Genomic DNA, 72,089 nt, shown 5'->3' on the forward strand with positions numbered 1-72,089 from the left:
TTCAAACGTAAGTGCCCTGAGAAGTGGACATCACATGACATCCTCCGTGATTCAAGTTCAGAGCGTATGTGTACGTTCAGTTCAAAGTGACTAACACAGAGGTGTACAGAGGTATACAGAGGTATATGATGTCACACTTGTCCATGTGTGAAGACGTTGCGCAGCGCAAATCCGTGAACCAATGTCCAAAGTGAAAGTAAACTTCGACGGATTTCCCTGCTCAGGGAGTGGGGAGCAATGAACACTGTGTAGGGACCCATGTCAATCGCAAGGAGCTCACTTCTAATGAGCTGATTATCCAAATCAGGTGTGCTAACAAAGAGAGACATGCAAAATATGCAGACCTTTGGGGAGCGAGGACTGGAAATGGAGAACGCGCTTCCTTATTCTTTAAGTCAGTGTGAGAAAAAGAGGTGAGAAGTTGTCTGCGTTACCCGAGTGATGCAAGGTTGGTCTGCATAATACAAGAATCCGCACATGCATACTGGCGTAACAAGACCGAGAAGGTCCTTTAACACAAAAGCTAAATCTCTTTGTTAATTCGACAACACAATCGCGGCCAGTGCAAAGGTGCAAGCCCAGAGGAGGGACGGCCCTCTTGCATCAAGCCGGTCATTCGCAGCTATGCTCGTCATTCTTGAAAGGCCAGGGGAATTAGCTCAAATGGTAGAGCGCTCGCTTAGCATGCGAGAGTAGCGGGATCGATGCCCAGCATTCTCCAAGTTGGCTCCTGCCCTTTTACTCACACATCCCTAAATCAGTGGTTTTCAATCCTGTCCTGGAGGCATCCCTGCCCTGCACATTTTGCATTTCCCCTCATCTAACACACCAGTTTCAAATCATCAGCTCATTAATAGAGACTGCAAGACCTGATTTGGATGTGTCTAATAAGAGAGACATACGAATGTTCAGGACAGGGTTGCCTCCAGGAAAGGTTTGAAAACCATTGCCCTAAAGAGACCGACTGAGCACTGACGCAATGCTGCGACACTCCCACGTTATCTTTTTTTGGGGCTCACAGCTGCCAAAAAGCAGCGCAGCGCAAATCCGTGAACCAATGTTCCAAAGTGAAGTAAACTTCGACGGATTTCCCCTGCTCAGGGAGTGGGGGAGCAATGAACACTGTGTAGGGACCATGTCAATCGCAAGGAGCTCACTTCTAATGAGCTGATTATCCAAATCAGGTGTGCTAACAAAGAGAGACATGCAAAATATGCAGACCTTTGGGGAGCGAGGACTGGAATGGAGAACCGCTTCCTTATTCTTTAAGTCAGTGTGAGAAAAAGAGGTGAGAAGTTGTCTGCGTGACTCGAGTGATGCAAGGTGGTCTGCATAATACAAGAATCCGCACATGCATACTGGCGTAACAAGACCGAGAAGGTCCTTTAACACAAAAGCTAAATCTCTTTGTTAATTCGACAACACAATCGCGGCCAGTGCAAAGGTGCAAGCCCAGAGGAGGGACGGCCTCTTTGCATCAAGCCGGTCATTCGCAGCTATGCTCGTCATTCTTGAAAGGCCAGGGGAATTAGCTCAAATGGTAGAGCGCTCGCTTAGCATGCGAGAGGTAGCGGGATCGATGCCCGCATTCTCCAAGTTGGCTCCTGCCCTTTTACTCACACATCCCTAAATCAGTGGTTTCAATCCTGTCCTGGAGGCATCCCTGCCCTGCACATTTTGCATTTCCCCTCATCTAACACACCAGTTTCAAATCATCAGCTCATTAATAGAGACTGCAAGACCTGATTTGGGTGTGTCTAATAAGGGAGACATACGAAATGTTCAGGACAGGGTTGCCTCCAGGAAAGGTTTGAAAACCATTGCCCTAAAGAGACCGACTGAGCACTGACGCAATGCTGCGACACTCCCACGTTAGCTTTTTTTGGGGCTCACAGCTGCCAAAAAGTATTTCAGACATGGTCCTGTGCAAATTGGTTGCAAAACATGGCCATTTTACACACAGTTCCCTAAAGCAGTGGTTTTCAAACCTGTCCTGGAGGCACCCCTGCCCTACACATTTTGAATGTTTCCCTCATCTATCACACCTGTTTCAAATCATCAACTCATTGATAGAGACCGCAAGACCTTATTTGGGTGTGTCTAATAAGGCAGACAATCAAGCTGTGCAGGGCAGGGGTGCCTCCAGGACAGGTTTGAGAACCAGTGCCCTAAAGAGACCGACTGGGCATCGATGCAATGCTGCCACAGTCTCTACGTTAGTTAATTTTTTTGGACTCAAAGCTGCCAAAAAGTATTTCAGACATGGTCCTGCGCAAATTGGTTGCAAAAAGTGGTCCCACCGCGATTTGAACTCGGATCACTGGATTCAGAGTGCTAACCATTACACCATGAAACCTTACCTGGAGCAGCCGTTGCTCACAGGGCCACAAAGACTGTCACCAGTGACAACCTAGTGCTGTTTTTATCTTTTCCTGCGGCAAGAAAGCACACAGGTTCCACCGAGATTTGAACTCAGATCGCTGGATTCAAAGCCCAGAGTGCTGACCATTACACCATGGAACCGAAACTGCTTGTTTGGTGGCCAACTGGGAAACAGATAGCTCTGTGGCAGTGGGGAAGCAGTTATACAGAGAAGTTGGAACCCATTGATTTTTGGTCACTGGCCCGCCTCAAAAAACGGAAATGAGTGGGAGATATTGCCGAAACCCGGGATCGAACCAGGGACCTTTAGATCTTCAGTCTAACGCTCTCCCAACTGAGCTATTTCGGCCGCAACAAGCTCCTGCTTAGCAAGCAGGGATTTCAGTGAGATCACCCTACTCTTTGTCACAGGAGAAGAGCAGAGCAGAGATGAGCCCCCAGACAATAAAAACAGCTGGCCAGTACGGGGATCGAACCCGCGACCCGCGAGAAAAAGAGGTGAGAAGTTGTCTGCGTGACTCGAGTGATGCAAGGTGGTCTGCATAATACAAGAATCCGCACATGCATACTGGCGTAACAAGACCGAGAAGGTCCTTTAACACAAAAGCTAAATCTCTTTGTTAATTCGACAACACAATCGCGGCCAGTGCAAAGGTGCAAGCCCAGAGGAGGGACGGCCTCTTTGCATCAAGCCGGTCATTCGCAGCTATGCTCGCCATTCTTGAAAGGCCAGGGGAATTAGCTCAAATGGTAGAGTGCTCGCTTAGCATGCGAGAGGTAGCGGGATCGATGCCCGCATTCTCCAAGTTGGCTCCTGCCCTTTTACTCACACATCCCTAAATCAGTGGTTTTCAATCCTGTCCTGGAGGCATCCCTGCCCTGCACATTTTGCATTTCCCCTCATCTAACACACCAGTTTCAAATCATCAGCTCATTAATAGAGACTGCAAGACCTGATTTGGGTGTGTCTAATAAGGGAGACATACGAAATGTTCAGGACAGGGTTGCCTCCAGGAAAGGTTTGAAAACCATTGCCCTAAAGAGACCGACTGAGCACTGACGCAATGCTGCGACACTCCCACGTTAGCTTTTTTTGGGGCTCACAGCTGCCAAAAAGTATTTCAGACATGGTCCTGTGCAAATTGGTTGCAAAACATTGCCATTTTACACACAGTCCCCTAAAGCAGTGGTTTTCAAACCTGTCCTGGAGGCACCCCTGCCCTACACATTTTGAATGTTTCCCTCATCTATCACACCTGTTTCAAATCATCAACTCATTGATAGAGACCGCAAGACCTTATGTGGGTGTGTCTAATAAGGCAGACAATCAAGCTGTGCAGGGCAGGGGTTCCTCCAGGACAGGTTTGAGAACCAGTGCCCTAAAGAGACCGACTGGGCATCGATGCAATGCTGCCACAGTCTCTACGTTAGTTAATTTTTTTGGACTCAAAGCTGCCAAAAAGTATTTCAGACATGGTCCTGCGCAAATTGGTTGCAAAAAGAGGTCCCACCGCAATTTGAACTCGGATCACTGGATTCAGAGTGCTAACCATTACACCATGAAACCTTACCTGGAGCAGCTGTTGCTGACAGGGCCACAAAGACTGTCACCAGTGACAACCTAGTGCTGTTTTTATCTTTTCCTGCGGCAAGAAAGCACACAGGTTCCACCGAGATTCGAACTCAGATCGCTGGATTCAAAGCCCAGAGTGCTGACCATTACACCATGGAACCGAAACTGCTTGTTTGGTGGCCAACTGGGAAACAGATAGCTCCGTGGCAGTGGGGAAGCAGTTATACAGAGAAGTTGGAACCCAGTGATTTTTGGTCACTGGCCCGCCTCAAAAAACGGAAAAGAGTGGGAGATTTTGCCGAAACCCGGGATCGATCCAGGGACCTTTAGATCATCAGTCTAACGGTCTCCCAACTGAGCTATTTCGGCCACAACAAGCTCCTGCTTAGCAAGCAGGGATTTCAGTGAGATCACCCTACTCTTTGTCACAGGAGAAGAGCAGAGCAGAGATGAGCCCCCAGACAATAAAAACAGCTGGCCAGTACGGGGATCGAACCCGCGACCTTGGCGTTATTAGCACCACGCTCTAACCATCTGAGCTAACCGGCCTCCCTTAGCCATCTGTCTCTACCCGATTGAATAAAAAACTGCCTCAATGTTAGTGAACGCAATGAGACAACAAAGCTTCACGTTTTATCCCGACCAAGGGCTCGTCCGGGATTTGAACCCGGGACCTCTCGCACCCAAAGCGAGAATCATACCCCTAGACCAACGAGCCTTCCTGTGCTGGGCCGAGAAAAAAGAGCTAGTGCAGCACCAATAAAAGAAGGAACATGAACTAACGTGGAAGCAATCAAAGACCTCGAGACAGTGTTAAAGGCTAACGAACGCAAGTTGGCCTCTTAACTGACCTAAAAATGTGGCTGTATCTAACATGTAGAGGGATGTTAGGGAGGACAGCTGAAACTGTCAGATGTCACTTAGACCAGCGGTTCTCAATTCCAGTCCTCGAGCCCCCTGCTCTTCAGATTTTGTATGTTTCTCGTATAGCTTCAGACATTTGTTCCATTCAAACGTAAGTGCCCTGAGAAGTGGACATCACATGACATCCCTCTGTGATTCAAGTTCAGAGCGTATGTGTACGTTCAGTTCAAAGTGACTAACACAGAGGTGTACAGAGGTATACAGAGGTATATGATGTCACACTTGTCCATGTGTGAAGACGTTGCGCAGCGCAAATCCGTGAACCAATGTTCCAAAGTGAAGTAAACTTCGACGGATTTCCCCTGCTCAGGGAGTGGGGAGCAATGAACACTGTGTAGGGACCATGTCAATCGCAAGGAGCTCACTTCTAATGAGCTGATTATCCAAATCAGGTGTGCTAACAAAGAGAGACATGCAAAATATGCAGACCTTTGGGGAGCGAGGACTGGAATGGAGAACCGCTTCCTTATTCTTTAAGTCAGTGTGAGAAAAAGAGGTGAGAAGTTGTCTGCGTGACTCGAGTGATGCAAGGTGGTCTGCATAATACAAGAATCCGCACATGCATACTGGCGTAACAAGACCGAGAATGTCCTTTAACACAAAAGCTAAATCTCTTTGTTAATTCGACAACACAATCGCGGCCAGTGCAAAGGTGCAAGCCCAGAGGAGGGACGGCCTCTTTGCATCAAGCCGGTCATTCGCAGCTATGCTCGTCATTCTTGAAAGGCCAGGGGAATTAGCTCAAATGGTAGAGCGCTCGCTTAGCATGCGAGAGGTAGCGGGATCGATGCCCGCATTCTCCAAGTTGGCTCCTGCCCTTTTACTCACACATCCCTAAATCAGTGGTTTTCAATCCTGTCCTGGAGGCATCCCTGCCCTGCACATTTTGCATTTTCCCTCATCTAACACACCAGTTTCAAATCATCAGCTCATTAATAGAGACTGCAAGACCTGATTTGGGTGTGTCTAATAAGGGAGACATACGAAATGTTCAGGACAGGGTTGCATCCAGGAAAGGTTTGAAAACCATTGCCCTAAAGAGACCGACTGAGCACTGACGCAATGCTGCGACACTCCCACGTTAGCTTTTTTTGGGGCTCACAGCTGCCAAAAAGTATTTCAGACATGGTCCTGTGCAAATTGGTTGCAAAACATTGCCATTTTACACACAGTTCCCTAAAGCAGTGGTTTTCAAACCTGTCCTGGAGGCACCCCTGCCCTACACATTTTGAATGTTTCCCTCATCTATCACACCTGTTTCAAATCATCAACTCATTGATAGAGACCGCAAGACCTTATTTGGGTGTGTCTAATAAGGCAGACAATCAAGCTGTGCAGGGCAGGGGTTCCTCCAGGACAGGTTTGAGAACCAGTGCCCTAAAGAGACCGACTGGGCATCGATGCAATGCTGCCACAGTCTCTACGTTAGTTATTTTTTTTGGACTCAAAGCTGCCAAAAAGTATTTCAGACATGGTCCTGCGCAAATTGGTTGCAAAAAGTGGTCCCACCGCGATTTGAACTCGGATCACTGGATTCAGAGTGCTAACCATTACACCATGAAACCTTACCTGGAGCAGCCGTTGCTCACAGGGCCACAAAGACTGTCACCAGTGACAACCTAGTGCTGTTTTTATCTTTTCCTGCGGCAAGAAAGCACACAGGTTCCACCGAGATTCGAACTCAGATCGCTGGATTCAAAGCCCAGAGTGCTGACCATTACACCATGGAACCGAAACTGCTTGTTTGGTGGCCAACTGGGAAACAGATAGCTCCGTGGCAGTGGGGAAGCAGTTATACAGAGAAGTTGGAACCCAGTGATTTTTGGTCACTGGCCCGCCTCAAAAAACGGAAAAGAGTGGGAGATTTTGCCGAAACCCGGGATCGAACCAGGGACCTTTAGATCTTCAGTCTAACGCTCTCCCAACTAAGCTATTTCAGCCACAACAAGCTCCTGCTTAGCAAGCAGGGATTTCAGTGAGATCACCCTACTCTTTGTCACAGGAGAAGAGCAGAGCAGAGATGAGCCCCCAGACAATAAAAACAGCTGGCCAGTACGGGGATCGAACCCGCGACCTTGGCGTTATTAGCACCACGCTCTAACCATCTGAGAGGCTGAGCCATCCAGGAGGCTGAGGTGCCCTGTGGTTCTTAAGGGAGCTGGTGGCCACAGAAGTTAACGCCTCTCACTTTTGATATTGACCTCCCCCACTCCCCTTTGCTCAGAGACACTTTTGCTCATATGAGTTCATCAAATACCCATGGAACTTGATCGGTTTGTCTGTCCGTTGTTCAACTTTAGCATTGGTTGATATTACCCAGTTGAAGAGATGTATTTTCCACATAAATTCGTAGAATTCTTGCAGAAATAGAGCATTGGTGGTTCAGTTGTAGAATTCTCGCCTGCCACGCGGGAGACCCGGGTCCGATTCCCGGCCAATGAAGCAGAGGTCGTCTTTTAACGCCATGTTAGTCGTTCTTCATAAGCGGCAGCTGTCCCCAGAGCCATGAGCACAACGCAGCTTCGTTCACTGGTGGTTGAGTGGCAGAGTTGCTGTTTCCCGCACAGGGGTCCCAGGTTCGATTCCCAGCAAAAGCAAAGCAGTGTATCTTGCTACTTTAGAAGTGGGCAACTTATCAGTGTTTTACAGGAAACTAGTGGAAGCACTCTAGACTACGCTTTTTCATGCTTGTTCAACGAAGTACAAGCAATTATGGCTCATGCACCTGTGAAAAACTCATGAAGGCAATAAAAAGGCTGCAGGCAAGAAAGGTCGGGCTTAAAGAAACCAATGAGAGTAAACTGACCTGTTTGTTGTCTCTAAAAAACACCAGAAGAAAAATGTCCAGGGTCAATGCTGACCTGCATGAAAGTGGAATAAACTGCAAGGTAAGTAATGTAAGATCCCCAAGACAGCGCTACAAGGTCACAGTTGGACAGTGGCTTGTTGGAAGAGCAGGGTAATGACTCCCAGCAAGAACTGACAAATCTGGTGCAGTCCAGGAGGCTGAGGTGCCCTGTGGTTCTTAAGGGAGCTGGTGGTCACAGAAGTTGACCTAAACCTAACCCACAACTGTGACATTCCAAGACTGTGTGGCTTTCTTCTGAGAAACGCCAAAGAAGAGTTTTAGTAGTGTAGAGGTTATCACGTTCGCCTTACACGCGAAAGGTCTCCAGTTCGAACTGGGCAGGAACACTGCATCTCTTTTTCAGAATTGTTCAGGTGGGTTTCTGTTGAGGAGGAACTCAACGCTTCCAAGGCTTTGCGGCCAAGAGGCATGAGTACAGTCACTAAAGGTATAGTTGATGCAGAAATGAAAGCGCAGTCATTGTTTGACCTAAACCTACCGTGACATTCCAAGCCTGCGTGGCTTTCTTCTGAGAAACACGAAAAAAGAGATTTGTCTGAGTGGCCCTCTGTTGAGCAGCAGCTCTGCATCACGAAGGCCCTTATCTACACAGGTGTAGAGATAATTATTAAGCCACACTAGGCAGCAGTAATAGCCACGCAGACAGTGCTCTGTACTTTTGACCTGGTAGTTTCGATGAACAGATGGCCGGTGCACTCAAAGACCCAATATTTCGTACAGCATATAAATATACATATATTAAATGAAAGAGGGAAAAAAGCAAAAAAGAAATGGCCACAGAGGATTCCCGCAGATAACTGGAGAATTGCTTGGTTTGCTGCTAAAAATAGAAGGTATTTGCAGACTGAAGAGCTCAACGCAATCTCCAATTTGATTCGCGCTCCACGATGCTTGCGATGAAAAGATCTGACACCTCTTTGGCTGCAGGCTTCTGTAGTGTAGAGGTTATCACGGTCAAAATTGTTCAGGTGGGTTTCTGTTGAGGAGGAACTCAACGCTTCCAAGGCTTTGCGGCCAAGAGGCATGAATACAGTCACTAAAGGTAAAGTTGATGCAGAAATGAAAGAGCAGATATTGTTTGACCTAAACCTAACCCACAACTGTGACATTCCAAGCCTGCGTGGCTTTCTTCTGAAAAACACCAAAGAAGAGATTTTAGGAAATTTTGCGTAGACTGCCACGCCGAATGAACTCTGTCCTCTTGTGTAAGGGTCTTTTTCCGCCTAGGCCATCAAGTAAGGGCAGGGCCTCAAGGGGCGCCTAAAAGGGGGTACGTGGCAGGCCCTCCTTAGACCCCTGCGCGCCGGCCCTGTCTGTCCCAATGATCACCTGTGTCACCACAAACAGCCCATCTGTCCCTCTCACCGCCTATGTGACCACTAACTGCCCTTCTGTCCACTGGTAATACAAAGACTGTGACCACAAGCAGTCTATGTGTCCCCTTGACGAACTTTAAAACACATCCATCTGGAGTGTTATTTCCTGATAAAATGATGCAAGCCATAGCAGTTTCTAACACATGGCTAACCTTCTTGAAATTCAACACAATGGTCAACGAATCTGCCAATAAACCTGTTCAGGTGGCTCCTCACTTACTCCCGAAGCACCCAGATGTGTTAAACCCTCGGAATTCGACTGACCACAAACAGCCTGTTTTTTTACAATAGGGTAGATTGTACGTGGCAAGTCCACATCTCAGCTTTCTGAAGAGATATCAAGCTAAAACTTGCTTTCCCATGCTAGTCTGGACACGTGCTACCCCTGTGGTGAGTTTCAAGAAGATTGGAGAAACTCAACAATTTGACCAACAAAAATCACCAAGAGACATTTTCAAGTTTCTCCTGTGCTCTTGAAACTTTGGGTTTGTTAGTTTGAGACTAGCACAGGAAGGCAGGTTTCAGCTTGATATCACGCTGCAAGTGTTTAATTCCGAGGTAAGTTAAGGATAGCGTTTCAGGAAACTCCGTCAGTGTTGGGTATAGTTACTTTGGAAAGTAGTTAGTTAGGTTACAACGTTACCATCAATTAAAAGTAATCAGTTATGATACAGCGTTACCTATTCATAAAAGTAACGCGTTAGAGTACTCATGCGTTACCAAAAATTAAAAGCAGTTCGCAGCGGCTCACACATGACAGACACAGCCCCCGGCCCCTTTAAATGCACCTAAAAGTCGTGACTTCCGACAATGAATAACGTCAGTCATCCGACTAAATTAACACTGCAGGATAACAATAACAGGAAAGACAGTCAGCAATAGGCCATTCCACATGGCGTTTTATTTATTTATTATCACAGAACATATTATTAATCAAAATTCGCACCTACCCAGCCCGGGTAGCCTAGGCTACTGTATATAATGAGCACCACAAGATAACTCCTGATTTTTCTTTGACTTTAAATAATGCAGTTATCAAAGTACAAGTATGCTTACTTGTAAACACAACCTTAAACAGGCTTACAGATTTAAATCCATTTAGAAATGATGAACAACCAGCCAGCCAACGATCTAACAGAAATTAACATCTGCCTGTCAAACAAAAATGATAACAAACCGACCGAATTAAATCCTTCACTGCCACACAGGCAAATGACAAATCGCTTAATAGCCGAACTAATTATTATTAAAGTGTCACTCACAGAGTGTGCATTTTACCGTTATGTTCTTTTCTTTTCGTTGACAAATTGAAAATAATGTGCGTACTTCCATAAACCAAACGCTGTCCTCTCTGCCATCTAGACGGGAGTTCGAAAAAAAAACAAAAAAACACACACACACACACACAGGGTCAGGCGCAGGGCACAGACGTATCACAGCCATTGACTTTACGATCACAGAGCTTCGGCTCCGCTGATACATCCGCAGGTGGCACAGTAGACCTACGCCTACTGTCTGACAAAAAGCAGGCTGCAGTCGGGATTTTCCTTTCCTTAAAATAACAGATTACTTTTTTAAAAAAATAACGAAGTTACTGATTACTTCCGCACGAAACTAACGCGTTAAGTTACACATTTCAGGAAAAAAGTAATTAGAGTACTCTAACGCGTTACTTTGTAACGCGTTACCCACAACACTGAACTCCGCATATACTGCCAGGCCGAATGAACTCTGTCCTCTTGTGTGTGGGACTTACGCAGATTGTCTAGTTGCTTTCGGGCACATCACAGTATAAATATTTCCCCAAAAAGCACTATTGTTAGCCTGTGGAGATTCTGTAGTGTAGTGGTCATCACGTTCGCCTAACACGCGAAGGCCACTCGCGGATAGGTGTAGAGCACTGATTAGCCAATAGAAACGAAGGAAATTCCAGGGAGGGGGGGACTAAAAAAATACACAGAATTAGAGGTTTGAATTCTGTCTCGGCCACAAATACTATAAAATGAGTTTGTATTCGTTTTTTCATCTAGATACACTTTAAGTACGATAAACATAAAATAGACGAACTTTGTGAACAGATAAAATAAATCTTGAAATAACTGTTCTTTTGTAGGATGTACAAAATGTGCAGCTATCTTAATAAACATGTACATTATAACAGGGAATAGTTATTTTTAATATAGAAAAATGTGAATATTTAAAAATAACATTTTGATAATGGTTCAGGCCTTTATTTTTAAAGAGACATCTATTTATATTTGTATAACTGTGTACAGAAAACCCATATATATGAAATAAAACAAAAACTCACAATAAAGTTTTTCATTTTATTTATAATAGAGTAATATACTTAAAATGAAAATAAAAATTAACCAAAATATATAATAATTAAATAAATATACATAAAATAATCATAGATTATTAAACAACACCAACAATTATAATACAAATAAACGTGTAGAGAACAGAAAAACAATAAAAATATGTTTTACATTAAATATGTATGTTTAATAGTAACAGTTATAACATTCAGTGTTTACATATCTGAGCAAGTAAATAAAATCTAATATCAATAAAAAAAAGAAAATCAACAACATGTATACATGTTTTAATCAATAAATTAAAAAAAAACTTAACACGCAGTTCAATACAGTTCAAACAAGGCCAAATGCTTATAGTATTTTAATTAACAAATTGAAATACATCAAACGATTGAAATGTATAGATTCAACAACAACAACAATAATAAAATCTAAAGTCGTGGAGAACACAGAAAAAAAATATTACACTGCCAGTTAAATGTTATTGAACACTAAGATTTTTAATTCTCACCAAGCCTGCCTTTATTTCATCCAAAATACAGTAAAAGCAATTATATTGTTGAAATATTTTTACTAGTTAAAATAACTGCTTTCTATTTGAATATATAGTAAAATGTATTTTATTTCTGTGATGCTCCGCTGTATTTTCAGCATCATTACTCCAGTCTTCAGTGTCACATAATCTTCAGAAATCAGAATAATATGATTTACTGCTCAAGAAAAAAATTCCCCAGGGATTCTTTAAATAGAAAGATCCAAAGATCTGCATTTATTTGAAATAAAAAGCTTCCTTAACAATATAGATTATACCATTCTTTTGGGTGGAAAGAAATGACAGAAATTAATGCCTTTTTTTTAGCAAGGATGATTTAAATTCATTAAAAGTGATGATAAAGATGAATTTATATATATATATATATATATATATATATATATATATATATATATATATATATATATATATATATATATATATTAGATAAATGCTTTTCTTCTTAACTTTCTATTCATGTTAGAAACTAAAAAGATTGTAATCGGCTGTTTTCAACATAACATAACAACAACAATAGTAATAATAATAATAATAATACATTTTTCTTGAGCAGTAAATCATCATATTATTCTGATTTCTGAAGATCATGTGACACTGAAGACTGGAGGAATGATGCTGACCATTCAGCTGCACATCATAGAAATAAAATACAGTATATATATAATGTTCGGGATTCAGACACACTGTCTCTGTTTAAATCTAGATTAAAAACACATCTCTTTCGCCAAGCATTCAAATAATGTATCTCTTAAATTGTGAGTGCATTATTATTCTTTATCTTTGGTTAAACTAATTAATTTTACTTTGTTGGATCAGCAGCTATGCTAATGATGTCTCTATTTGTTTCTATGTTTTGCCACGAGATTTACACAAGCTCCAGTCTGGATCCAGAACAGCTGAGAAGAGATGATGCTGACCCTCAGAGGACCCCAGATGATGCTAACCCTGAATCAACAAACAGACTAACAAATATTGCTACACATGTGACTGCATCATATAATAATTATTAATTATTCATAATATTAATAATGTTCATAGTCTGGCTGACTACGTACGACTTCTTGTATTAATTTTTCTAAAAATCCTGTCAAACATGCACAAACTGACAGTCACCACTTATAAGCTACTACTAAATATTGTAGAAACATAATTTTCTGTAAACTTGCTTTGTAACGATTTGTATTGTAAAAAGCGCTATACAAATAAACTTGAATTTAATTGAATTGAAATAGAAAGCAGCTGATTTAAAATAGTAAGAATATTTAAAATGCTACTGTTTTTGCTGTACTTTGGATAAAATAAAGGCAGGCTTGGTGAGCAGAAGACACTCCTCAAAAAACATTACAAATCTTACTGCTGAAAAAACATTTGACTGGTAGAGTATTTTAAATAAAATATTTATTTACAGAGTTTAATAATAGCCGTAACTAACATATAGTGTTTACAAAACTGAGCAAGATAAAATAACAATAATTAATTAACACACTAAAGTACAGTGTAAGCAAGGCCAATACTTCTGATGTTTTATTTAACAAATGGAAATCAATTAAATAATTTAAAATTGTAGATTAAACAACAACAGCTACAATAATATTAATAATAATACAATTTAAAGTTGTGGAAAACACAGAAGAAGAAAAAAAAAGCCTTCGACCTGTTTAAGAAGATCCTTGCTCCTATGTTGCATTGCCAAGAGATGTTCACGGGCAATTCTCAACAGATCTGTCCATCTATGGTCCAACACGAAGACCAGCTGTTCTGAGGGGTCCAGTGTGAGCTGAACGAGGGATGCTGTTATGGCCGATGGTGTGGTGTTCTACAAAAGATTAACAGGATTACTTTTTAAAATATAATGTCTTGGTGTTGTGTGCACATTGAGAGAGACAGTTTACACACATAAGTGCCTGTATGAATTATTTATTTACCTGCATCTGGAAGAAACCCTTCTGACTTTTGATCCTCCGCTGTCAAAGTGTCTGGTGTGATGTTTTGGTGGACTGAGAGTGAGACCGTCTTTAGGGTGACCTACTCTGTGGAGGATGGTGTCTTGACAGAGCATGCATCATCTAAACATTCCTGAAATACAATTTTAAATGATTTTTTTTTTTACATTTGAATATATTTTCTAATCATTGTAATTTATTCCTGTTATGAAAAGCTGAATTTTCTGAATTATTACTCCAGTCTTCAGCATCACGTCAACCTTCTGAAAATAATGTGCTTTTATCATTGTAGAGACAATGATAATATCAACATTGATTACAATAAGAAATGTTTTGTGAGCAAATAATCAATGATTTCTGGATCGTATGACACAATGAAGAGTAAAAATGAAGCATTACAGGAATAAAGTTAATTTTACATAGGAAATAGTTATTTTAAGTTGTACCATACAGTAAATATATATATATATATATATATATATATATATATATATATATATATATATATATATATATATATATATATATATATATATATATATATATACATATATATACACACACATATATATATATATATACATATACATATATACACACACACATATGTGTACATTAAGGTTACATGTAGACATGCAACATGTATTAAATGCACATATTACATTTTTTGATGGAATGCAAGTTATCTTTTAGGTACATGGATGCAAAATGCATATTGTCATGTTTACGGTAAAAAAAATCCTTGTGCTTACAGCAGATGTGTTACTCATGATGGATATTATCAGCTGTGTCCAACAACCAAGACATCAAGAACATCTCCACTGCAATGGTATGTTTACAAAAAGGCTGTAGAATCATTTGAAATGTATTGTCAGCGATGCTAAAGCTTAGTGATGGTTTTAAGAAAATGTTCAAGTACACTTGAAAGACAAAAAGACAAACACAAAGTAATGAATGAAGAAACTGGTTTTATTGTTTTCTCCATAACAACAATTCCTACATAACAGCAGGAGAAGAGAGCAACTTATTATAACCTGTTTTGGAAAACCACATCTTCTTTATGGAATAATATTCTTTGAATGAACAATGTTCATTTTGCAGTGAACAACTTCATTAATTGCACTCAAAACACATGAGAACTTATAAGAAACCTATAAAACATAAGTAATAGTTCACCCAAAAATGAAAATATAATTAAATTAAAATCGCCCTCAGGCCATCCAAGATGTATACACTAACTAGACATCAAAAACGCCGCTTTTACCGCCACTCCTTCCGCCGCCGCAGCGGTGTAAAATGCATGTGCAGCCTTTGACCGCTGAGTGGCGCTTTAACCACAATTTATCAAACAAGCGCATCAAAGCACATTTTCGCAAATAGACGTCAGTTTTGCCTCACTGATGTGTTACATTTGACTGTTTCAGTCAAGGAAAATGAAAGAAAAACACTATGGTTTAAATATTTCATATATTTAATATTTAATACTCACAGAAGAAAGTTTGGTATTTATGAAGTTAAATGCATTTCTTAGAACGAGAAAGAGAAAGAGTCTGTGCTTATATGTTCTAAGCTACATGTTATTAAACCATATTTTAGATTGGACACATTTATAAGGTGTGCAGTATTATTTATATTATATTAATTATGCGTTATATTATTCGAAATAAATTGTGGTTTACTTTGCATCGGAGCATTAAAAGTGGTAGCCTATTTTAGGGGGGTAGGCTACATGGATTAATATGCAAAATGTCAATATTTTAATATATTATGCCTATATTTTATATATAAATATATTTTTTCCTTTAATAAAACAACATTACCTGCTGTTACCTGCCCTTTATTTTGACATAACTTATTGGGAAAAAGACATTTGTCTGTTAACTGATTAAGAAATTGTTGCATGTTTAAATGTGAAGCACTGTATAATTCCGTTCCCATTATTTAGGCCTAATTTGCCTAAAACAAGAAACGAATAAAATTAAACAGGCACGATTAAATCTCTCATTATAAAAGTATATAAAGTTCTCTCATTATAATCAACAACATTCACACGATGTAAAAAAAAAAAAAGCTTTAGTAATTGATAACTAAAGTAATTTTAAAGGGAACCTTCTCTACTTGCTTTTAAAGTAGGGTAATATCATATGGCCTAAAAAAAAAATCCCAGTTTTTTTTTTTTTTTTCTTTTTTAGAAAAAAAAAAAAAAATCTGATTTATGATTTAAACCGATTTTTAAATCAATATTCAAATGACGAAGATATTTTACAAAACAAAGTTTTAATATAGTTCTTTATCATTCATTTAGCAGTCAAATTTATAACTGCAACAAGATGATTAATTTAATACTAGCCCATCATGCTTTTAACCATCCACTCAGCTTTAAGAGCTGTTCAGATTAAAACTGGCAGCTCAGCAGTGAGTCAGTGTCATGGACGGAGGACCTGTTTATATTTTTTCTAGTTTATATTTCCATCTCGTTATGCCGCTGGTTTAGATTAATTTTTTTCTTATAGAACTTATTTGTAAATAGAGCAGTCACTGTCTGTGTCTACACCGGACGCCAGAGTTGTCATCCGTGCCCCAAAGCAAATAGTGTGTCTAAACTTGATGACATCACACTACAGTGTCAAATCATCTGAACGCAGTGTCAGAACATTTCATCATAAACAGAACAAGCATCAGTTCACTGATGGGGATCGTGTCCAGTGTATCCATCACTGGGTTCTGCTGTATTTGGTTCGATCGTTCCACTCCAGACCGGTGTAGACCTGGCATGCGTTTTTTATTGTTTTTTTTTTTTTTTTTTTTTTTTACAGCCCTGCTTGTTTTAACGTTTTTATTAAATATCTGTATTGGCTGCATGGTCATATTATCGAATTATTTACTGCCATGCGACCTACAAAAGTAAAGCTTGGCGAGTCGATGAACGAGCATTGCTGCAGGTTGATTTTTGGCGGATGTTCGTTTCGTCAGGTGAAACATCTCTCTCACTCGCAGCAGAGTCTGTGAGCAGCAACAACTTCCCCTCCGCGCGAACTGATACCAGAAACACGCTCCGCCTTCACCCAGTGAATAAAGTATTTCAGTATGTTTGAAATGTTATGTTCATAACAAAGCATATAAAATAATAATAATAATAATATAATAATAAAAAAAACAGGAGAGTTTCAAAGTGGCTTAAGCTGTGTAAACTTTTTCCCTATATCACATGCCAAACTAATAACATTGTAAGCATTAGCTACATCTTTAATTGCTGCTTTCTGCTGTGAAAATTTTGTTTGTGATGAAAATAACATCTTTGTCAGTTATTTTATCTAAACAGATCGATTAACTTCTTCAAGATTTCAAAATCAGATAGCATGCTGATAATGTAGTACTGTAAGCAGTGTTGTGCCTGAACGTGTTCATTGAAGGATAGTTCATGAACTCGTTCATATTTTGGGCGAACGTGAACTGAACGTGCTGAATTAATGCCTGATGAACGTTACTGTCAACTCGTTCATTCTGGTGTCTGTGAACGGCACGCTCTCTCAGGTTAACTTCGTTCAATAGGGTGCCAGATTTCTATAGAGCCTTCCAGACGAAAAACCGGCTAAAACACACCGTAAACGGGTGTCGCACCACTGTCCGCCGCATGCGTGACGCGTCATCAAAAAAAAAAAAAAAAAGCCATCGAGGCGACAGCAGCATGTAGCAAGAAGGCGTATGATCATTTAAAATAATTTTATGATGTTTATGATAGACAAGGTCGGTGAGAACGGGAGACAAAGCATTAAAGCAACAAGGGGGAAGTGCTGTCCCCTCAATGCTAATGTAAACCCTGGTTGGATAAGGATTCAAAATTGGATATGAAGATGAAATCTGACGCATAGCTTCACTGTTAAAACTGATAAAATAATTGCTGTCTGTGATTCTATATGGGCTGTTGCAATAATTTTTTAAAAAATAATAGCTCGCAGCAACATATGGAAAAATAGAACTATGAACTAGTTCATTTTTGGAACTGTGTGAACTTAGTTCAAAATTTTGTGGTTTGAACTATGAACTGAACTAGTTCATTTTAAAATTAGTGAATTGAACTTTGAACTAGTTCATGTAGAAAGTGAACTTTCCCAACACTGACTGTAAGATTACATTTGTTTGAACGCATTATTGCGAAAGCGATTGAGTGTGAATCTGTTTAAATCATGCTTTAACCCGAAAATAATCAGTAAAAGAAACAGACTAACTCTTAACATCCCGCTGGACTCTTGCAGTCAACCTTCTGATCAAGCTAAATATGTTGGCTGTTGGCATGAATTTTACTCGTGATAAGAAGCTCATATTCAAATGTTTGTGCAAAAATTATTAATGTGCATTAATGACAGGGAGGTGCCTCTCATCACTTTAATTTTTCATGATAATGAATGTATAATTTTTTAATTAACAAAATATCGTGGTGTCTCACATAGGTACATTAAAAATATATCTACAGAAAGCTTGAAATGTTTTTAAATGAAAAGGAATAGTGTAATGTGTGAATGTTGCATTTCTCTCGTCGGAGTTAGCCAGCACTGTGAATATAACCAAAACAACAGTCCTATATAAACCGGTTCAGCAAGTGAAAGCCTCATAAGACACTGTCCATATGAAAGAGCAATTCACACATTTATCTCGACCCCACAAGCCATGAATAACTATCCAAAACCCAACCCCCTCCAGCTGAACAGAATTCGGTCTGTGTTTTGGCTCTGAGGAACGGTGACTGCGGTCAAGCCAGCCGCACTTCAGAAAAACACCGTCAAGCCAGCCGCGAGTGAAATTTAGATGCGCGTGTATTACTATAATTACGGCAATAGCAGGAACAACAGAGAGGGAACGCGCTTTCAGAGCGCTTTTCATCTATACGTTCAGATTTGATATATGACGAACTTTTTTGCCCATCTACTCTAATATACGTGTAACTTATTGTTTTCCTTGACTGCTCTGTATTACTATAATTGTCAGCCTTTCAAAGCATTACAATTATTAGTAGAAAACGAGATATGGGACATTCATTGATTTAGAAGACACTTTTTTAGAGATAGGTATAAACGGAGGTCGGAGCCAGCTCCAAATGGGCGGGCCAGCTCCAAATGGGTGGGACTTCAGCTCCAAGTGGGCTGTACAAACCTCCAGAGCCTTTTAATTGGTTTATTTAATGTCATGGGGTTAATGGATGCTGCGAACCCCCCCCCCCCAAAAAAAGGCGACGTCATCTTCCCAAGGCTTTTCTGCGTCAGCATTAGCAGCACAGATAAATTACATCTTTATTGTGTCTGTTACCCTTTTGTGCTAAATATTTCTGCAATACATATAGGATTTACGCTGCAGATTACGGACACTGAAGACTATAAGCAGGTATTGTAACGTTACGTAAAATATGTAGGCCTATGTATTATAACTGCACTGATATTTAAGCGATCAATAACTATTAATAGATTTAGTACAGTGTTCCATAAGAATGAGTCTTAGTTAAAACTCCTAACTGATAATGCTTGACTTTAACAAAGCTGGTCATTGTTTCAAAACAATTTTTAAATGTTATCTATTTTTACGTGTAACGTTAATCCAAATAATGTAATGCAATTGAAACATTTGGTTTAATTACCAAATTCATTTTTCAATTTAATAATCATAACAGAGGATATATGAGGCTAACTGTAGTGTCCACCTCCATGCATTACATATAAACAGGTGTAGAATTAATTTTTTCATTGTAGGAAACACAAACAAACAAAAACATTATGTGTAAACTTTGTGTTACAGAAAGTTCAAGTCTGGGTGGCCAGAAGTTACATTTCAGTGATCTGGTTACCGCCTCTCTCTGCAAACCCAAAGGATCACTTTCCTGTAAACTTTTTTTTTGTTCTTTCTATGCATCAAGATGTGTAATTTATTTTTTCTGAAGATTTTTGACTAATGTGTGTGTGTATGTGGGTCTTTGTGTGGATAAGTTATGTTCATACTTTAAAGGTGGACATTTGCAACAGCGCTTGTCTCTAAAATTGCTCCAGGGGTATGGTCAGAGACTGTCCTAAATGACAAATGTTGGAATGTAAATGACATTACATTCTGTGGACGTCTCACATAAATGTGCATTGTACTTTAGTTAATGTTAACTTGTCAACAGTGAATTATTTTCGGATGTCATTGGACTGAATGTTTAGTGACTAATGACACTTCATTCCAGTAAAAATATAATGCATAGCATTGGAGTGAAAGCAGCAGCAAAGTGTTCCAATGCTGATAAAAATCAAGCAGGTTAAAACCTCAGGTTCCTTAAATATCTGTTCTACAGGACTGTTTGGGGTTGGACAGATTTTGTTATGGTTTTGAAGTCTGATGCTCACCAGCCCTACATTTATTTGTTCAGAAATGCAGTAGAAACATTCATATTGTAAATTGTAATAATATTTTACAATAACTCTTTTCTGTTTGAGGCAGCAGCGGATCTACCCCAATCATCATTAATGGGACCACATTGGAGAGAGTGAGCATCTTCAAATACCTTCAAATGTCCTGCAAAGAGTAGCTGGGCACATGTCCAGAACATCTCTCCCTTCTCTGCAAGACATCCATACCAGGAGATGTAAATCTAGGGCTGTTAAGATCTTTAAAGACCCCACCAACCCATCTGCTACAGTCAGGCAGACCCTTCTGCAGTCTGATGGCAAAGACGGAGAGGCTCAGGAGGAGTTTCTTCCCTCATGTTATCATGGATGGATGTGGTTTGTTTATAAACAATAAAAATTATGAACACATTGACAGAGGGGTACAAAATGCAGGGCTTAAAGTTCTCTGGCACTGTGCTAGATTTCCGGCTTGCAGCGTTTGGCTGGGAAAAAAATAATCCTACATAAAAATAAAGAAAAAAGAAAAAAAAAATCAGAAAAGGGGAGAAAAAAACGCAAAATCAGAAAAGGGGAGAAAAAACGCCAACACAAAGCTTTTTCTCTGGTGGTATAAATAATGTAACAATTCACTGTTTTTTAACATTAAAATAATATACACTTTTATTTCATAGTTCTTCAACAGGTATGCAAACAATATCCCAATAATAGCAATTAGCAATAGTCTAAAAAACGAAATATAATACCGAAAACACTCGACATGTCAACAAAACGATTAACAGAACATCTTCCCAAACACATATCAAGCTTATTTAAAAACCTCTAAAGCATAAACACTCATTTAAAGTACCTGGAAAAGGGAGATGTAAATAACCATAAGTTCCCGTCTCCTCAGCACAACTGCAGGAAAACTGCAGAAAATGTGCGGGTGTCGAACCCTCTCACCGGGAAAAGTGTGGGTGTTAAAACCCCCACATCCCCCACGGGTGCGACGCCCCTGCCCTTCACAGAAGACTGTCGCTTACAAACAAAAACCAAACACAAACTAAAATCCTGGCCTGGCCTGGCCCTCTCTCGTTGTTCACTGTCGTCGCCCCTTTTCCAGTCACTCCACTGGCCTCGTTCCGTTCTCATGGCTCGCGGCCCTGCCCCACTCATCACAACCCTATTTCTAATAAGTAGAAAAAAAACAAAGGTCAGTTCATATAAGGGACGTCCCAAACTATATGAAAACCTCACATCAAACCATTTTACTGCAGCATTTTTGAGATATGCGTCCATATCGCGATTTAGAGGGCTATAAAGTCAACATTTCTAATAAGTAGAAAAAAACAAAGGTCAGTTCTTATCAGGGACGTCACATACTATATGCACCCTTCATATGAAACCATTTTACTGCAGCATTTTTGAGATATGGGACAATACAATGATTTAGAGGGCTATACAGACACCATTTCTAATAAGTAGAAAAAAACAATAGTCAGTTCTTATCAGGGATGTCCCATACTATATGCACACCTCATATCAAAACCTTTTACTGCAGCATTTTTGAGATATTGGTCCAAATGGTGATTTCGATGGCTATAAAGACACCATTTATAATAAGTAGAAAAAAAAACAATGGTCAGTTCTTATAAAGCACATGCCATAATATATGCACACCTCATATCAAAGCATTTTACTGCAGCATTTTTGAGATATGGGACATTATTACACTTTAAAGGGCTATAAAGATCCCATTTCTAATAAGTAGAAAAAAACAATGGTCAGTTCTTATAAAGGACATGCCATACTATATGCACACCCCATATCAAACCATTTTACTGCAGCATGTTTGAGATATGGGTCCATATGGCAATTTAGAGGGCTATAAAGACCCCATTTCTAATAAGTAGAAAAAAATAATGGTCAATTCTCATCAGTGACGTCCCATACTATGAGCACACATCATATCAAACCATTTTACAGCAGCATTTTCGAGATATGGGACATTATTACACTTTAAAGGGCTATAAAGATCCCATTTGTAATAAGTAGAAAAAAAGAATAGTCAGTTCTTATCAGGGACGTCCCATACTATATGCACACCTCATATCAAAACCTTTTACTGCAGCATTTTTGAGATATTGGTCCAAATGGTGATTTCGATGGCTATAAAGATCCCATTTCTAATAAGTAGAAAAAAACAACAGTCAGTTCTTATCAAGGATGTCCCATACTATATGCACACCTCATATCAAACCCTTTTACTGCAGCATTTTTGAGATATGGGTCCAAATGGTGATTTAGAGGGCTATAAAGACCCCATTTCTAAAAAGTAGAAAAAAACAACAGTCAGTTCTTATCAAGGACATCCCATACTATATGCACACTTCATATCAAACCCTTTTACTGCAGCATTTTTGAGATATGGGACATTATTACACTTTAAAGGGCTATAAATATCCCATTTCTAATAAGTAGAAAAAAATAATGGTCAGTTCTCATCAGTGTAGGGACATCCCATACTATATGCACACATAATGGTTTGATATAAAACCCAGTTTACTGCAGCATCAATGAGATACGGACCTATATTGTGCTTTAGGGGGCTATAAAGATAAAGGGTATATTCACTTCAGAGGCTCATAGAGAAATGTAATGTTTTCTAAAATCTATGAGTAAATCCATGGAAAACATTTTACTGTATGGTTTTTTTTAAGAGCTAGCAAGTATTTCACATATAGAGTTATAAAACATTACATTTATCTATTCCAATAATAATAATAATAATAATAAACAATTGTCATAAGGGACATCTCCAAATATGTGCAGCCATTATAAAAAAACATTTCAGTTTACCAATCTGGAACTGCATGCACTCAGAGTCAGTTCTGAGACTTTGCATAACTTTGAGACATGTAGAAATGTCAGCTTATAAAAGTAGAGGAAAACGATGCCCATTTCATGCAAGGCACCTCCTACTTTATTAGCACAGCTAAAATCAAATCTGGGTACTTTGGCAGTTTGGATTTACATGTATTCTAATTCAACAAAATGCTATTTAACTACATAAGTAGGAACACTTACTATTTTTAAAAAGCACATAATAATACTACCTTCGTGCAGAGTTCCGTGTCAATCCTGCTCCAGCAAACCTTTTTGTAACTATGAATTGTTCCTGACTCTTAATTAGATTAGGGTTGGAACTGAACTTTAAGTGAGATTTCCAGAAACAAGACTCCCCATATCCCCATACGCTATGATCCATTCATCCATTGAATGCAAGCTACTCTAAACTTTCACAGAGCAAAGACTCCATATTTGGTGTTTAGAAAGTGTGTGAAGTATAGTGTGACAGACAAGTGTGTGTGACTTCATATTTGCTGATAGAATAGGGAGTGCCTTGCATGCAAAGGCCATTATTTTTATCTACTGTATGTATTTAACCTGATGTTTATATAAACCTCAAAACTGGGGAAAAAATATCCAGTCTTTAATATATATATAAAGTAGCTCATATTCTATCAGCACAGATAATCTGAAGTCTGATATATATATATATATATATATATATATATATATATATATATATATATATATATATATATATATATATATATATATATATATATTTAATTTGGATGTATGCAACAAACTGCCAAAGTACACAGACTTCAGATTATCTATGCTGATGGAATATGAGCTACTTTGTAAGAAAAGGCCATTATTTCTTTTAAGTATTTGAAAAAAACATTTCTATAGGTTGCAAAAAATGAGGAAATATTAAAACATATTTGAGTGTTTTGTTCTATATGAATGCATGCTTCTACAAACTGCCACAGTACACAGACTTCACATTAGGTGTGCTGAAAATGTAGGAGGAACTTTAGAAGGAATGGCCTTTTTTAAACTTATTTGAAATAGTTCTCAAAACTGGAATTTCTGAGGATTTTCTTGATTTTTAACCCCAAATTGCTATGGTAAAATATCTTTATACACCAAATACTTCAGTAAAATAGTTTTATATAAGGTGTGCTTGTGGGATGTCCCATGTACTAACTGATCATTGTATTCTTCTACTTATTAGAAATGGGGTCTTTCTAGGCCTCTGAAACAGAATACATTTCAGAAAAACAGAAAAACATCTCTGCAAAATGCTAGAAATGCAGTAAAACTTTTTTATATAGGTGTGAATATAGTATGGCACCTCCAATATACAAACTGAACATTGTTTTTTTTTTTCAACTTATTAGAAATGGGGGTTCCACTTTATATTGTGTCCCTAATACCTGTGTACTTAGTAATTAGATGTGTATGTAGTATGTAACCACAGTATAAGTACACATTGGTATATAGTATCTATAGCTCTAATGTTTGTGTAACTACATATTTGTAATAACCCATTGAATGGTATGTGTAAGTACAAATGTGCAACAGGACATTGATGATAAAATTTATTGGTAAGAAAGTACAAATGTGTAACAGGACTAATAGCAATATTCAATTTATTATGTAATTACCCCTATGTTACACTGCAGTGGCAAGTAAATTAGTCTTTACATATAAAATGTGGTTGGTGTCCACAATGTTGCACTTTAAATGAAGTCGACAGTTCCTGAGGAGTTACCATGTAAGTACACTGGTATTAAAGTGGTGCACCAACTCCTCCCACTTTACCGAACCCTAAACCCACCCATCTCCACCCCCTGGATCAAATGGTTCAAATTACTCTTATACATATTGTTGTTACAAAATGTAGATTTACATGTCCTGTTATACATTTGTACTTGCACAAACCATTCTGAGGGTTGTTACAAAAATATTATTGCCATGGATACTATATACCAATGTGTACTTACACTGTTTTATATATTATGTACACATGTAGTTACATTGTATATACACAGGTATTAAGAACACTTAAGATAATGTGGGAGCAACATGGGATATTTATAGCCCAATAAATCACCATATAGTCCCATATCTGAAAATGCTGCCGTAAAATGGTTTGATATGAGGTGTGCATATAGTATGGGACATCCCTTAAAGGAGCTGACATTTGTTTTTCAACTTATTAGAAATGTGGTCTTTATAGTCCTCTAAATTACCATATGGACCCATATCTCAAAAATGCTGCAGTAAAAGGGTTTGATATGAGGTGTGCATATAGTATGGGACGTCCCTTATAGTAAAATAACATTGTTTTTTTCTACTTATTAGAAATGGGATCTTTACAGCCCTTTAAAGTCCTGTATCTTAAAAATGCTGCAGTAAAATGGTTTCATATGAGGTGTGCATATAGTATGGGACGTCCCTGATAAGAACTGACTATTCTTTTTTTCTACTTATTACAAATGGGATCTTTATATCCCTTTAAAGTGTAATAATGTCCCATATCTCGAAAATGCTGCAGTAAAATGGTTTGATATGAGGTGTGCATATAGTATGGCATGTCCTTTATAAGAACTGACTATTGTTTTTTTCTACTTATTAGAAATGGGATCTTTATAGCCTTCTAAATCATTGTATTGTCCCATATCTTAAAAATGCTGCAGTAAAATGGTTTGATATGGGGTGTGCATATAGTATGCCATGTCCTTTATAAGAACTGACCATTGTTTTTTTCTACTTATTACAAATGATGTCTTTATAGCCCTCCAAATCACCATTTGGACCCATATCTAAAAAATGCTGCAGTAAAATGGTTTGATATGAGGTGTGCAAATAGTATGGGACGTCCCTTATAGGAACAGACCATTGTTTTTTTCTACTTATTAGAAATTGGATCTTTACAGCCCTTTAAAATGTAATAATGTCCCATATCTCGAAAATGCTGCAGTAAAATGGTTTGATATGAGGTGTGCATATAGCATGGCATGTCTTTTATAATAACTGACCATTGTTTTTTTCTACTTGTTAGAAATGGGATCTTAAAAGACTTGTAAAGTGTAATATTATCCTATATCTCGAAAAGGCTCCAGTAAAATGGTTTTATGTGAGGTATGGATATAGCATGGGATGTCTTCTTTAAGAACTGACCTTGAATTGCTTCTTTCTCATCATAAAAAAGTGTCTTCTAAATCAATGAATGTCCCATATCTCGTTTTCTACTAATAATTGTAATGCTTTGAAAGGCTGAAAATTATAGTAATACAGAGCAGTCAAGGAAAACAATAAGTTACACGAATATTAGAGCAGATGGGCAAAAAAGGTCGTCATAGATCAAATCTGAACGTATAGATGAAAAGCGCTCTGAAAGCGCGTTCCCTCTCTGTTGTTCCTGCTATTGCCGTAATTATAGTAATACACGCGCATCTAAATTTCATCCGCGGCTGGCTTGACGGTGTTTTTCTGAAGTGCGGCTGGCTTGACCGCAGTGAAAGGTGTTACTGAAACATGCCTGCACTACACTTCATAATTTTCTCGCAGCCCATATTATTACTTTCACAAGACCGTAATGATAATAACAAATCATCAATTAATAATTAATCATTATTTTACGAAAATCATTGTTATTTGTGATCATGAATGTTTGCGGGAGGCTTTAAGACCAAGCGGAGTCCTCTGTTCCCGCCTCACAGCGCGCGGGTCTCCGAGGCTTCACTGTCTGCGGTTTGTCTTTACTGAATCAGATTGAGGCGAACTTATTGATCATGAGCCCAACATTTAGCAAGCAGGAAAAGTCTAACGGAAGGAAGACGTATATCATTGAGCTAATGCTGTTAAAGAGAGAGAGAGAAGTCTAGGACTAATCTTAAACTTGGAGCTCATTATATTGAAGTATATATCCAAACACCAGAAACGTTATGCATTTTATGAATAATGAAATGTTATGAAAATTATGCATTTTATTTATTCACATGATGTATGGTTGAAATAATATTTTAGTTCACAACTTTAAGTTCCGTTGTTTAAAAAAATGCTTTATTGGCTAATGTTTCATAAACCTTCAGTTGTTATGCTCTAAAATCCATGCCATTATTAATTTCACAGTATTTTTACCACCTAAATGACCAATCTTTGAAGTCACAATTCTATAATGGTCAAAATTACCCAGGCCAATGGTATTTTTTAATGACATTATTTTATTATTATTATTATTATTTGAATAATTGTAGCTTACATAAATAGGTAAAGCAAAACAAATATTCGGATTGTCCCTTATTTTTTCCCTTGTTTTCCTAAAGAATAAACACGTATTTTTTACAAGAATAAACATGATAACATATTATTAATTAATAAAAATAATTTAAGCAATTAAAACCTTTTTTTTAAACTTGAATTTAAATACTATTAAACTAACTTTAAATTCCCAAGGAGTTTATAAGTAAAAAAAAAAAGTTCTAAATGAACTTGTGTTAACAATATAATTAGATTTTTTTTAAATGAACAATTCCTGTATAAAATGGGACAGCAACCTTTATATCAGTGGTTCTCAACCTTTTTTTCCAGCGGGCCGCACTATGGTCTAAGTGCAAGTCTCGCGGCCGCACGCATATAATTTACTTATTATGTCAGCAATACAAACAAACCTGATTTATAATATTATAGCCTAACTATTATGATATATCAATCAATCACCTTTATTTATATAGTGCTTTAAACAAAATACATTGCGTCAAAGCACTGAACAACATTCATTTGGAAAACAGTGTCTCAATAATGCAAAATGATAGTTAAAGGCAGTTCATCATTGAATTCAGTTATGTCATCTCTGTTCAGTTGAAATAGTGTCTGTTTTTATTTGCAATCAAGTCAATGATATCGCTGTAGATGAAGTGACCCCAACTAAGCAAGCCAGAGGCGACAGCGGCAAGGAACCGAAACTCCATCGGTGACAGAATGGAGAAAAAAACTTTGGGAGAAACCAGGCTCAGTTGGGGTCAGTTCTCCTCTGACCAGACGAAAACCAGTAGTTCAATTCCAGGCTACCTGGGGCTCTAGTTGTCCTGGTCTCCGCTGTCTTTCAGGGCAGTAGAGGTCCTTTCTAGGTGCTGATCCACCATCTGGTCTGGATACGTACTGGATCCGGGTGACTGCAGTGACCCTCTGATCTGGATACAGACTGGATCTCGTGGCCACGGTGACCTCGGAACAAGAGAGAAACAGACAAATATTAGCGTAGATGCCATTCTTCTAATGATGTAGAAAGTACGGTGTTATGTGAAGTGTTTCCGGTTCCGGTTTACCTAATTAATGCAGCCTAAAAATCCTTTAACGGATTTGGATATATAAAGCATATTAGTATGTTATGTGTATGCCAGGTTAAAGAGATGGGCCTTTAATCTAGATTTAAACTGCAAGAGTGTGTCTGCCTCCCGAACAATGTTAGGTAGGTTATTCCAGAGTTTAGGTGCCAAATAGGAAAAGGATCTGCCGCCCGCAGTTGATTGATATTCTAGGTATTATCAAATTGCCTGAGTTTTGAGAACGTAGCGGACGTAGAGGAGTATAATGTAAAAGGAGCTCATTCAAATACTGAGGTGCTAAACCATTCAGGGCTTTATAAGTAATAAGCAATATTTTAAAATCTATACAATGTTTGATAGGGAGCCAGTGCAGTGTGGACAGGACCGGGCTAATATGGTCATACTTCCTGGTTCTAGTAAGAACTCTTGCTGCTGCATTTTGGACTAGCTGTAGTTTGTTTACCAAGCATGCAGAACAACCACCCAATAAAGCATTACAATAGTCTAACTTTGAAGTCATAAATGCATGGATTAACATTTCTGCATTTGACATTGAGAGCATAGGCCGTAATTTAGATATATTTTTGAGATGGAAAAATGCAGTTTTACAAATGCTAGAAACGTGGCTTTCTAAGGAAAGATTGCGATCAAGTAGCACACCTAGGTTCCTAACTGATGACGAAGAATTGACAGAGCAACCATCAAGTCTTAGACAGTGTTCTAGGTTATTACAAGCAGAGTTTTTAGGCCTGTGGCTAGTGGGGCGGGGCCGAGAGGCGTGGGAACGAGGAGTGAGGCCAGGTGTAGTGATTGGAGATGAGCTACACCTGCGCCCCACAGCCAGTATCGAGTCCCACGTAGGAGATGGAAGGATATAAAACTGGAGCGACTATAGTGGAGGACGAGAGAGGACCAGGCCTGGGACATTATTTTATGTTTTGGCTTTTATTTGTGCGCGTCAGTCGCCGTGAGGGGCTTACGCGCTGTTTTGTTTATTTTTGAATATTAAAATTATGTTTTGATTGTGCGCCGGTTCCAGCCTCCTTCTTCCCGATGTATATGGAGTTTTAAATATCGTTACAGTGGTGCCGAAGCCCGGGAGAAGGAGGGACGCGCTGCTGAAGATCCCTCGCCGCTGTGGTGAATCCGCGGTGCCCTCGAGCAGGCGAGGTATGTGCCGTCATGGATGCTCGAGGCGGTGGGCTGGAGCGAGTTGCCAGGGACGGGCGAGCTCGCTGCCGACCGCCCACGATATGGAGGGGCGGCTGCCGTCCGTGAGGGAGCGGAGGAGTCGGCGCCGTTCGCCAGGGGGCAGGAGCCTGCCGCCTCCGTGACGGAATCCGGAGGGGCGGGTAACGGAGGACTCCTGCCGCTGCCCAAAATCGGAGGAGCCGTCGCCGTCCACCGGGCAGCGGAGGAGTGTCGTGCCCGGAGGGAAGGGGGGGGGGAGTAGAGCGCAGTCTCGAGGGTACCCCCCGGCCTACGAGGGGCGATGGGGGTATGTGGCGAGTGGGGCGGGGCCGAGAGGCGTGGGAACGAGGAGTGAGGCCAGGTGTAGTGATTGGAGATGAGCTACACCTGCGCCCCACCGCTAGTATCGAGTCCCACGTACGAGATGGAAGGATATAAAACTGGAGCGACTATAGTGGAGGACGAGAGAGGACCAGGCCTGGGACATTATTTTATGTTTTGGCTTCTATTTGTGCGCGTCAGTCGCCGTGAGGGGCTGACGCGCTGTTTTGTTTATTTTTGAATATTAAAATTATGTTTTGATTGTGCGCCGGTTCCAGCCTCCTTCTTCCCGATGTATTTATGGAGTTTTAAATATCGTTACAAGGCCCTATGATTAACACCTATGCTTTTTCTGAATTTAGCAGTAAGAAATTACTCGTCATCCAATTTTTTATATCGACAATGCATTCCATTAGTTTTTCAAATTGGTGTGTTTCACCGGGCTGCGAGCTGCGTATCATCAGCATAACAGTGAAAGCTAACACCATGTTTCCTGATGATATCTCCCAAGGGTAACATATAAAGCGTGAAGAGTAGCGGCCCTAGTACTGAGCCTTGAGGTACTCCATACTGCACTTGTGATCGATATGATACATCTTCATTCACTGCTATGAACTGATGGCGGTCATATAAGTACGATTTAAACCATGCTAATGCACTTCCACTGATGCCAACAAAGTGTTCAAGTCTATGCAAAAGAATGTTGTGGTCAATTGTGTCAAACGCAGCACTAAGATCCAATAAAACTAATAGAGAGATACACCCACGATCAGATGATAAGAGCAGATCATTTGTAACTCTAAGGAGAGCAGTCTCAGTACTATGATACGGTCTAAATCCTGACTGGAAATCCTCACATATACCATTATTCTCTAAGAAGGAATATAATTGTGAGGATACCACCTTTTCTAGTATCTTGGACAGAAAAGGGAGATTCGAGATTGGTCTATAATTAACAAGTTCTCTGGGGTCAAGTTGTGATTTTTTTATGAGAGGCTTAATAACAGCCAGTTTGAAGGTTTTGGGGACATATCCTAATGACAATGAGGAATTAATAATAGTCAGAAGAGGACCTATGACTTCTGGAAGCACCTCTTTTAAGAGCTTAGATGGTATAGGGTCTAACATACATGTTGTTGGTTTAGATGATTTAACAAGTTTATACAATTCTTCCTCTCCTATAGTAGAGAATGAGTGGAACTGTTCCTCAGGGGGTCTATAGTGCACTGTCTGATGAGATACGGTAGCTGACGGCTGAATGGTTGCAATTTTATCTCTAATAGTATCGATTTTAGAAGTAAAGTAGTTCATAAAGTTATTACTGTTGTGGTGTTGGGAAATGTCAACACTTGTTGAGGCTTTATTTTTCGTTAATTTAGTCACTGTATTGAATAAATACCTGGGGTTATGTTTGTTTTCTTCTAAAAGAGAAGAAAAGTAATCAGATCTAGCAGTTTTTAATGCTTTTCTATAGGATATGCTACTTTCCCGCCAAGCAATACGAAATACCTCTAGTTTTGTTTTCCTCCAGCTGCGCTCCATTTTTCGGGCTGCTCTCTTTAGGGTGCGAGTATGCTCATTATACCATGGTGTCAAACTGTTTTCCTTAACCTTCCTTAAGCGTAAAGGAGCAACTGTATTTAAAGTGCTAGAAAAGAGAGAGTCCATAGTTTCTGTTACATCATCAAGTTGTTCTGAGGTTTTGGATATGCTAAGGAATTCGGATACATCAGGAAGATAACTTAAAAAGCAGTCTTTTGTGGTAGAAGTGATGGTTCTTCGATACTTGTAACAAGAAGTAGAATTTACAATTTTGGCTATATGAAGTTTACACAGAACTAAATAATGATCTGAGATAGCATCACTTGGCTGAATAATTTCAACACTATCAACATCAATTCCATGTGACAGTATTAAATCTAGAGTATGATTTCGACAATGAGTAGGTCCTGAAACATGTTGTCTAACACCAATAGAGTTCAGAATGTCTATAAATGCTGATCCCAATGCATCTTTTTCATTATCGACATGGATATTAAAATCACCAACTATTAAGACTTTATCTGCAGCCAGAACTAACTCGGATGTAAAATCACCAAACTCTTTAATAAAGTCTGTATGGTGCCCTGGTGGCCTGTATACAGTAGCCAGTACAAACATAACAGGGGATTTATCATTAACATTGGTTTCTCTGGATAATGTTATATGAAGCACCATTACTTCAAACGAGTTATACTTGAAGCCTGCCCTCTGAGAAATCCTGAAAACGTTGTTATAAATTGAAGCAACTCCTCCCCCTTTGCCTTTTAGACGCGGCTCATGTTTATAACAGTAATCTTGGGGGGTGGACTCATTTAAAATAATGTAATCATCAGGTTTTAGCCAAGTTTCTGTCAAACAGAGCACATCTATATTATGATCAATTATCATATTATTTACAAAAAGTGTTTTCGTAGAAATGGATCTGATATTCAATAAGCCGATCTTTATCATTTGTTTATCCATATTGCATTTGTTTTTTATTTGTTTAACCTCAATTAAATTGTTAACCTTAACTTGGTTTGGACGTTTTTTGTATTTTCTAGTTCGGGGAACAGACACAGTCTCTATAGTGTGATATCTAGGTGAAAGAGTCTCTATGTGCTGAGAATTAACTGACCTCTGTGACGGGAGGCAGCTAGCAGACGGTCGGTTTAAGCAGTCTGTCTGCTTCCTGACCTGGGCCCCAGTTAGTCAAGTATAAACACTAAGACTATGTGCCATATTTCTAGACAGAAGAGCAGCACCACCCCAGGAGGGATGAAGACCATCTCTTTTAAACAGGTCAGGTCTGCCCCAAAAGCTCGTCCAATTGTCTATGAAACCTATGTTATTCTGTGGGCACCACTTAGACATCCAGCCATTGAGTGATGACAATCTGCTATGCATCTCATCACCACGGTAAGCAGGGAGGGGACCAGAGCATATTACAGTGTCTGACATCGTGCTTGCAAGTTCACACACCTCTTTAAAGTTATTTTTAGTGATCTCCGACTGGCGAAGTCAAACATCATTAGCGCCGGCATGAATAACAATCTTACTGTATTTACGCTTAGCATTAGCCAGCACTTTTAAATTAGCCAAGATGTCAGGCGCTCTGGCTCCCGGTAAACATTTGACTATGGTGGCTGGTGTCTCTATATTCACGTTCCGTACAATAGAATCACCAATAACTAGAGCACTTTCATCAGGTTTCTCAGTGGGTGCATCACTGAGTGGGGAGAACCTGTTTAATGTTTTGAGCGGAATAGAAGAGCAGTGTTTTGACCCACGACTACGCTGCCTCACTGTCACCCAGTTGCCCTGCTGCAGGGGCTCTGTTGGAACCGGACAATGTACAGGAATCCCTGAGCTAGACGCATCCAAAGCCATATCTAGAGCCCTCACATTCTTACTGTCCTCAATTAAAGTTTGGATGCGTGTCTCTAATTCTGAAATCTTCTCTGTCAGCCTAACTATTTCCCTGCATTTATCACATGTGAATCCCTCATCAGCGACAGAGATAGATAAACTGTACATGTGGCAAGAGGTGCAAATAACAATTGTAGGAGAAGCCATTACTCACCGTGCTTGATGAAATATTCTAACTGCGGTTGTTTGATGAACTTGTGGAAAATTGTCAGTGTGAAGATGTTTCGCAGATGCAGCAGAATAACATTTGAATAGTTTAACTCTCCCTGAATAGTTTAACTCTCTAATGTAATATAATCTATTACATTCATTGAAATAAACAATTCTCCTCCCCATAAATAAAACACCTGATGCTGTCGGGAGCTGACCAATTTTGTGAGATTCAGCTTGAAAGGAGTAACACAAATAAGTTGCGATTGTAACACCTGTTATACTTTCCGCATGAGCAATCCTGACGCGTACACAGCGCGGACGCAGACTTCTTCAATTTATACTTCTAAATGCGCAGGCTGATGGCCAGCTCTAATTGCCCAGAATTATTGCACATCTCACTGTCTTTATATTCTTTTATTGACGGATTGCACAGGTTCGAGTAGCAATGAGCTCTTCACTCTGCCTTCACTCTGCCGCGCGGTTGTCTGCTAGAGTCTCTGCACACACTCTCCAATGACAATTTTTACTTCACGCCTACCTAGCGGTCGATAGCGGACTCGCGGACGCAGAAAGTTTGACAGAGGGTTTAAGATGCAGGCTTGCATGACCTGACGCGCAACATTTCAATGTGCGTTCACAAATGTAGCCTATTTTGACCCAAATATGGAAAGCACTATTGAATTTAATAATATGAGGTTCTCTCTTGAGATATTTTGCCACATTTCTTCAATTAAGGATTTTTATGTAGTGTATGGTGTTTCCATTTATCTGAACTTCAAGTGAGTTGCAGGGCAAAAAAAAAGAAAGAAAATCCAGCCCTTCTACTTCAATACTGATACTGCGACTGTTGACAGTCTGTACATGTTCATTCGCTGGCATTTTTTGAATTTCTTTTTTTTCTCCTTTAAAAAACAAATGTGTCCATTCTGATGCGCAATTTTACCTTACAGGCAATACCTAATGGCTGTTGATGACTATTTGAATTGAATTCTGCCAAAGTGCGGGCTTGTAGGCTATAGCCCCTTTCACACTGCCATTCCGGCAAATACAGGGGTAAAGTGTTCCTGCAATTGTTCCCTGGTCGCTAGATTGGGCACTTTCACACTGCCAGTGATGACCCGGTACATGTGCGTGCTTTCACACACAACCCTTGAAGATCCCGTAACGACACGTGACATCAGCGCCTGACGTGTAATGTACGAGTCGACAACGCTTGGAACGTTATACTTTAACTGAAGCAAGCAAACGATCTCTGAGTCAGCGCGGAAAGTGAGGAACTAACTGATCTCTGCTTCATTACAGTTTGCACATATGTTTTCGTCGCGAATGTTGATCTTCCTTCAAAACAGCCGGTAAAAGAGTCGCGCGTTATCATCACTTCGATACGGAATTAGATCTGGCTTTTGTTCACACAGCGCTCGTTCCGGATCGATTACCGCAATGTTACTATGTCCCCGACCCGGGTTCGATTCGGTAATCAATTCCGGGACGTGGTTGCTTTCACACAGAAGGCGACCAGGCAATGTTACGGGAATATTGCGGGTCCGACGTGCAGTGTGAAAGGGGCTTATGTGTTCGTTAAATGCTTATGCCAGTGCTCATGTCTGAAAATAATATATGAAGAAGAAAAAAATCACATAAAAACATTAGGATATAGCTTATATTTCATTAGTAGCATATTTTTTAAAAAAATTGATGTAACCAATAAAATGTTACAAACTGATAAATTATTTTTTAATTTTTTTTCAGCATGTTGTGCAGACCGCATTAGAATTCGTGAAGGGCCGCGGGTTGAGATCCACTGCTTTATATCAAACATTTTTTAATCGTCCACAGCTGAGCTTTGCGGGAGGCTGATCTGCGCCAGATCGCGTGAAGTGATGAACAAAGTCATTTTCGGATGCAATGAAAAAAAAAAAACCTGGATAGCCTAGATTAGTCCCAGGCTCTGTTCTGAAGTAAAATAATTATAATTAGTACTGTTAACCAAGAGTAACACATTTTAACGGATTAATCGCCTATTTTCATTTGCTGAATGTTTTCTTTATTTTTTATTTTTTAAACACGCTAAAAAATAAATTAAGTTTGTCAGAGGAAAAAAATATATGAGTCGTGTATAGGTTTCATTATAAAGGATCAATCACCTATTTTCGTTTGCTGCATGTTTATTTTTTTATTTTTTTAAACACGCTAAAAAATAAATCAGAGTTTGTGAGAAGAAAAAAAATAGGCTATAGGCTCAATTGGGAGAAATCAAACGTTTCCATATTTGTGATGTTGCCCATTTGAAGCTTAACTATTATTCATGAGGTAAATAGGCTGTGTTTCAGTATTGTTGAAAAAAAAATCATAATTAACAATATGTCAAAGTGCTCACGCCGAATGTCTGGTGAACGACTTCTGTTTCCATTATGTGCGCGAGGCACCAGCACGATCAGCTGAAACAAATAATACTTAATTTTTGGTCACATATAAGGCATAATTCAAAAATGCTGGTAGTTTGAAAAATCAAGAATAATAACAGAGTTAATGCTAATTATTGCTAAATGCTGGACCGTTCCCATTTCACTCTGCATATGGAACCTGAAGATTTTTTTAAACCAAGAATGAATCGAAATGAAATTAAAACATTTAGCTTATATATATATATATATATATATATATATATATATATATATATATATATATATATATATATATATAGGCCTTATATTTATTTACTGTTTAATAAAAATAGCATGCATATGATCCTTTGTGTTAAGGTCTTCGTTTAATTTTTGTTTAGAAGACTATCCAACATTTTAAAAGTTAACAAATTGTAAAAAAAAACAGTTTTTTTTTAAATGTTACAATGTTATATCATAATGTTATTGTTGTTTTACTTCCTTCTTTTATCTCATTTTACAATTACATTAATTTCGCAATCCTTCCCTTTGCGCCACCTGGCGGTAGTTTCCCGAATGACTTTAACACGCGACTGAATTACAGTTAACACCTACGCGCAGCGGTAAGCACCAGAAAGGCTGACCACCTACTGTAGTCTTGATTTGGGTGTGTACAGTTGTTTTACATTTAAAAGGGTTGTAAATCTAGTTCAAGTAAATATTAGAACTTCATATTCAACTTTTAGCAGGAAATTTCACAACAAAAAATGTGGCTAGTAAAAATGCTGTGTGGTTAGTAACTTTCGAAAACCACTAGCCACATTGTGAGCAGATTGTGAAATACTCAGACTGGCCCATCTGGCACCAACAACCATGCCACGCTCAAAATTGCTTATATCACCTTTCTTTCCCATTCTGACATTCAGTTTGGAGTTCAGGAGATTGTCTTGACCAGGACCACACCCATAAATGCAAACATTCTTATGAGTTTATATATTTTTTTTTTTTTTCAGCAGTCATGCTTTGTGTATTTCACAATGATGGATATTTATTAAACTTGTCACTTTGATGGTGGATGGCCATACAGGTCCAAATGACAATCATCAGTGACAACTGAAGATTCAGTTAAAAGCATAAGACTTTGGACAATAATACACACAGTCATGCAGTGCTGATGTCTTTAACATTAACAATTTGAGAACAAAGTATTACAATAAAAATTTGTATGGTTTGATGTGACATGAGCAAAGCAATCGTTAGATTTAATCACCATTGGTAGTTTGATTTATTGTAATGCTTCTTTTTCTTAGATGGTCAGAACAAAAGTGGCAGCCATGCTACTTGTTCAGATTACATTTTCCAGTGAAATTTCTTATTTTAGTGATACTTCCAAAACATAGTATCTGTAATACCAGAGTACAGTGAATATCTACACTGGTGTAGTAGCTGAAGTATAGACACAGTCCTCGAAACATTAGATTAATCCATGCTGAGGAGCCTTGCTGAATCAAAAACCACAGACATATGAAAATTCTGCTGATAACTGCAGGTTTCCAACCGAGATGGCGACAATGAGGCAAAACCTGCACAACTGCTTCAAACAAAATAATTACAGTTATTCTGACCAGTCCTCAAGAATTCTACAAAAATGTCAACATTCCAAATAAATCCAGAAACATTAACTGCATGAAAGTAACAACAAAAACATATTACAATCACTTTAACTTGTGCCTTGTTCCCATATGCCCAAACAAACCGAGCTATGGGGGAAAACATGCCACCCTAAGATCTTTCTCCCGTGTGAATTCTCATGTGCCAGTTAAGGCTTCCTTTATGAGTGAAACTCTTTCCACACTGTTGGCAGGTGTAAGGCTTCTCTCCAGTGTGAATTCTCATGTGGACTTGAAGGTTTCCATGCTGATGAAAACTCTTTCCACACTGAGGGCATGTGTAAGGCTTCTCTCCAGTGTGAACAGTCATGTGCCAGTTAAGGCTTCCTTTATGAGTGAAACTTTGTCCACACTGTTGGCAAGTGTAAGGCTTCTCTCCAGTGTGAATTCTAATGTGGTTGCTGAGGCTTCCTTTTTGGCTGAAACTTTTTCCACACTGTTGGCATGTGAAGGGACTCTCTCCATTATGTATTCTCATGTGGACTTCAAGGTTTCCATGTTGAGAAAAACTTTTTCTACACTGCTGGCAGGTGTAAGGCTTTTCTCTGGTATGAATTCTTATGTGCCTGTCTAAGCTTCCTTTATGATTGAATCTCTTTCCACACTGTTGGCATGTGTAAGGCTTCTCTCCGGTGTGAACTCTCATGTGGTGGCTAAGGCTTCCTTGATGACAGAATATTTTTCCACACTGTTGGCATGTGAAGGGACTCTCTCCATTGTGAATTCTCATGTGGACTTTAAGGTTTACACGTTGAGCAAAACTCTCGCCACACTGCCTGCAGGTGTAAGGCTTTTCTCCAGTGTGAATTTTTATATGCCTTTCTAGATTTCCTTGTTTATTGAAACTCTTTCCAAACCGAAAGCAAGTGAAATCACTTTTAACTGTTCTAGTCTTCTGAGATTTTTTCCATGTGGAAATCTTGTCAGTCTTCGAACACCTTAAAGATTTCTTTTCAGCTGTGAAATCATGCTGATTTTCGTATTGATCTTTCTCTTCAATGTCACAGAGTACTTCTTTCTCTTTTTTTAATGCCATTAGGTCTAATGTGAAAAAACAAACAAGAGTTATCCCCCATTTAATGGCACAATACATCAGACATCAAAACATTTAGGTAAAACGTAATGCAATAAAAACTACAACATGTATGCTTGATCCTGAGCTTGTCCTATCTTTTTAAAACATATTTTTAAATTCACTATCGTTACTTATTTTCAAAGATTACATTTATTATGATTTGATATTAGGATTTCATAGCTTATCATAAAACTGTGAACTGATTATATGTATTTTTTTTTCCTTTTTAGCCAACTGCAAACAGGCCTTAAGGAAAGCTGAGGAAAATGGTTCTCTGCATTTCCTAGAGACAAGGCTATACTTCCACACACTAATGTTGTGTTTGTACTGGTTACAACTCAGAGCCCTGAATGAATGACACATTCAAACCTCTCTCTCTTCCCGGAATAGACTTCCAGGAGGATTTTTTGTAATGATATAATTTAATATAATAACCTTATTTAATGTTTCTGTCATTTTTGTAAAATATTTAAATATAACCAGTTTCTTTTAATATGATAAACTCAGGAACTCATTAGTGAGTCAAGCTGCAATATCATTAAAAAAAAAAAAATCTTTGTTTATTATTACTCTTGATGTTGTAATAATGATTATAAATTTGTATTAACCCTTGTGCGTTGTTGGGGACGTTTTCGTAAACGTTGGGGTAAAGTTGAGTCTTATTTTGGCCACAACATTCTCTGTGTTTGAGCTAATGGAATGATTTTTGGTGACAAATCTTATTTTGACCCATATTTTGGGGAAATGCTTTGATTTAAAAAAAAAAATAATCTACGGTACACTGTGGGCAAATTCACTACCCTTTTGGGATGTTCGTGGATGAAAACATCCACTAAATGAAACTGCTGTAAAAATGTGTCAGATAAATATTTTTTTCAATTTTTTTTGCATAAATCTATTAATCAACCTCAGTCCTGATCAAAACTACCAATTTTTTAAAACAATTCCAAGATTTAAACTTTTTAATTATCAAGTTCATAAATGATGTCACTGATTTGGGAAACCCCATCCACAAAATTACATATTTTCAATATAAAAAGTGATTGTGGACTGGATATTTTTTTACCTTTTATGGGCATGTCAAATATTTGAAACAAGATTGGCTTTGATGCATTGTTAGTATCCATAGTTGGTTTTCCCTGTTGGGAAGAGGTAACATTTGTTATTTTTTACAGCTGATCACTAGGTGGGACCATTAACCCTTTAGATAGGCCTGTGCAAAAAAAGGCTTAGTTTCTGGCTTGTATGGAGTTATATGGAGTATAATAGCAAATGATAGTGTGTGTGTGTGTGTGTGTGTGTGATAGAGAGAAATAGAGGGTGTGAGAGAGACCTTTGTGCACTTACCTTGATGTACAGTTATCTAAAAAAATCATGGGAACAGGAACAGCTGATCATAGCTGTATATGGATAGCCATTTTTAAATAAATTTAGTAATAGAGCTACTGCAAGTGATTTTTAGTGCTGCAAATCCATTTATCCTTTGATGAAATGTACGCGTCTTCATGGAGAGAGCAGGTCATGGTTGCTTAGCAACGGCAGACGATAAATATTTTTTTCAATTTTTTTTGGGATAAATCTATTAATCAACCTCAGTCCTGATCAAAACTACCAATTTTTTTAAAACAATTCCAAGATTTAAACTTTTTAATTACCAAGTTCATAAATGATGTCACTGATTAGGGAAAAAAAAAACACAAAATTACATATTTTCAATATAAAAAGTGATTGTGGACTGGATTTTTTTTACCTTTTATCACAGTCTTGGGCATGTCAAAGATTTGAAACAAGATTGGCTTTGATGCATTGTTAGTTTTTGTGCAGCATTAGATTAAAATTTTTTCTCCCTAATTTGTTGTTGGTGGCTGTTTTTGCCCCATTGACTTCCATTATAATGACATTTTTGATTGCAAAGCCATGACACCATATAATCATGCATTCTTGATTGTTTGTGGGTTTCCCTTTTGGGAAGAGGTAAAAAAAAATTTTTTACAGTTGATGACTAGGTGGGACCATTAACCCTTTAAATAGGCCTGTGCAAAAAAATGCTTAGTTTCTGACTTCTATATGGAGTTATATGGAGTATAACAGCAAATTATAGTGTGTGTGTGTGTGTGTGTGTGTGTGTGTGTGTGTGTGTGTGAGATTCTTGATTTTCGGTGGTTTTCCCTGTTGGGAAGAGGTAACATTTGTTATTTTTTACAGCTGATCACTAGGTGGGACCATTAACCCTTTAGATAGGCCTGTGCAAAAAAAGGCTTAGTTTCTGGCTTGTATGGAGTTATATGGAGTATAATAGCAAATTATATTGTGTGTGTGTGTGTGTGTGTGTGTGTGTGTGAGAGAGACCTTTGTGCACTTACCTTGAATGTACAGTTATCTAAAAAAATCAAAATATGCACCTCATGCTCTCAGAACTACATGGAGTAAACAATAAAAAAAAGAAGTGTATTTATGCACCTGCTGCCTTTTGATGGTGAAAAGTACAGATGGCCTATATGTGAAATCCTCCTCTTTTCTTGATGGTAAAGCCAGTCTAAAACCTTAAAATCCTGTAAAAAAAATCTACTTCGCATCAAATTTATGAACATAATCTATTATGAACCAAAATGCAATACCAACTTCAAATAAGCTGCAGCTCGCTGGAGGGGTCACGCTACATAATCATTTCTAAAACTTTGGTACAAGTCAAGCCCTTTCTCGTGTTGCTTGCTGCTCTTCTCACCATTAAATATCCAGCACAATGGCATGCAAGTGTTTAAATCCTCGTACTTTGCTTTTGTTTAGTCTATTCTCTTGTTAAGTCTGACGTCACGTAGCAGTGCTTGTCCAAACGTCCAAACGCTCTATCAGTTACCACGAGAAAACAACAAAAGGTGCTAATATAAACTTACAATGTTATAGAATAATAGCGAAAAAGTTATAATTTTAACCTTTAACTCCATACCGAAGTGCCAGATAGCCAGATAACCAGACAATGAAAATATTAATATAAAATAAATATATAAAAATTATTTGTGTTTGGGACGCTGTGAGCACGGAGACTGTAGTGCATATCAATCACCTTTATTTATATAGTGCTTTAAACAAAATACATTGCGCCAAAGCACTGAACAACATTCATTTGGAAAACAGTGTCTCAATAATGCAAAATGATAGTTAAAGGCAGTTCATCATTGAATTCATTGATGTCATCTCTGTTCAGTTGAAATAGTGTCTGTTTTAATTTGCAATCAAGTCAACGATATCGCTGTAGATGAAGTGACCCCAACTAAGCAAGCCAGAGGCGACAGCGGCAAGGAACCGAAACTCCATCGGTGACAGAATGGAGAAAAAAACCTTGGGAGAAACCAGGCTCAGTTGGGGGGCCAGTTCTCCTCTGACCAGACGAAACCAGTAGTTCAATTCCAGGCTGCAGCAAAGTCAGATTGTGCAGAAGAATCATCTGTTTCCTGTGGTCTTGTCCTGGTGCTCCTCTGAGACAAGGTCTTTACAGGGGATCTGTATCTGGGGCTGTAGTTGTCCTGGTCTCCGCTGTCTTTCAGGTCAGTAGAGGTCCTTTCTAGGTGCTGATCCACCATCTGGTCTGGATACGTACTGGATCCGGGTGACTACAGTGACCCTCTGATCTGGACACAGACTGGATCTGGTGGCCACGGTGACCTCGGAACAAGAGAGAAACAGACAAATATTAGCGTAGATGCCATTCTTCTAATGATGTAGAAAGTACGGTGTTATGTGAAGTGTTCCGGTTCCAGTTTACCTAATTAATGCAGCCTAAAAATCCTTTAACGGATTTGGATATTAAAAGCATATTAGTATGTTATGTGTATGCCAGGTTAAAGAGATGGGTCTTTAATCTAGATTTAAACTGCAAGAGTGTGTCTGCCTCCCGAACAATGTTAGGTAGGTTATTCCAGAGTTTAGGCGCCAAATAGGAAAAGGATCTGCCGCCCGCAGTTGATTTTGATATTCTAGGTATTATCAAATTGCCTGAGTTTTGAGAACGTAGCGGACGTAGAGGAGTATAATGTAAAAGGAGCTCATTCAAATACTGAGGTGCTAAACCATTCAGGGCTTTATAAGTAATAAGCAATATTTTAAAATCTATACGATGTTTGATAGGGAGCCAGTGCAGTGTGGACAGGACCGGGCTAATATGGTCATACTTCCTGGTTCTAGTAAGAACTCTTGCTGCTGCATTTTGGACTAGCTGTAGTTTGTTTACCAAGCGTGCAGAACAACCACCCAATAAAGCATTACAGTAGTCTAACCTTGAAGTCATAAATGCATGGATTAACATTTCTGCATTTGACATTGAGAGCATAGGCCGTAATTTAGATATATTTTTGAGATGGAAAAATGCAGTTTTACAAATGCTAGAAACGTGGCTTTCTAAGGAAAGATTGCGATCAAGTAGCACACCTAGGTTCCTAACTGATGACGAAGAATTGACAGAGCAACCATCAAGTCTTAGACAGTGTTCTAGGTTATTACAAGTAGAGTTTTTAGGCCCTATGATTAACACCTCTGTTTTTTCTGAATTTAGCAGTAAGAAATTACTCGTCATCCAATTTTTTATATCGACTATGCATTCCATTAGTTTTTCAAATTGGTGTGTTTCACCGGGCTGCGAGGAAATATAGAGCTGCGTATCATCAGCATAACAGTGAAAGCTAACACCATGTTTCCTGATGATATCTCCCAAGGGTAACATATAAAGCGTGAAGAGTAGCGGCCCTAGAACTGAGCCTTGAGGTACTCCATACTGCACTTGTGATCGATATGATACATCTTCATTCACTGCTACGAACTGATGGCGGTCATATAAGTACGATTTAAACCATGCTAATGCACTTCCACTGATGCCAACAAAGTGTTCAAGTCTATGCAAAAGAATGTTGTGGTCAATTGTGTCAAACGCAGCACTAAGATCCAATATAACTAATAGAGAGATACACCCACGATCAGATGATAAGAGCAGATCATTTGTAACTCTAAGGAGAGCAGTTTCAGTACTATGATACGGTCTAAATCCTGACTGGAAATCCTCACATATACCATTTTTCTCTAAAAAGGAATATAATTGTGAGGATACCACCTTTTCTAGTATCTTGGACAGAAAAGGGAGATTCGAGATTGGTCTATAATTAACTAGTTCTCTGGGGTCAAGTTGTGGCTTTTTTATGAGAGGCTTAATAACAGCCAGTTTGAAGGTTTTGGGGACATGTCCTAATAACAATGAGGAATTAATAATAGTCAGAAGAGGACCTATGACTTCTGGAAGCACCTCTTTTAAGAGCTTAGATGGTATAGGGTCTAACATACATGTTGTAAGTTTAGATGATTTAACAAGTTTATACAATTCTTCCTCTCCTATAGTAGAGAATGAGTGGAACTGTTCCTCAGGGGGTCTATAGTGCACTGTCTGATGCGAAACTGTAGCTGACGGCTGAATGGTTGCAATTTTATCTCTAATAGTATCGATTTTAGAAGTAAAGTAGTTCATAAAGTCATTACTGCTGTGGTGTTGGGAAATGTCAACACTTGTTGAGGCTTTATTTTTCGTTAATTTTGCCACTGTATTGAATAAATACCTGGGGTTATGTTTGTTTTCTTCTAAAAGAGAAGAAAAGTAATCAGATCTAGCAGTTTTTAATGCTTTTCGGTAGGATATGCTACTTTCCCGCCAAGCAATACGAAATACCTCTAGTTTTGTTTTCCTCCAGCTGCGCTCCATTTTTCGGGCTGCTCTCTTTAGGGTGCGAGTATGCTCATTATACCATGGTGTCAAACTGTTTTCCTTAACCTTTCTTAAGCGTAAAGGAGCAACTGTATTTAAAGTGCTAGAAAAGAGAGAGTCCATAGTTTCTGTTACATCATCAAGTTGTTCTGAGGTTTTGGATATGCTAAGGAATTCGGATACATCAGGAAGATAACTTAAAAAGCTGTCTTTTGTGGTAGAAGTGATGGTTCTTCGATACTTGTAACAAGAAGTAGAATTTACAATTTTGGCTATATGAAGTTTACACAGAACTAAATAATGATCTGAGATATCATCACTTGGCTGAATAATTTCAACACTATCAACATCAATTCCATGTGACAGTATTAAATCTAGAGTATGATTTCGACAATGAGTAGGTCCTGAAACGTGTTGTCTAACACCAATAGAGTTCAGAATGTCTATAAATGCTGATCCCAATACATCTTTTTCATTATCGACATGGATATTAAAATCACCAACTATTAAGACTTTATCTGCAGCCAGAACTAACTCGGATGTAAAATCACCAAACTCTTTAATAAAGTCTGTATGGTGCCCTGGTGGCCTGTATACAGTAGCCAGTACAAACATAACAGGGGATTTATCATTAACATTGGTTTCTCTGGATAATGTTATATGAAGCACCATTACTTCAAACGAGTTATACTTGAAGCCTGCCCTCTGAGAAATCCTGAAAACGTTATTATAAATTGAAGCAACACCTCCCCCTTTGCCTTTTAGACGCGGCTCGTGTTTATAACAATAATCTTGGGGGGTGGACTCATTTAAAAAATGTAATCATCAGGTTTTAGCCAGGTTTCTGTCAAGCAGAGCACATCTATATTATGATCAGTTATCATATTATTTACAAAAAGTGTTTTCGTAGAAATGGATCTGATATTCAATAAGCCAATCTTTATCATTTGTTTATCCATATTGCATTTGTTTTTTATTTGTTGAACCTCAATTAAATTGTTAACCTTAACTTGGTTTGGACGTTTTTTGTATTTTCTAGTTCGTGGAACAGACACAGTCTCTATAGTGTGATATCTAGGTGAAAGAGTCTCTATGTGCTGAGAATTAACTGACCTCTGTGACGGGAGGCAGCTAGCAGACGGTTGGTTTAGCCAGTCTGTCTGCTTCCTGACCTGGGCCCCAGTTAGTCAAGTATAAACACTAAGACTATGTGCCATATTTCTAGACAGAAGAGTGGCGCCACCCCAGGAGGGATGAAGACCATCTCTTTTAAACAGGTCAGGTCTGCCCCAAAAGCTCGTCCAATTGTCTATATAACCTATGTTATTCTGTGGGCACCACTTAGACATCCAGCCATTGAGTGATGACAATCTGCTATGCATCTCATCACCACGGTAAGCAGGGAGGGGACCAGAGCATATTACAGTGTCTGACATCGTGCTTGCAAGTTCACACACCTCTTTAAAGTTATTTTTAGTGATCTCCGACTGGCGAAGTCGAACATCATTAGCGCCGGCATGAATAACAATCTTACTGTATTTACGTTTAGCATTAGCCAGCACAAAACACCATGGATCAAACCAAGGCTCTCCACGTCTCTGCTGAACTTCCCGAGCCTCGTCAGCCAAACTCCCTGAGCACTCGACTTATCCTGTCAGGGCTATGGAGACCATCTACCATCTCCTCTGGCCCACGGAGGCCACCCTCAACCTGTTCATGTTCTCAATTTCAGGCTCACCTAACCAGACTTGCTCTCATGTGCCATCAATCCCACTGTGGTGATCTTCTGCGCTGCCCTGGATTCCTGCCCTGTCGGCTCGGCTCTGGGCCCCTGAAGTTTCTGTTCCCTCCTGGGGCCCGTTCTTCGTACGTCGCTAACTCAGTTAGCAGGATTTGAATGTTGACGATTTGGCGTGATCTTGGATCGTTTGGTTCTTCGAAGCTCATCCCGGAGCTGCTGTCATAGCAACAGGTCCGTGAGCTTAAACCTGCTCGGGAGCAGCTTATTTAATGTAAACAGGATTAGATCGCTTCTTTTCAACCAGAACTGATACTCAACATATGTCTGCTACCACCGCTACTTTATTACAAGAGTATCGTACTGATCCAGGGACAATAATTTAAAATAATAATCATTTAAAAATAATATAAAAATGTTGTGTAGTCCATAACAGCCTACTATAGACACAGCCAGTTTTACTCACTGAAATATTTATTTGTCAAAATTATTACTTCATAATTGTATTAGAGTCTTACACACATGCTATACAGATAATAGAGTGGTGCATTATTTTGAGTGATGACTGCTATTATAAGAGTGGCTTGATGGAGCGCAGGAGATGCAGATTACATGATATTGACCCTTAAGAAACTTTCATTAATGCTGTCACGTTACAAATCTGTCCCAATATAAAATGAAATGAATAGATAAATTCTACATGCAAATAAAAATGTAAAGACAGCATAACTATTATAAATTGCGAATCTAAATAATTGGGAATCATGAAAAAATTCTAATAAAATAAAAACATGTATCTATTATCTGTTTCATGGATCTATTATAACATTTATGTAGTTTTGTTTGCTTTGCTGTTTCCTTATAAAAGTCCAGAAATTTGTCAAGTTTTTCGTCAGGTGTCGTTTTAAATTATATGACGTCATTACATTGCCGTCTTGCCACCAGCCAATCGCTGCACTGCTGATCATGGTTTCGAGTATCGATACATATCCCCTTTTAAGACAACACATGAACGCGCAATTATCTCAGATAACTCAATCCAGCGATACTAATCATACACAACAGGTGTGTTCGAAGAACCCAATTAGCCGGATCAGGATTAGCACGATGATATCATCTTGGATGTGTCACTTGATCTCGGATGTAATAAGCGACGTATGAAGAACAGGCCCCTGGCCTTGTGTTTTGTTGTTGTTTTGTTTTTTGTTTTCTCTCTGTTTTCCTCTATGGACCTGGCCCTCCGTCCCTCCCCCTGGTCCTCCACCGGTCCTCCTCCCTCCTGGTCTCCTTGTGGTTGTTTTGTTTTTGTTTTTTGCAATTCCTGTCTCTGTTTCTCTCTGTGGACCTATGCTGCTCATAGCTCCTGTAGTCTACACTGAACACTCAGAGTGCCCTCTCGCAGCTGGAGACGGTAATTTGAACTCTTGGTTCTTGGTTATAAATAAATGCGTCATTCCTCGTCATGACGTATTTTTGGACTGATGCGACTTAGGTGTGAAGTAAACCTCAGGAAACATAAAAAAAAAAAATGATAAAAAAGAAAATCCACTAATCCACATCATGGGACCTTTAATTAAGTTAGATACCATATTTTCCAGACTATAAGTCACACTTTTTTCATAGTTTGGCGGGTCCTGCGACTTATAGTCAGGTGCGACTTATTTATAAAAATTAATTTGATGTGAACCAAGAAAAATGAAACAAAAGAAATCATTACTCAAACATGCTCAAAGGTAGACAACAGAAGCACTGAGCAGCATAAAGTGCCCTCTCGCGGCTGTAGACGGTATTGTTTTCTCTTGGTTCTAAATAAATGTGACATGTAGTCAGTCCAGTGCGACTTTTTTTCCTCGTCATGACGTATTTTTGGTCTGATGCGACTTAAGCCCTATTCGGACGGGACTAGTTTTCTAAAGTACGTTTGAGTTTCAATTCTTACCACCTGACGTCTGTGATTTTCATGTACCAATTCGGACGGGACTAACATCTCCGTGTTTATTACAGAGGTGGGAGGGTCTGTTTTGTGCATCTGGGCGTCACAGAGATCACGCGCTCTGTATGCGTGCATTGCATTCATTCAGAATGATGAGAGTATTATTACACAATAAATACTAAATAGCTACACTGTTAAAAATTTATTGTATTTTTACAGGAAACTCCTGGCAACTGATTGCCGTGAATTTACAGCAAACAATAAACAAGAAACATACTGTTGATTTAATACAACACAATTCTGTGTTGATACAGCAGTGTTGCTGTGATTACAGTAGCATTAAAGGGGGGGTGAAAAGCTCGTTTTCACTCAATATTCTGTTAATCTTGAGTACCTATAGAGTAGTACTGCATCCTTCACACTCCAAAAAGTCTTTAGTTTTATTATATTCATAAGAGAAAGATAGTCTGTATCGATTTTTCCCGGAAAAACACAAGTGGCTGGAGGCGTATCATGTGGGCGGAGCTAAAGAATCACGAGTGCGAATAGGCTTTTGCGTTGAGAGCGTTTGGAAGTTGTGACATTACCGTGAGGAAAAAACCATCAAAACAAACCATGGCTTACAGTCAGATTCAGCCGTTTATTTATGATCCAGAATCAGATCCAGAGGCTGAAACTGAACGAGAGCAGCAGTAGCAACGACTCGCTCCGAGCGGGGCTCGAACCCGGGTCTCTGGCATGGGAGGCGGACGCACTAACAAGGAGGCAGAGATATTTGAAGCAGTTTTACTCACCGCATGCGGTTCCAACACACGATCGTGACCCTTTTTCGTTGGGACTGCATTATCCTTAAGAAATAAACGATACGCAAATCCGGCGTCAAACTGGGCCTTGTTTGTAAAACAAGCATCTTCGAAATGCAGGCAACAAACACAAACTCCTTTGATGCTCTGTAAAAATAAACTCCATCCACTGCTCCCTTAATGCTGTTTCTCTTTTGGTAATCTGTGCAGGGTTGTCTTGCCCTGGCAGCCAAAAACACACTTCTTTTGTGACATTTGGCGACGCTCTCGCTCTGATCAGTGAAGTCTGTTGTGCTCTCAGTGCTCTGCTATACGGGAGCGAGCGCTCTTCCAGCAGAAGTGCCTCAGGACCCATATGAGGAAATTCCGCTCCATCTAACGTCACACAGAGACATACTCGAAAAAAACTTTCCCAAACTTGTGACAAACCGGAAGGAGTATTTTTGGAACAGAAATACTCCTTCAAACGTACAACTTAATTTTTGAAACTTTGTCCATGTTTAGCATGGGAATCCAACTCTATAACAGTGTAAAAAACTCAGTATGCATGAAATAGCATTTCACCCCCCCCCCCCCCCCTTTAATACAATAAAATGTTGTATTTTGTATTGTTGTCGTACAATCCTCAACAGTGGTGACAATCCCGAAAAATTTTTTTTGCAGCAATGCATGCTGGGAGCCATGAACATGTTTTGTATGCTGGCATGAAACATGTCACCATTGTTGTGTTTAATACGCAAAATGTTGATGTCTGTGAGTGTATAAATAGTCTAAAACATGTTTTTAACAAAATGTTAGCAAAAACAATTTTCATTCACTGTTAAACATCGGTGTACGAACCACAACAGTGTTTCAAATTAATTCTTTTTATATCAGTTGGGTCAATTAAACCATTTTAGTTCAGTCAGTTGGTTGTTATTAAAACAGACTTGTTGATCTGCTTTATATATGCAGAAATGTTTTCTGAAAACAACTGCAACTGCAGAAAAAAGTATCGTAGCAAAAGTTGAGGGTCTAGAGCACAACTGAAGCAAACCCTGTGCTCTTTGATGGTGTTTGAATGACTGAGAGAATGTTGCAGGAACATTTTACTAACCTTAAAATAACATTATACTAATATGGAAACTGGACCTTTTTATGTTCTTGGAATGTTACACATCAACGTTCCTAGAATGTTGAATTTTTAAATCAAAATTAAGTTGAAAGAATGCTTGAGGAACATCATACCTTTTAAAAGTTTCTTTTAACGTTAAGAAAACTTTTTATGTTAGAAAGAATATGAAAGTACCAGTTTTAATGCTATCCCACAATGCTTTGTGGTGTCTGTAAAATAATGCTTCTACAGTGTAGTTACAATAATACTACAGCACTGTCCATCAATTTCCCATCATGCATTTGCATTTACAATAAAAACCATGAATAGAGTGTATTTTTGTAAAATATATTGTAAAATTACATCAATTGCTAACAGTGTAGTATAGCAAAACAATGTTAATGTGTGGTTCCTATAGTTTAACATTTTTTGTTTAATTTTCATAAAGGTGCATATGTAATTAAAACATTATGTAACTGAGTGCATAAATGATCGTGAGTAATCTTACCTGATGCTGATATTACAATAGCCAGTATTAAAAGTTTACGTGATCTTGCTCTTGATTTTATTATTTGTATTATTTTTTTTATTATTATTTATTTGCCGCTAAGCAAATATATCAAACATGCGCGCGGTAAGAGCATCTACGGTAATTCACGTTGGCCAAAACACACAAGGAAATGCGTTGTGAAATAAAATATCACCGGCAATCACAGACATTCGCATTCGGACGGGATTAGTTTTCTCAGAGGATCACTGAGTTTGCTGAAAAACGGTAGGTAATTTGCTCTGGAATTATCACAGAGGTTGTGTGAGAAAAACACAGACGTGGCAGATTCGGACGGGATTAAAATCACCAAGTACGTCTGTGAAACGCAGATTTCACTAACGACCCCCTGTAAAACTAGTCCCGTCCGAATAGGGCTTTATACTTAGGTGTGACTTACCGAAAAATACGGTGTGTGTATAATATATATATATATATATATATATATATATATATATTTGGGTTGTAACGGTACGCAAAAATCACGTTTCGGTACGTACCTCGGTTTTAAAGTCACGGTTCGGTTCATTTTCGGTACAGTAAGGGAAAGAAATGCAAACATTAAACTTCAGGTTGTTTATTACTATACACTTTTTAAAAAAATACTTTTTAATAATATATATATATATATATATATATATATATATATATATATATATATATAATAAAAAAAGAATAAGAAATAAAATACTGCTGTAAAGTTCTCCACTAAATAAAATACTCTCAGTCTCAAACCAATATGATATAATAAAATATAATGAAAAATATAAATAAATAGCTATGATTACAGTGCAGCATTACCAATCCCAGCTTGTAGGCCTGCTTCACCAGAACCGTGCCGTGTCTGCTGCTGTAGGTGACCGGGAGACCGCTGACAGACCAGGCTCTTGTCTTCATGACAACAATATCTATACTTCATGTTGAGCATAAATATAAAGCCTACTGATAAAGGACACCGTCAACAGTATTGACAGCAAAATAGACTATGTTTGACAGGTGATCGATAATTATTAATTTATTTTTTAAATTACATTTATATCTGAATTTATGTCAACCTATAGACTTTCAAACATCAAAGTGTCATGAATTAATATGTATTTGTGTACAAAATTACATATAAACATATTTTCCAATTCTATTTTGCCTGGAAAGGCTTCCAACACGCTTGTGTGTCGCGTGAAGAATAGGCGTCGGTTCTATTTCGAGCATGCACGCGTCTCATGCAGGCAGTCTGCAAGCTCTAACCTGGTAACATGGGAGCCGAATTAAAAACAGACACGCCACGCAGCTGAGACGCTTGCGCCACGCAGCCAGTGTGTCGCCGGCCTTTAGAGTCAGCTGCAGGGCGAGATTTGCGCTGAACGTGGAGACTTCCGCCAATTAATATGTTTGTTTGGAAACACGAAAATGTTCCGCTCACAAAATATTGCATTCAGTCATTCGGTACACACATATATATATATATATATATAACATATATATATATATATATATATATATACATTTTTTATTTTTATTTTAGGCCTATTTCTTACATATATATACTAAGTACTGGTCATTCTCAGATAAAAATGTTTGTGACAAACAGTGTGTTTTCCACCAGCACCGATGGCAGCACACACACACGCCACAGTTACGTTTGAGATAATTTTATTTTAAATGCCATAATGTCCATTGAAAACATTGCAATTGTGTTTTAAAATACAACAACAAGCACCAAACCATTTAAAGAGGCTTGTTCAGCGGTCAGTAAAATGATATCAAATGTGTGGCACAAATGTATTTTTATCAGATACTCAATCACATCTATTCATTTTCTTTTCATTTTATAATCCTGCTAGTAGCATTTTATTCAAAGTAAACTCACTTTCATTCAGGTGAGAAAGGTTTCTCTTGTTTTATTGAGTGGGTTTTGCACATCCTGTCATACGACTGCATCCGCATTAGGGTTAAGGAGTAATCAATTAATTGATCGTTAATTTAAACAACGATCGATCATGGGAAAGGAAATCATAAGATGCTTTCATTAAGCATGTTACATTTTGGCCACAGTGTGTCTGTTTATCTCCTTCTGGCAGCTTCAGTGTCATTTATTTATCCACGACAGCATTAAACCAACCATCTCAAAAATACACTCAGCAAAACATGGTCATTATTTATTTATTTATTAATAACATTTTGTGTCAATATTACACACCCCTAACATAACATCATCTATGAAAAAGGTTTTCCTAGATTGTTTTGTAAGTAATATTGTAGAATATTTAATATTATGCGTAATTGTGTGCAGACTAGGGTTTAACACAAGGTAATTCAGGGCACATTTTCTTAGATCTGGCCCTCAGCCTAAAATGAGTTTGACACCCCTGATTTGTGAATGTGTGACGCTTCATTATAATGAAGGCAGCACTAGTATTTCCTGTGGCTCAGTGGTTGAGCATTGCGTTAGCATCACAAAAGGACATGGGTTCAATTACCAGAGAACACACATACTGGTAAAAATAGGGTTATGTATATCCTGAATGCACTGTAAGTTGCTTTGGATAAAAAAATAAAAAAAAGTATTTCTCTGGTCATGCCGCGAACCCGCTCCATGTCAAATAAAACCTTTAATTACGATGCTCATAAGACATCTTCCAGGATATCACTGATTTCTGCAGAGCTGGATGTTTGAGGATCAAGAGTGAGTTCAGCTCTGAGAATGAAACTGACCTGTTTGCTCCTCATTATCTTTCAGACTGAATACTTCTTCGATCCTGATGCCTTCGCTCTCCTCTTTAATAAACACCTTCTTCGTTTGTTTCTCATGATCTTCTTGTTTGACTCTGTAAGCTTCTTCAATATTCATGTCTTCCCTCTCCTCTTTACTAAATGCCATCTTTATAACAGTGTCTCATCAGCAGGAGTTTGTTGGACACTCAGTTCTGTTTAAGATGAGAGTAACAGAAAGATAAATAAACCCAAACTAAATATCTGGGTGCATCTAACATTACACCATTAATAAAATAACACACCTTCTAATTAAAGATCACCTTTAGGTAGTAAAATTTTATATTTGCCATCTAAAGATTTGATGATCACATTTAATAGACTGCACTTCAATGAAAACATTTTCTCTTGGTTTAAGTTCTCATTAATCACGTTTGTGTTTGACCAGCACGTGACGTCAGCGAAGTTTAAAGAGCTCAGTTTTAAGACATGTTTATGATGAAGTGATTAAGGATATAGTGAAACCACACTCGCATTTTGTTACTCGTGTGTGGATGCGCTTTACTCACACGAATAACGTTAATAGCTTTTAAATAAAGCATTAATGTTACAGTAAATAAAAGAGTGATCCTGTGTCACTAGAAAAAAAATTAAGTTTCTGTTTCTGCACGTTAAACGCTTTAAACACAAACCTTTCACATGAGCGCGGCGCATCCTCATGACGTCGTCTTCTTCTTCCCTTTCTTTGGCGGATCGCACCAGTTTCGCGCATTACCGCCTCCTACTGTGAACTCGATCCAGAGATTCCGTTTACTCCTCCTCCTCACAATGAAGAACCAGCGCTGTGTGTTTATCTCTTCTGGTTTATTTTTTATATATATATACACACCTACATACACATATACCTAATTCAAATCATATTAATTAAACCTGTGTTCAAATATTTAATTAAACCTGCTGTGTCATTACTTCTTTGTTCTGGGTTTAACAAGTATCTCAAATTAATTTCAATGTCCTCTTTCCTCTGAACCTTTTCTAAAAATGTTTATCTGTGATCTTTATACATGTTCTACCGTCCCCGTCCCGCTTGCGTGTCGCGTTAAGTTGAATAGGCGTCGGTTCTATTTCTAGCATGCATGCGTTTTCCGCGCGCCTCACGCAGGCAGTCTGCAGGCTCTGGCCGGTGACCCACGTGTCCGTTTTTAATTCGGCTCCCATGTTAACAGGTAGAGCTTGCAGACTGCCTGCATGAGACCTCGAGCCGCGCGGAAAACGCGTGCATGCTAGAAATTAGGGCTGGGAATCGAGTCCAAAAAGAATCTATTCCGAGGCGTTGGGAATCGAAAATCGACTCCTCATTCAGTATTTTTCAGTTCAACAAAGCTCATTTATGGGAGTCTAATGGAAGGCTACATCCGACAAAGGCTGCACACATTTAAATTAACGAAAATTAACAGAAAGAAAACGAGCCGGCACTGATCATTTGAATTTTAGGATGTTGCCATTTGTTTTAGAAGCACAATTCACCTAAGCCATAATTACAACAGTTGTGAGATAAAAGATTATTTTCAATTATATATATATATATATATATATATATATATATATATATATATATATATATATATATATATATATATATATATATATATATATATAAACGATTCAGAGGTTATTTTACGGTGGAAGTGGCTTGTCCACAATTTTGAGCGCTGCATGAACGAATAGATCATGATGTCACTGAGGGTCTTGATCTTATTATTTCTCTCTGTTTATTTGCCAGACTCATGTCCAAAAGCCACGCAAGACAGGACAGATAAAAACAAACAACAACAATCAGTAAGAAAAAAAAATAAAAAATAATAATAAATACAATAATTAAAATACATACAGATATTTTAGCCAATGCACTCTCAGTCTGGATGTGTACCTGTAGCAACTCACTAAGGGATTTGAGAGTGCCACCATGATACTGTTAGTAGACTCATCCAGACGTTGCATAAATTTAAACATCAAATGTCTTAAAAGTGCTTTCAGTGTGGTTACTCCTACAGATACAAACATCTGACTAGCACTCCCTCCTCTGGGAACCTTGAGTAAAATTCTCATTGCATCATTGTAGGCAACTTGTAACTTCTGCATGGTAGATCTTTTGTAAGAAGACCACAGATGGGCTGTATAGAGAGGTGTACAGTAAGCTTTGAACAGAGCCACTTTAACCCGAGTATAACAGTAACTAAACTTACGTGCTATGGTGTTTGCCTGTGCATATAACTTATAACACTGTCTGTATATGTCATCATCATCATTCATATCATCTGCAATACAATGACCAAGGTATTTAATCTTTTTGCAGACCTCAAGACAATTATTGGCTAGCATGAACACAGGAAAATTAAGCAATTTATCCTGTTTCGTTCTGCATATTAACACAGCACTTTTGCTGGAATTGTATTTTATATCAAATTCCACCCCATAATCAGAGCATATATTAAGAAGCTCCTGCTGCCCAGCACTACTCGGACTAAAAGTAACAAGGTCATCTGCATACATAAGATGATTCACCAGCATGCCACCAATCATACAGCCAGTGTTGCAACCATTAAGTCTCCTTGACAGTTCATCCATATATAAATTAAATAAGACAGGGGACAAGATTCCTCCCTGCCTAACACCATTGGACACTCTAAAGGGGGTGGATATGCAACCCCCCCATTTGATATGCATCTGCTGGTGGGCATACCAATAGTCAAGAACCCTCACAATATACCCAGGGACTCCCCTTTGCTTTAGCTTAATAAAAAGCTGTTTGTGATTCACTCGATCAAATGCTTTGGAGGCATCAATAAAACACATGAGAATAGTGGTGTAACATCTGCATCCACTATCCATTCATCCAACCGTCAGAGGGAGCCGTCTCCCGAATACTGAACACTGTCGCTTCTTCTCTCATCACTTCCTGTCTACACCTGTTATAAGCCATGATGTTTGTACAACATGTTGCGAAGTATTGCCAGTTTACCCTGTCTCTACCAAGCGTTTCTCATAGTCACGGATTGTTTGCTGATATATGTCTTTCGCCTGCCCTTGACCTTGTCTTTTGGGTTGCTGATTCGGATTTGTTTGCTATTTGGATTGACGCTATTATATACGACCCTTGGCTTGCTTTCAGACCATGATTTCTGCTCACCTATTGCCTCTGTTTGTGTTGTTGTGCTTAATAAAGCTCTGCACATGGATTCCAACCCACAACCGAGTCAGTCTTCGTCACAGAATACTTCGCCTGACCAGAATCCAGCAGAGTTATCTCAACTACAGGCCGCGTTCAATTATCATAGAGAGATGATACAGGAGTTCCAGGGCCAACTCTCATCTCTGCAAGCTGCAAATGAACACCGACACGTTACATTCAGTCCCTTCCTCCGACCAGGCCTGATCTGGTAAGATTTTCTTTACCCGATAAGTTTGATGGTTCACCTGAAAAATGCAGGGGATTTTTGCGTCAGTGCACCATCTATTTCGGTAGCCAGCCTGAGGCATTTCTGAGAGACTCAACTAAGTGCTCTTTCATGATGTCATTGTTAACGGGAAGGGCTCTCGAGTGGGCATCAGCAGTTTGGGACCAGAATGATAGTATTCGAACCTCATTTGATTACTTCTCCAAACAAATACGTGAAGTATTTGAATACCCAGCGGGTGGGAGAGACGTTTCAATGCAGCTACTACAGTTACGTCCAGGGAATCGCACTGCTGCTGATTATGCAGTTGAATTTCGCAGCCTAGCGGCACAGAGTGGTTGGAATGAGGTAGCACTGAAACCAGTGTTTAAGCAGGGCCTCAATCAAACACTACAGGCCGAACTGGCATGCAAGGATGTTGGCTCAGATCTTCACCAAATGATTTCAATGGCTATAAAAATTGATAATCTGCTACGTAATAATCCTCCGAGTTCGCTTGCTACTTCAATGTCCACCCCAACCACTAATTATCAGGAACCCGCTGAGCCTATGCAGATTGGTTTAACTAAAGTCTCTGTGGAGGAAAAGGAACGACGCCGAGCTAATCGTTTATGTTTCTACTGTGGTCAACCGGGTCATCAGTGTCGTTCATGCCCTAACAAGCCCTCCCAGATCAAAGTGAGTACGTCCTTAACCAATATGCTGACCAGTTGTTTTACTCTTCTCCTCACACTCAACCATGCTAATTCTGCTCATAGTGTTCCAGCATTAATTGACTCCGGTTCTGCCTTAAATTTGATCCATCATGAATTGGTCCGTGAACTCAACATACCTGTTATCCAGTGCATACCACCTATTAACATCACTGCCATAAATAGCCAGCCTATTGATGGAGGAATTACCCATCAAACTGTGCCCGTTACTGTCAAGATTGGCCTGTTCCACTCAGAGACCATTTCTTTGTATGTCACATCTACACCACAACATCCAGTAGTATTGGGTAATCCATGGCTGACTATCCATGATCCACAAATTTCCTGGAGCTCCAAGGAGCTTACTAAATGGTCGCCATACTGTAACAGCCATTGTCTTCAACTCCAGTTACAATTTCCCTGTTTAACCACCAGTATTGAAAGCCCTGCATCTAATGAATCAGTTTTTATTCCCCCAGAGTATTCTGACTACAACGAGGTCTTCAGCAAAACCAAGGCCACCCAGTTACCTCCTTACTGCCCCTGGGACTGCGCAATCGAACTGCTACCGAACACTACACCTCCCAAGAGCAAGGTATATCCATTAACCATTCCTGAAACGCAGGCCATGGAAAAATACATTGAGGAGGCTCTAGCATCTGGTTTCATCCGTCCTTCCACGTCACCAGCAGCATCGGGTTTCTTCTTTGTTGAAAAGAAGGATGGAGGTCTACGTCCCTGCATAGATTACCGTGGTCTCAACACAGTGACTATCAAGAACAGGTATCCACTTCCATTAGTTCCTCCTGCATTAGAACAGTTACGTGAAGCCACTATTTCACCAAATTGGATCTGCGCAGTGCCTATAATTTAATCAGAATCAGAGAAGGTGATGAGTGGAAGACCGCCTTTATCACCACTAGGGGGCACTATGAATACTCTGTTATGCCGTATGGCCTGGCCAATGCCCCGTCTGTCTTTCAGTCATTCATTAATGAGATTTTCCGCGACCTTCTGAATCACTATGTTATTGCTTACATTGATGATATTCTGATCTATTCAAAGACACGTGAGCAACACATCATGTAAGAAATGTTCTGTCCCGATTACTGGCTAACAAACTATATGTCAAGGCAGAGAAATGTGAGTTCCACGTCTCTAGTACCACCTTTCTTGGTTACAAAATAAGTCACAAAGGAGTAGAGATGGACAATGGAAAGGTTGAAGCAGTCACAGAATGGCCACGTCCTACCACGATTAAGGAGCTACAGAGATTCTTGGGATTTGCTAACTTTTATAGGAGGTTTATCCGTAACTACAGTTCCATTGCAGCCCCTCTAACCTCATTGCTTAAGGGCAAACCAAAGAAATTATCTTGGATTCAGTCTGCTCAAACAGCCTTTGAGACTCTGAAAACTAGTTTTACTACAGCCCCAATCTTGAAACATCCGGATCCTGACTTGCCATTCATTGTAGAAGTAGATGCCTCTGACTTCGGCATTGGAGCAGTTCTGTCGCAGAGACATGGGAACCCTGGAAAAGTATTTCCCTGTGCTTTTTTTTCCAGAAAGCTAACAACCGCAGAAAGGAACTATGACGTGGGTAATAAGGAACTGTTGTCGATTAAAGCAGCACTGGCAGAGTGGAGACACTGGTTGGAGGGAGCTCGCCATCCTTTCCAGGTTATTACGGACCACAAGAATTTAGAGTACATTAAGTGTGCTAAACGTCTCAACCCTAGACAAGCCCGTTGGTCATTATTTTTCACTAGGTTTCAGTTCACAGTCACTTACCGTCCAGGAAGCAAGAACGGCAAGGCTGATGCGCTTTCACGACAATTTGATTCAAATGAAACTTCTTGTTGCCAAGGTCCTATTCTACCTCCTTCAGTGATTGTGGCACCCATTCGCTGGGATATAATGGAGGAACTACAACGTGAAGGACAAACAGAAATCACGCCACCAGATTGTCCCCCTGACCGTCATTATGTCCCTGGGTCTCTCCGCCAACGAATTATACAATGGGTGCATACATCTTTAAGCTCCAGGCATCCTGGTATTCAACGGACAGTAGAAATGGTGCGTAACTCCTTTTGGTGGCCTAATCTAATTAATGATGTCTCTATGTATGTCAAGTCTTGCAGTGTGTGTGCTCAGTCCAAGACACCACGAGAATTACCAGCTGGTCTTCTTGAACCTCTACCAATTCCTCAACGCCCCTGGTCACACCTGGCTGTGGACTTCGTTACAGATCTGCCCAGCTCCAATGGCTACACCACGATCCTGGTAATTATTGATCGTTTCTCTAAATCTTGCCGTCTTATCCCACTAAAGGGCCTACCCACAGCTATGGAAACTGCACAAGCATTGTTTCACCATGTTTTCCGTGTTTATGGGATACCAGAGGATATAGTTTCTGATAGAGGTTCGCAATTTACGTCTCGTGTGTGGCAAGCTTTCTGCAAGCAACTGGACATTAATGTGAGCTTAACATCTGGCTATCACCCCCAGGCTAATGGACAGGTTGAGAGATTAAATCAGGAGTTGGGACGTTATCTCAGATCTTATTGTAGTCGGGAACAACAACGTTGGAGTGACTTTTTACCTTGGGCCGAATATGCACAGAACTCACTCACTCATTCATCTACAGGACTCACCCCCTTCAAGTGTGTTCTAGGTTATCAGCCTCCTATGTTCCCTTGGTCTGGGGAACCTTCTGAAGTGCCTGCGGTGGACGATTGGGTCAGAAGAAGTGAACGTGTGTGGGACAGTGCCCATGTGAGGCTGCAAAGGGCAATCAGAGCTCAGAGGATCAAAGCAGACCGCAGGAGGCGTCCCCATCCCAACTATCAGCCGGGTCAGAAGGTCTGGTTGTCGACTCGGGATCTACGGTTGCGGCTTCCCAGCAGGAAGCTCAGCCCGCGGTATGTAGGCCCATTTCGTATATTACGGCAGATTAATCCAGTAACTTACAGGCTTGAGCTTCCTGCTCATTACTGTATCTCTCCTTCTTTTCATGTATCTCTGTTGAAACCGGTCCACCCTGCTTCCGGCCCCACTACTGAGGAGAGAGAACCTCCTCCACCACTGGACATTGATGGAGCTCCAGCGTACTTGGTAAAGGAGATTCTGGATTCTAGGCGTCATGGGGGCCGGTTGCAATACCTGGTGGACTGGGAAGGCTATGGTCCAGAGGAGAGATCATGGGTGGCTGCCAAGGACATTCTAGACCCATCGTTGACTCAGGAGTTCCACCAGGCAAACCCTACTCGTCCTGCACCCAGACCAAGGGGACGTCCTCGGAGAACACCTGGAGGTGTTCATAGAGGGAGGGATTCTGTAACATCTGCATCCACTATCCATTCATCCAACCGCCAGAGGGAGCCGACTCCCGAATACTGAACACTGTCGCTTCTTCTCTCATCACTTCCTGTCTACACCTGTTATAAGCCATGATGTTTGTACAACATGTTGCGAAGTATTGCCAGTTTACCCTGTCTCTACCAAGCGTTTCTCATAGTCACGGATTGTTTGCTGATATATGTCTTTCGCCTGCCCTTGACCTTGTCTTTTGGGTTGCTGATTCGGATTTGTTTGCTATTTGGATTGACGCTATTATATACGACCCTTGGCTTGCTTTCTGACCACGATTTCTGCTCACCTATTGCCTCTGTTTGTGTTGTTGTGCTTAATAAAGCTCTGCACATGGATTCCAACCCACAACCGAGTCAGTCTTCGTCACAAGTGGAATTTTTGGACTTATACAAATTCACTATTTCCTTAAGAGCATAAATACACATGTCTGTGCCATGGTTTGGCTTAAATCCAAACTGATTATCCAGGGAAGAGATATACCCACTCACTCTATCAAGGAGGATTCTTTCCATTACCTTGGATAAAATACTGGCCAATGCTATAGGTCTATAATTATCCAGGCAGCCAACTTTTCCAGCTTTGTCCTTAATAACTGGGACAAGCAGAATAGATAGCATTGAATCTGGAAGTATGCCATGGATCAACAAACCAGTAAAGTTGATTGCTAAGAGGGAAGCAAGCCTAAGACTGGCATTTTTCAGATGCTCTGCAGTTATTGAATCCATACCACATGCTTTATTGTTAGGTAATTTCCATATGGCACCAAATACCTCATGTGTCAGGATACTTATTGATTCATTACTGATAGCAGATTCCTCCACGTGTGGATCATGTTTTAAACAATTAAAGAGGGAGCTATAGTGCTGTCTCCATATTTCAACAACATTATTTTCTCCGGAGACTCCTTCAACCGTACAAGGAAGGGAAGATTTACAGTTATTGAGAGACCTCACCTCCTTCCAAAAGTCAGTAATATTGTTGCTCATCATTTTGCTGGCCATAGAGTCAGCCCTCATGGCTTGCTCATTTCTAGATATAAAACGAACAGCATACTTATATCTGGCATTGGCAAGCTTTTTATTCTCAAGCTCAGGGCCCTGCCTAGGTCTCCCAGCCAGGGCCCAAAGCTTGTAAGCTTCCCGAGCTTCAGTGTGATATGGTGCTACATGCTCATTCCATCCTGGTCTAATATTATAGGCCCTGTTTCTCCTGTGTTTTTGAAGAGGTTTACCACCCTCCAACAGAGCAGCCACAACATCATCATACATGACACATAGTTTACTCTTGTGCTCCTCAATCTGACAGTTGACATCCTTACACATAATAGCTTCTCTGGGCAGATAAACATTACTTAGGTAATGGTCTGTATTAGTACAATAAGCCAAAATATCCTCTTCAGAAAGAGTTGACCAGTCTAATTTAGTACTCACATTACCACTGATAGCATTGTTGTTGCTGACTGTAGATGGTAATTCTTCAATGTTAATTGTGAGGGCCAAAGGTATATGATCTGTTATTGTGACACCATACTTAATACCCATATTCTCTATGGCTGCATGCCCATCAGCTGTACTAAAACAATGGTCAAGCCATGATGTTGAGTGCCAGGCTTCACTTATGTATGTAGAACTGTCTGCAGGCAACAGTACTCTACTTGATAAAGTGAAGTTATTATCTTCACTGAAGCAGATCAGATGCTTAGCAAATAATGAGTTACTGTCATTGATATCAGCATTCATATCCCCAACAACATATACACTGCAGATGCTATTGTCTTGAATAAAAGCATTTATAAAAGCCAGTCTATTTAAATATTCAACCTCATTCTCACTAGAATCATATGGAGTATAAACATTTAAAATAACAAAATTATTACATTTATAAGTATATTGTATGCCAATACATCAGTCAACATCAAGCCTGATCGGTTTTATCACAGCATCAAGCTTTTTATCCCAGAGCACAGCCACCCCACCTGGGATTCTGCCTCTGACTATAGCCTTGCTAAGATCAGTTGTTGACTCTCCCACTCCAAGAAAGTTTTCATTAAGAGTGTTCAGTTTCTCTAAATCTTGTTTAGCAATAAAAGTCTCTTGCAAACATAAGATGTCACATTCGGCAAGCAAATTGTCCACCACAGAACGTCGAGCTTTATCCCCTGCACTCTGTCCCAGGCGCAGGCCACGGCAGTTGTAAGACAGTACCCGAATTGACATTTTCATCCCGACGGGTCAACACCAGAGTGCCCATTTACCTCCCTTTTGGACGGCACACGACAAAACCAACAACACTGGCCTTACGTGGCTCATAAAAACGCCTTATTAGAGCTCCTTCTGGCCAGAGCTCAGGAGTGTACATTTCACCAATATCATTACATTCAGCAGTCACTTTAAAAGAGCCAACCCTGCTACGTGCATTATCTATTTTTTGACAGGTGACCACTCTGTTAAGTTTACTTTTAAGATAATCAGCAAGTGTATCAGCATCAAGTTCTGGAGAAAATTTTGTTGCAAAAACACTCACTATTTTGGTCTTCACAGTTTTAATAGTACTCACGGTTCCAGTGCCGATGATTGAAGCTGGGCCAGATCTTTTACGTCCCGCGGTAGTCGCATGCCCACCCAAGGCTGTAGCAGCAGACTTTGTCTTCTGCCGAGCCCGGCCGTTTCTCACAACTTTACTCCAACTTGGAGAGCCAGTGGAAGACACTGACCCAGCAGGATCCTTCCCCGTAGCTGCATCCACCGCGACAGTCCCCTCGCGTCTGCACTGCACCGGTTCAGGACAGCGCGCAAATGCGTCTCCCATTATGTGCAGGTCCACCAAGCCTTCAACTCCCTGCTCCACAGCCATCGCATGTTCGCCACCTCGTACACCCGGCGTCGGCTCCTTAGCGTTCCCCGGGCCTTGGTGAAAGGCCTTCTTTGATCCTGGAGAGATCACAGCAGCAGCAACAGCACTAGCAGACGGGTTGTCAGATCTACACTCCAGAACAGATAGGCGGTGGTTGATTTCCACAGCTTCAGCACGAACTTGTTCACAAACACCCGTCTGGAGCTGGGTTATGTGTTTTAGAGCTCCCACTTCAGCACAAAGCTGCTCCATTCTCCGAAGCAAACAGGAGACATCTAGACTCAAGAATGTTACCGGAGGGAGCTCATCCAAGTAATAGGAAACAAATCTAGGGATATTAGACCCACATTCATTCAGTACTTTAAGGCAGAGTTTTATGTTGTTGGCGTCTTTGTGCTGCCCTTTGTATGCAACACATCTCTGCGAGGTTCCCGGACAGAGCTCAAACAAAACTTTCTTGGAGGCTTCAATTGCCTCAGAGTCAAACGTGTTTGTAGCCAATAAGACGATCTCATCCTGGCTTAGGGTCTTAATTTTCACAGCAAGGAAGTTTAGTAACTCATCCTCCACTATTACTTTGCCATCAGTCGTCCCGTAGATCTCTGGTTTTAGACGAGACCGTTTAAAAGCACGAGCCCCCGGGTTGCAGGCATCCATATTGCCACCTCCTTATTACCATCTAATATATATATATATATATATATATTTTAAACATTTCTATCAGCCAATGATAATTATAAATAATACGTCACAAGCATAGATCAGTGGACAAGAGCGCATCTGATTGACAGAGCTCTATCAGTCATTAATTGTTATGAGGTAAGAACGATGGTAGACCAGGGCGGGGTGCAATTAACAGTCTGTAATAAAGCAAATAGTCTTCGCTGAATAATTTAGAACAAAAATCACGGGCTTCTATCAGAGGCAAAACAGGAATAACCAGACGACAGGGTCTAAGGAAAAAAACTACATAAATCTCCAGGAGGGCAGAGGCAGGGACCCCGGGATGCAAACAGCCAGTCCAAAAACAGTGAAGACAGCCGGCGGTGTGAATAACCACCCAGCAAACATTCGGACGTGAACTGCATTTTCTGTCTTTTCTGCACGTCCCTGGACGTCTAAATGCATCGATTTCTGGATGTCGTTGTCTTCTGGATTTTTAAATGCGTTGCTGCATATTTTAAGTGTATGTATATATAAGCCTGCATATAAAATAATCACACACCCACTGTGTAACATAGTGAAAGGCAATCAATTATGTCTTGAGGTTTAACACATCTTGACAAAAGTTCAAGATCGGTCCAGTCAGACATGAACGTCCATAAAACATCTTAATCACGTGTATATCACTAACAATAACACATTATTTGTGGACATATGCAAAAAAAAAAACAGCATGTTCTGATTTTGCACATTTTATTGTTTTTGAACAGTTTAGCATCTGTTAACCAAACTAAAATACTAATTACAAAATACTGAATTATTATATAAAGGGAAAATTCTTTCATTTACTCACCCTCATGTTTCAAACCTGTATACCTTTCTGTGTTCTGACCATATTGTTTTCACGTTTGCTTTACTGGGACAATGACAAATAAGAATCTTAAAGATGATTAAAAAATTTTCAATGTTATCTTTGTATCCATTTTGGATTTCTGAAATAAGTTTACAGGCCAACCATTTTTTTCCATCAGAAATATGATTTAATGAGGGCCATCACTGAATAAAAAGTGCTGAAATACTTTAAAGTCCATTATTATTGTAAAAAAATGTATATTTGCACAGTGTTTGTTTATTAATGTTTTTAATATATAATATTAATCAATATTAATTGCATTTATTTTAAAATACTTTAATCATATAATATTAAGAATATTATTAATATTTGAACATGTGGCATAAACACCTTGCAGGAGCCATTGTTGTCATGTGACAAGAAAATCATAAAACATAAGACCCTCATCATAAAGTATGTTTGAAATCATTGCTATTTATGAAATCAAAGTGGTGTAAATGATTTTAAACTGAACTGACATGAATTCAAATATTACATTGATATACATCTGATATTACATCTGAGAATGTTTTCTACTAGTGTTAATGTTAAAAGATGGTTTCTTTTTATCAATTCTTTATTAATCTTGTCATTGACTTACACAGTTGTCTTATAAACACAAAGATATTTGGAAGAATTTGTAACCAAGCAGATCTCACAATCCATTAACTGCCACTGTAGGAAAAAATATTATGATCGTAACATGAGGGTGAGAAAATTATGACTATTTTCATTTTTGGGTGAACTATCCCTTAAACACACTACAGTTGTTTGGCTCATTTCTTGTAACCTCCACCCCCATCTCTTCCTGGAGCGAGCTTCAGGTGTTCTGCCATTGCTACAACCCATTCAGAGTCTCCACCTCTTCACAGCATCTGAGGGAAGAGAATACATGTATTTTTAAAATAAATAAAATAAAACATTTGAGATAAATGACATGCACTTATTTTCAAAATATCTTTATGGTCTACAGCTAAAAAAAGTTAAGCAAAAAGCATTCGATTTTATTTTTATTGTACAAAAGGTGTTATGCTTTAATGTGATGCCCTTGAGAAACACCCTTAACTAACGTTTAGAGGTGTAACTGTGATAAAAAGTGAACAGGACATTTCTGATAAGACAGGAGGGCCAACCCATTCTCACTCCAAAGGCGTCAAAAACCGAAGCATTGTCAAGCGCCCCTAGCGTCACTTTTATGACGCCAAATGTGCCTCTCGGCGTCGAATATCGAAGCACTACGACCTTCATTGCTTTCAGTGGGAAACTTTTGGCGTCAGAATTCGACACGAGGACATGAGATGTTTATCGCTATGAAATCACGTTCAAGAAGTCTCATTCAGCACACATTGCGATACTTGCTATCAGTTCCACAGTTTGGGTGAGTAGTCGTAAATACGCTCTTTTAATGCCTTTTATAAAATGTATTCTGTCTTCTTTATTAATCAGATTAATGCCATATGTTTAATCGCTGTATTATATCGGTCATCCGCGGCTGTCTTTGAGTTTCATTGCGTTTAAATAAATGAACACAGCTGCTAATTAGTGTGATTAAACTCTATCTGTCACGTGACGTGCCATAGACCTTCGATCCGTTTTATATTATTATTAATTTCAGGATCAGTGATGTAAGTTGTATTTGTAGTAAAATCATGGTAATCACGACACTTACAAAAGTAATAAATCAAATGTGAAGTTAAAACGCAGTAAACGGGACATTAGTAACTATAACTGTAGTTTTACTATGGTATATTAATAATCAATACAACAATACAATAATCACCAAACCAGCTATGTTTGTATCACTGTAATGTTAGTGTTTTTATGTGCTTTTATATGACAGATATCACAGTAATCATATGTTCTGTACCTCGCTAAAAATAAATAAATAATAAAACATGTATTTTTCCATCTTGCAGTTCATTCATATCAGTTTATATATATATATATATATATATATATATATATATATATATATATATATATATATATATATATTTATTATATCTAAATATTATGCTCACAGATCATTATTAACATTTTATTTTCTCTCTCCTTTTTTATTATTTTTTATTTTTATTTTTAGCTGAAAAGACGTAAAGGAAGCCCAGTGGTGTTTCTGGAGAGGGATTCCTTCAGAAATGGAGAAGACAGAAAGCTGTGGAGGCAGATATTTGCAGCAGTAAGTCTGTGATAGTTTGTCTCTTTTATCAAACATTCCTGCTGTTATAATTTATACAGCATTTGTTGTTTCTTAAACTGTTGCACTGTCCAAATACCCACACTTTCCATCTTTGCACTTGACCACTTGATTACTTATTTGACGTCTTTCCTGTATTTGGCCTAGTGTTCAAGTGAGCATGGTGACCACAAATGTGTGTCGAACTTTTCATGACCTGATGACTGTGTTTCCCAATCCTGATCCTGGAGAACCCCAGGACTGCACGGTTTTGGGGTCTCTCTTATCTAACAAACACACTTTTGAGGTCTTGGAGTCTTCACTGATGAGCTGATGAGTTGAATCAGGTGTGTTTGATCAGGGAGACATCTCAAATGTGCAGTGTTGGGATTCTCCAGGACCAGGATTGGGAGCCACTGCCTTATGGGACACTTATGTGTTTACAGAGATTTTTAATATCTAATTATCAATATTTCACATACTGTACATTGGACAGCTTTCCGTGACCTCTTGTGAGATCTCTGCAAAAAGTCTCACATTAATCCCAAAACATGATGCATGATGGGATACACTAAGCTTTGTATAGCACTCCGGAGCAGTATTGGAGAGGTTTAGTGTGTGTTAAGGACGCTGTGCTTTGGCATTATTGGCATGTATCTGGACAGGGTCAAAGTCTTAAAAATTGCAGTTGCACGTAATTAATAATATTTCCTTCCTTCTGTCTTAAAGGATTTTTTGCAGATAATGCTGTTCTTCTTTTTCAGGTCTAAAATATCGAGCTCAACAGCTATTTTAAGAGCCAACCCTCACAAACCTTCCTAAAAACTAAAAGAGCTATTACTGAGTCTCAGCGAATCTGGCCATGATCAGCTCTTCCCAGGTACATTAGTTTAGAATATTTTTTAATCAACATTTACTCATCAAATGCTCTGGTCTGAATCTTACTTTAAATTAACTTAATTATGTTTAATGAGCAATGTTAATTGCACACAGAGTAAGTAGAGATTATCTTGTTTCACAGAAGAGAAGGAAGACCAAGGAAATGATTTGCTCAGGATGAGGAATGAAGATGGTCATCTTGTGCTCAAACAAACAGAAGTCCTCTGGTATGTGTGTGTTGAAGCAGTGCTGTGTTATGTGTTACAGGACCTTATGATGATCTCTCACAGAACTGGTCATGTCAGCCTTGATTTCTTTTTATACTATTACAATTACAGCATGTTAGCAAAGTGTGACTGGACATTTTTAATATTATGTTTCTAAAAACACACCACCTGTTTTAAAAGTAAACAAGTATCATGAAATTGGTTTAGTTGATCTAAACACCAATTGACATTATCTCACTGTTTTGTAAATGTTATGTTATAAATTGTGGATTGATAGTTGATTGGTTTGAAGCCAGGCCTTACACTGCACAGACTAAAACATATTTGTGAGAGAAGTCATTAGCTCTGGAGAAAGATTCTAGAGGAAGAAAACACATTTACTGCAGCAATAGATGAATTCTAGAGTCTCTGAGAACTACACATGCTAATGCAGTCTCATGAGTAAGACCTTTGCCTCTGTAACTTTTTCTTAATTCTTGCAGAATGACATTTTTATTGCAGTATTTTAATTTGTACAGATGATCTCATCAGCCAAATGAGGGGTTTTGACCAAGTGATGCTCTTGAAAGGACTGAAAGAAGAGGATGTGGTAAATTGTCTTCAGAGAAAAAGCTTCTCAAAAGGTCTCAAAACAGCTTGAAGAATGGTAAGTGTACAGTACTACAAGGTTATAGTTGCTCACACTGCTAAAATCACACAGAACATAAGCTGAGCTCTCTGTCCATTAAACAACTTCATCTGGATTGCTTGTTTCACTTTGACCAGGTCTGGCATCTTAGGACTGAGAGATCCTCTGGCTGAGAGAAGCTACACCACATCAGTGCTGGATATCAACCACAAACTGTTTCCAGACACGAGAGAAGAATAACATGATGGGGAGATGAAACCAGTTTAGATGTGATGATGGGAATCATTATTTTCTGGAACAGTATCAAATGTCTTATATGTATCACATGATCTGTATGACAGTTGACTGGATGGGACTGTGTGACTTTTAAGGACATTTCATCACTCATCTGTGTGAACTGATTTATATATAAGGTTAATGTATTTTTGATGATAATTATTTTCATTGAATCTTATTTGTCTTGATGCTACTTTATCAACTTTATAGTCTATGCTTCAAAAAAATGAAAATGATGAATATTGTGTTCTGAAGATTCTTGGTAAATACATCATTTTACTAGGTAGGCTCATATGTGTTTATTTTAGACTTGGAAAAACTACATATTAATTATTGGGATTATTTTTTATTTAAGAAATAAACATTTTTGATCGGATTAATAACATCTGGGACATCAGTACACCAGAAAGTATTTTTTTATATTTTAGTAGCAAATATGCAAATTTTTTGTGAAATAAAGGGAGTATCAAGATTAATTATTCTGCATTACAAGATGTTGCCATGGGCTTTATTGTTACAAACACTTGAGGGATAACTGAGAATGTAGCAGGAATGATCAATGTGGATCTTGTACTGCATTAAAACCAAGAGCACACACATTACTGATGTCCAGCACCTGAGGAGCAAGATACGGTGAGGAGGACATTTTTACACTGATTTTTGCTAATTAGTTATATATGTGTAATAGTGAAGTATCACAATGTGTATACATTGTCCTTGATTACTGCTTTACAGTGGGGAATAGATAAAGGCAAGTTGTTGCAGGTTCATCCATTATATTTCTTGCCATTTAATTCAAAAATCAAAGAAATAATCTATTATTTTCATTATTAAATAATTTCTTTCTAATTTTTCCATGTTTCATCAGATGGCCTCACAATGTCCTGTCAAAAGGTATAATAGCCATGATGAATAGAACAGAAAACAGAGGACTGTGAAAACTGTCAGATATAAATGTGACTCAGCTCAGTTTGTTGTCCATGATGAGGAGAATACATATATGTAGGTTTTACTGCCCTTCTACCCCCAGGGGCCAGGTAGCACCCCCCGGAAGAGCCAAAAACTGTATATTTCAAATGGCTGTAAATCAGAGTCCAATTAACGAATCAAAGAGAAAATGGGCAGGATTATTACTTATGCTATGCTGATAAAATAATGTTGAGCTCAGTTTTCAGAAATAAATGGAAAGCTGGCATAAAGGCATTTTAAATATTGCTCACTGTAAAATACCACATTTCAGCCTGCCTCTCAAATATATCACAGATGTTTGCACAATAAACATATTTAGATATCCAGTTTTCCTGAAAATAAATAATTTATTTCGTTTCGTTAATAAAAAGTTTTAAACTACATTACCCACAAGCCTCCGTCATTCTATCTATGCAAAGGCAACACTAGGGGGCTGTTTTTTGTAGTTCATTGAAGTTATGCTTAGGGTTAGGATTAGGATCTCGCTAAAGATGTCATTTTTCTCAAGATAGTAACACTTCATTGTTGACTTAATATATTACTAATGTGATGATAGCAGCAAAACATACTTTTTTACATGATGCGCTGTTTAATATGGGTTAAAAGATAGTCCAACCACAGACTGTCCTGAAAATTCATAGCCAATGACATCAAAGCTGAGCAGCAGCGACACACTTCCTTATCCATGTATGACCGACGTCTTTCGTTTTTCGGCTGAAGGGATAGATTCGGTTAACAATAGATTAAGCTTGCTACTTATTAGATTCTGTTTTATTAACGTCTTCACCTTCCTCCGTTGTTCAGCTTGACAAAAATTGGGCAATATTGATGTGCACATGCCCAGCAGTCGCAGTTGTATCCAACAGATAGATTCCTCTCATTAAATATAAGACACATTTTTAAGATTTTTATTTTTTTTTGACCAAAGACAAATATATTTACTAATCAAATGATGTGCTTCTAAAATTTACATTGTATATTACATTGTGTTTTAAAGTTAAAATTGTCCACATTTGTGTTTCTGTGATTTACCATTCTCTACCATTTGAACGCTAGGAATAAAAACAGAAATTATAAATGAACAAATAAATACATAAAGCATAATAAACATGCATATTTTTGTAAGGATCTTCCATTATTTATTGATATGTCAAACTCATTTAAAGACAACATGCCCAAATTACTACACTGCATCCTCTGTCACCAAGCTCGTTTTTGCCACCATAAAGAATAAAAAGGCAGTTATGTTGTAAACATTAACTATTTTCAGTATGCAAATGAAAATGCTTTTATTAAAAAACAAAACAGTAAATACAGTATGTCTTTCAGAGAACACTGGAAAAAGATCAATTTTCTTAAAAATTAAATTGACCAAAATGTGATACAACACAATGTAAATGTTTCAAACTCACAAAAAAACACCATGAAGACATGCATGTCAAGTGTGCAATATCATCTATAAAACTCTATCAGCTCAGCATCAAATAAACACTGATTGTCTGAACAATGAAAGACAGAGAAAGTGTTCAGGAAAACAAACACCTGCTAGCTTTGACAAAAAACATTATGAATTCACTTCATGACTGGAGCTAGGGGATGACTGTGTATAAATATCTCCTTTACTAAAACTCTTAATTAAAGTCTAAAAGGTTTACTGTATGAAGCTTGAAAAAGAGAACAAAATGCTTTATCAAAATGAAAAATACTTT

General features: G+C 38.9%; 1 protein-coding gene, 1 long non-coding RNA gene and 13 other non-coding genes across 15 annotated transcripts; 6 read left to right on the plus strand and 9 right to left on the minus strand.

The window, feature by feature from the left end:
- The first annotated feature begins 1,522 nt into the window (after nucleotides 1–1,522).
- Nucleotides 1,523–1,595, plus strand: trnaa-agc (transfer RNA alanine (anticodon AGC)). Its single transcript has one exon. It is a non-coding gene; the product is annotated as a tRNA-Ala (tRNA).
- An 856-nt stretch (nucleotides 1,596–2,451) lies between these two features.
- trnaq-uug (transfer RNA glutamine (anticodon UUG)) lies at nucleotides 2,452–2,523 on the minus strand. The gene has a single exon. It is a non-coding gene; the product is annotated as a tRNA-Gln (tRNA).
- Nucleotides 2,524–2,658: 135 nt separating this feature from the next.
- Nucleotides 2,659–2,731, minus strand: trnaf-gaa (transfer RNA phenylalanine (anticodon GAA)). Its single transcript has one exon. It is a non-coding gene; the product is annotated as a tRNA-Phe (tRNA).
- Nucleotides 2,732–3,114: 383 nt separating this feature from the next.
- trnaa-agc (transfer RNA alanine (anticodon AGC)) lies at nucleotides 3,115–3,187 on the plus strand. Its single transcript has one exon. It is a non-coding gene; the product is annotated as a tRNA-Ala (tRNA).
- An 857-nt stretch (nucleotides 3,188–4,044) lies between these two features.
- trnaq-uug (transfer RNA glutamine (anticodon UUG)) lies at nucleotides 4,045–4,116 on the minus strand. Its single transcript has one exon. It is a non-coding gene; the product is annotated as a tRNA-Gln (tRNA).
- A 135-nt stretch (nucleotides 4,117–4,251) lies between these two features.
- Nucleotides 4,252–4,324, minus strand: trnai-gau (transfer RNA isoleucine (anticodon GAU)). Its single transcript has one exon. It is a non-coding gene; the product is annotated as a tRNA-Ile (tRNA).
- A 106-nt stretch (nucleotides 4,325–4,430) lies between these two features.
- Nucleotides 4,431–4,504, minus strand: trnai-aau (transfer RNA isoleucine (anticodon AAU)). The gene has a single exon. It is a non-coding gene; the product is annotated as a tRNA-Ile (tRNA).
- Nucleotides 4,505–4,601: 97 nt separating this feature from the next.
- trnap-ugg (transfer RNA proline (anticodon UGG)) lies at nucleotides 4,602–4,673 on the minus strand. The gene has a single exon. It is a non-coding gene; the product is annotated as a tRNA-Pro (tRNA).
- A 936-nt stretch (nucleotides 4,674–5,609) lies between these two features.
- On the plus strand, nucleotides 5,610–5,682 carry trnaa-agc (transfer RNA alanine (anticodon AGC)). Its single transcript has one exon. It is a non-coding gene; the product is annotated as a tRNA-Ala (tRNA).
- Nucleotides 5,683–6,539: 857 nt separating this feature from the next.
- Nucleotides 6,540–6,611, minus strand: trnaq-uug (transfer RNA glutamine (anticodon UUG)). The gene has a single exon. It is a non-coding gene; the product is annotated as a tRNA-Gln (tRNA).
- Nucleotides 6,612–6,746: 135 nt separating this feature from the next.
- On the minus strand, nucleotides 6,747–6,819 carry trnaf-gaa (transfer RNA phenylalanine (anticodon GAA)). The gene has a single exon. It is a non-coding gene; the product is annotated as a tRNA-Phe (tRNA).
- Nucleotides 6,820–7,250: 431 nt separating this feature from the next.
- On the plus strand, nucleotides 7,251–7,321 carry trnag-gcc (transfer RNA glycine (anticodon GCC)). The gene has a single exon. It is a non-coding gene; the product is annotated as a tRNA-Gly (tRNA).
- A 681-nt stretch (nucleotides 7,322–8,002) lies between these two features.
- On the plus strand, nucleotides 8,003–8,074 carry trnav-uac (transfer RNA valine (anticodon UAC)). Its single transcript has one exon. It is a non-coding gene; the product is annotated as a tRNA-Val (tRNA).
- Nucleotides 8,075–19,199: 11,125 nt separating this feature from the next.
- LOC113110435 (uncharacterized) lies at nucleotides 19,200–20,639 on the plus strand. The gene is made up of 3 exons (XR_003293130.1): nucleotides 19,200–19,320; nucleotides 19,729–19,812; nucleotides 20,407–20,639. It is a non-coding gene; the product is annotated as an uncharacterized LOC113110435 (long non-coding RNA).
- Nucleotides 20,640–36,354: 15,715 nt separating this feature from the next.
- Nucleotides 36,355–54,377, minus strand: LOC113109499 (gastrula zinc finger protein XlCGF8.2DB-like). Its single transcript, XM_026273052.1, has 3 exons — nucleotides 53,986–54,377; nucleotides 53,297–53,508; nucleotides 36,355–38,693 (listed from the first exon to the last, which is right to left on the minus strand). Exons 2-3 carry the CDS (start codon nucleotides 53,460–53,462, stop codon nucleotides 37,765–37,767), a joined length of 1,095 nt encoding a protein of 364 aa, XP_026128837.1. The 5' UTR covers nucleotides 53,463–53,508; nucleotides 53,986–54,377; the 3' UTR covers nucleotides 36,355–37,764.
- Nucleotides 54,378–72,089: the final 17,712 nt, after the last annotated feature.

This window comes from Carassius auratus, chromosome 10 (genome assembly GCF_003368295.1).
Source record: "Carassius auratus strain Wakin chromosome 10, ASM336829v1, whole genome shotgun sequence".
NCBI classification, from domain to species: Eukaryota; Metazoa; Chordata; class Actinopteri; order Cypriniformes; family Cyprinidae; genus Carassius; species Carassius auratus.

Excerpts from the sequence above, each read along its gene's own strand:
- LOC113109499 (XM_026273052.1), bottom strand. The coding sequence starts at position 53,462 with ATGGCATTTAGTAAAGAGGAGAGGGAAGACATGAATATTGAAGAAGCT. Across the intron at positions 38,694-53,296 it reads AGATAATGAGGAGCAAACAG|ACCTAATGGCATTAAAAAAA; the intron begins GTCAGTTTCATT and ends TTTTCACATTAG.